Below are 72,089 nucleotides of genomic sequence, written 5' to 3'. Positions count from 1 at the left end.
TTTCTATAGATGCACTATAAACAGCATCTTAACTAACTGCATGATGGCCTGCAGGTACAACAGCTGCACCGAGAATGCTAGAGAAGCCCTGCAGCAGGTCATAAAAACAGCAGAGGCCATTATTGGGACTGAACTGCCATCACTCAAACTCTTGTATAAGACTTGCTGTGTGAGAAGGGCCAAAAACATTCTCGAGGACAAAAGTCATCCTGGAAATTCTTTGTTTCAACTCCTCCCGTCAGGCTGACACTTTGCGTCAACCCGTGGACGCACAAACAGACTAAAAAAGAGCTTTTTCCCATCTGCCATAAACTTTCTGAATTCTAAATCTCCTCAGTCTGAGATCATTTTTAATTGAATATGTGCAATAAGCCATATTGGTAATGTGCAATATACTAATGTAATACAATATAGAATATGGAATGTACTTTTCATTAACAGGTGCAATAACAATTTATGCTGTTGTACTTTGAGCAATAATAATTTGCTCTGGTTACTTGATCACTTAACACTGTATATAACATATTAGAAATATTTGACTTTTCTTTAAATGCACCTTGGGGTTGTCACAAAAAGTAATTTCGTTGTGTTACACAATGACAATAAAGTGCTTGAACTTGAACTTTAAGAAATGTAACCTGACAACACAGCATTAAACTGAATATCATAGACTGTTTTTCTTGTGTGCGAGTGTTTCCTTGTATTATTAATTTTCTTCCAAAGCTTACTGCATTGATTCCATCATTAAGGTTTTGTCTCATGTTTTACAGCCAGATGCCCTCCCTGACACTAACCATCTCTGTTAGGTGGTTTGTTAACAGAACAAGATGCAGAGGACAGAAAGATATGGAAGAAGATGATCCTCTGTGGCAACCCCTAACGGGAGCAGCTGAAAGAAGAAGAAGAAGAAGTTGGGTGGTTTGCCTCCCTGACTGATGTGTTTTGCTGATGACATTGTGTTGTTTAGCACCAGAAAAGAGGAAGTGGAAAGGAAGATGAAAGAAAAATAATAATAATTCTGCACATTTACATTCTCAACTACTCAAAGTGCTTTACACAGTGAGTGGGGAGCCACTTCAGCCACCACTAATGTGTAGCATCCGTCTTGATGATTCAATGGCAGCCATTTTTGTACCAGTATGCTCACCACACATTAGCTATAAGGTGATGAGGTGAGAGATAGTTAGCCAATGTCACAAACTCGAAAAAAAGCCACAGAAAGGTTTGGGGCAGCCACCCGTATACTATTTCCTGGCTGCAAAAGTGGATGAATTATCGTATTGATGTGTACAGATTGGAGTCCGGAACAGAACAGATTAGAGATGGTCATAATGGCGGCTTTAAAGGCAAACAGAGGAAATGACATCATCAATGGGGCCAGAACTGTAAGTGTTGTCGTTTTTTGGCTGCGGAAGTGACGTCATCAATGGGTCTGGAGCCGGATGTGACGTCGTTGGGCCTGAAACTAGAAGTGACGTCATCATGGCCGGGCAGAATTTCCCGTAACTGGTCTGCAGAGAAGTGAGATAAAGAGTCAGTGTACTCTGCCACCCCGTTATTTGGCGTGGAATTGCTCTCATTCAGGCTCATTAGCTGTTTCCCATGTGCACGTGTGTGACCACCAGTTAGAGACAGACCATGATGGGCAATTTAGTCTGGACATCAAGATACACCCTGCCCTTAACAAAGGATGTCCAGGGATCGTTAATGATCACAAAGTGTCAGGACCTCAGTTTTACATCACATGTGAAGAATGGTGCCATTTTTACAGCACAGTGTTCCCATCACTGCACTGAGGCATTGGGATACACATTCAGACCACAGACTAAGCGCCCCCTGCTGGCTTTACTAACCCCTCTTCCAGCAGCAATCCAAGCTTTTCCTAGATGGTCTCCCATCCAAGTACTGGCAGGGCCTGAACAGGCTTAGCTTCAGGTTGATGACCTGTTCTGAAGTGCAGGAGTTATAGCTGCTGGAATGCAAAATGGAGAATGGCTTTGGACAATAGATGTTTGAAGATAAATAGGAAGAAGAATGCAGAATATATGATCAGGATTCAAAAGTTAGCCTGCAGGGAGCACTACTGAAAAGAGTGGTGTCACACACATGCGATTAGGAGACAGCTAAAGAGCCTGAATGATAGTAATTCCACGCCAGACCAGGGGGTGGCAGGGTGCACTGACTGTCTCTCTCACTCCCTTGCAGACCATCCATGGGAAATCCTGCAGGGTTCCGATGTCACTGTTGACATCACTTCCTGGTTCAGCACCACTGATAACGACACTTCCGTGTCCGGTGTCACTGATGCTGTTACTTCCGGGTCCAGCACCACTGATGACCTCACTTCCTTTTCTCGACATATAAAGCTGTCATCTGAAATAGATAGCTCAGTTCTGTTTTGGACTCATATCTGTGAACACCTCTATTCAATTTAAATCAGCAAAAAACAATATACGGGTGGCTCCCTTAAACCTTTTTGAGGACTTTGTCTCCTTCTTTTGACAGTGGATACATTTAAATATCTAGGATCAGAGGTAGCCCACAGAGAAAAATGAGATACCAAGATAACCCACAGAGTGCAGTGTGGATGAAACAATTGGGTATATGTATCAAGAGTATTGTGTGATCAAACAATTAAGGTGAAGGGTAAAGGTAAGTTTTTGAAGACAGTGGTAAGACCAGCAATGGTGTAAATGAAGAAATGAAGAGTAAAGGGAGTGCAGGAGAAGACGCTGGATGTGGGAGAAATAAAAAATGTTGAGATGGATGTGTGGAATTACAAAAAAAGACAGAATAAGGTGTAAACGGCACTATATAGCGCCTGACCCAACACAGATTGGACACGGGAGGCACGTGTAAAATACAAGGTTTTTTATTCTTCTTCAGCTGGAGGGCACATCTTCCCCGTACTCCCCCCAGCCACAACACAGTCCCAAATACCAGTAAAGCACAAGCACAAACACAAACTCTCTTCTCTGGCACCACCACTCCTCCCTCGCAACCTTGTCTTCCTCCACCCGACTCTGGCCGATGAGTGGTGGTCACTGGCTCCTTTTATAGGTCACCTGGAAGTGCTCCAGGTGTTTGATCACCAAGATCCGGCGGCACTTCCAGGTGTGATGAAGCTGCTGCCCACACGGGCTCAGGAGTCCCAAACACAGCACCCCCTGGCGGTACGTGCAGGACCCAACAGGGCTGCCCCCAACTCCAATTCCCAGGGAGCCCTGTGGGAAACTGAGGCACTTCACCAGGCCAGGGGGGCGGCCATCTAGCATCCAGGGGGAGGTATTGCACTGTCCAGGGCTGCTCCCCCTGAATACAGTGTGCAGGGGCGTCCCGACTGGGCATGGACGCCAGGCACCTGTCACAAAGGAATGAGGCAATCAGAGGTACAACAAAAGTGGGAGAGAAATCTAAGAAAGTTCCAGAAAGTAGGTTGAAGTGGTACTGACATGTGATGAGGATCGACTATGAATTTATGGGAATGGAAGTACAGACGAAGAGAAAGTGAGGATTTGAAGGAAAAGGGTCTGACTAGGGAGGTGGTGCAGGATCGATCTGTATGGAGGAGGTTCATCAGTCACATCAACCCCACATAGAAGTCATAAAAGAAGAAGAAGAATTATTAACTTTCTTCCTATTATTTGTGAGAACTGTGTTAGACAAAGTGGACATTGCCCATTCTGCTTGGCTTTAATGGCACCCCAGTCCTGTTAAGGCAGTAAACTTAATAGACATCCAGCCTCTCCTTTCCCTACTTGAATTCCAAACTAAGTATCTGAACTCCAGCTTGTACCAGGACCCACCTGGATCTCTTCTGAAAACAAAAGATGTAAATTAACCTTGCAGCGACATCTCCCCAGAGCAACATCTGCAAACCTCTTGACCCAGAAGGCGCAAAATGAACTCAAGCAATTACAAAAAGCTATAATTCAAGGAATTTCCACTCTGATGAACAGAAGAACTTGCCTATGAGGACACACTAATTTTGTAACTGGGGGTGACTTTAATTCAGTCAGGAAAAGCTATACATTCCCATTAAACTAGTCGTACTCATCCTATTCGGATCTTTCTCTAACTCTCTAAGGTTGTAGCGGGGCTACATAGTATTGATATATTCAATGTGTGTGTTGAGTGCGTGTTGTTTCCATCTCCCCATTTACTGTCCGTTATGTGTACGTCAGTGAATGTTGTCCCCGTGAGTGCAGAGGGGATGGATGAGGGAGAGAGACCACAGCCCCAGGATGGAAATCACCTGTTTACATTCCAGTTACATCTGGCTCATCACTATTTAAACGATCAAGAGGGAAAGAGGGAAAAGGAGGAAGGAGAGAGATGGAGATCATCATTTCCTGCCATTTTTCACATCGCGCCTTGCACCCAGTTTGATTCTCATTCCACCAAATTCACGACAGCTCAATCATCGCTAGAAACCCCGGGGTTGGACATTAGTATCAACCATATGCTGAGGAAGCACGGTGAGACTATTCCATTTTAATTCAGGAGATTCAAACCCAACCATTTTTTTTTGATTAGTCATCCATATTCTGGACAGTAATTTACCCGAACTCAAGTTCACGTTCATTGACATTTCAGTATTCATCCATTGTTGTTATTGTGTTTTGTGTTTGTTATGCATTGCAGGGGCAAGGGAGGTTTTGTTATTGTGTATATGGTGTTTTCACTTTGCTGCTTTGGTGGAGGGATATATATATATATCTTCTTATATAATACGCTACCGTGGCTGTTCGCTTGTCTGTCCAGGATTTTAAATCACCTGTAGCTCACAAACCGTTTCACCTATTGACTTGAAATTTGGTACACATATACTACGTAATGTCTACTATCTGCTTTTGGGTAATGATTTTTATTACTCTTTTTATTTTTATTTTATTTTATTGTAGAATCAACCGTGCGCCGCATGCGTATGGGCGCCATTCTCATTCCCTACCACCTTCGCAAATCATTCTTGAGGCAGATTGAAGATTTAAGTGTCAGCTTAAGTGAAAAATTAAAGAAAACGTACTAAGTAATTGCAACGCAAAAACTAACTTAATCAGTTTTAACGCGAAAAGATGCTGACAAAAGAAGAGAGGGTGGAGAAAAGAAGAGCTGCTCAGGAAACAGCAAGCGCTTCAACCTCTGAGCACACGAATGATAAACAGAGACAGAGAAAGACGAGGTAAACTAGGAATGCTCAAGTTAAGTGGATTCACTGCACGTTATCGTGCAGTACACCGTTACTGGTAATAGATATATTCTCCGTTGGGGATTTGCATTATAGTTTTTGTCATTGTGTTTCATTTAATATATTTTTACACTTATTTTACATATCTGCTTTTGTTTGCTTATGTTTAACCGTCGATTGAGTGGAAAATATTATTTGTTAGAGGTATGGCTTGGTATAAGCAGGTTCATCTCAATAATTTATCCAGGCCACAGGTCTTGGCAGTGTGGCTGCCAGCTGGGTAAAGGGTCGGCCGTTACAAGATGCCTCTTTCAAGGGAACTCTGAGGAAAGTCCCACGGGAGCTCTACTCTCATTCCCCAAAATGGCTGTAAACTTCCAAAACCTGCTGTCTATACCTAACAAGCTATGAGCTGCTCTTCCTTGGAGACGTGAGTCCGACAAACCCTTCTCTTTGTAAACCTGAGAGCTGAGATCCGGTTTTGCCCAACTAAACAGTGAGCCAGTCTCAAGACTGAAGAGCAGCAATCACTTCAAGACAGGGCCTTTTTCACATATGGGCACAATGGGCACTGACTGGGAGACCCCGGAGGATCGGGGCGCACAATATTTTTGATGCCTATACATGTTTTTCTTTTTATATCAAAACAGGGGCCCCAGTGTACTACTTTGCCTGGCGGCTTATGATGCTGTTATGACAGCCTTGCTTTATAGAGGGGGTCACTTCAGCATCTTGTGCCAGAAAGAGCAATGATCTTAACTTGGAACTTGCAGATGATACAGCAAAGGGCAAAACTGAGGAAAGCACTGCACACCACAAGCAAAGGATCATGCAGCAAAGAGAAAGAGTGCACTCCACGGCAAGAAGAATCCTCCACCTGAACACAAAGCAACAACTGCATACAACATTTGACACCATCTTTAAAGATTTGGTATTGTAAAACTATTTATCTCTACCAGATAAATGAAAACTCTATATAGCCAGCCCCTCCGTATTGCACGTCTGTCTGTCTACTGTGTCTGTGTCCAGTCTTAGATGTCAACATGTATATTTGCAGTTATCATACTTATATAATACTGGTGTTTATCAATAAATTTTACTATTGATACAGCGTGTTGGCACACCCACCACATGACGTACCACCTCTGTTTCTTAAAATGTGTGTGCTTGTGACGATGTGGGTTCTGGCTCCACGCTCCCATGGCTGTTTGGGAACCCTTGAACCCAACACCGTCGATAATGAAACCGAGTGAGCCAGTCAATGGAGGCAAATTGAGCATCTGAGCAAGGGGATGGTTGAAAGTACAAAAGTGCTTTTATTGTTTTAGTGCAGTGTAGAGTGGCCGAGCTGTGGACCTGAGCTCCAGTTGCATTGGGTTGGCAGTGGAGTGGAGCCTTCCCATGCAACTGGAGTTTTATGGGGGGTGGAATGTGGTGTTATGGGTCCACAGCTCGTGGAGAAAAGGCCATTGATTTTAAATAAATAATCATCGCACCCGAGGCGGCTTCGTGAGGGGGGCGTTGTTGTAGCGAGCCGCGGGGCAGTCGTCGATGTGGGCGTTTCTCACCGTGTGCACAGGTGAGGAACTGCCCACATTCGTGATTGCTCCCGTGGCTAATGCTGCAGCTGTGATGGCCCCTCACGTTTTTAAAAGAAGCGCGAGTCGGTTTTAGGGAGAGAATCGATTGGAGAGAGAAAGAAACGATCGGGGAAAGGAAAGGAGAGGACGGAGGTTACCGGGAGCAGGAGAGGAAGCAGGTCGGTGAGAGGGAGAGAGCCGCGAAGAGCGAGCGAATGAGCGCTCGTGGACAGCTGCATGGAAGCTGGGTGTTAGGCCGACACCCGCGTGTTTGTGTTGATGTCGCTCCCGCTGAGCGAGCAGGTAGCGGGAGTGACCAAGGTGAAAGCGACGAGCCGCAGAAGGCCGCAGAAAGGCAGCGGAAGTCGGGAGGCTTGGAGTGGCAGTCCTTGGTGTGAGCGTCCTGGAGACCAAGGAGTCCAAGTCTCGAGGCTGGGATGAGAGCCAAACCGAAGCCAGGGATCGGGAGGTCTCCAGTCTTGCGTGTGTTTGAGGAGGGCAGCTGTAGAGAGCGTCTTGCCTGCTGCTTGGCCCATACGGGATAAGCAGGTGAGACGCATACAGAAAAGCACCAGATTTGTTTTTTGTTTTAAAGACTGCTTCCACAAGAAGATTTTAACCTTCGATTTTAAGGATTGTTTTTTCTATTTATTGGTTTTATTCCACGTTCTTTTTATGGATTATTTATTTAATGAATTTGAAGAACTGCACTATTTATGGAACACTGTTTTTGTTGACTGTTTTAAATAAAAGCACTTTTGCACTTTCTACCTTCCCCTTGCTCAGATGCTTAATTTGCCTCCATTGACTAGCTCATTCGGCAACATTATCGACGGTGTTGGGTTCAAGTGCTTCCAACATCAAAGGGAGTGTGGAGCCAGAACCCACATCGTCACAGTGCTACAGTTACTTTGATATACTGTAAGTCTAACAGCCCCCTACATTAGAGGAACGTAAGGTAAATAAAGAAGGAGCCTTGCCATGTTAAAATTCATCTTTCTGTTTCCAGTGTTTTTTGGTGTCCCTCTGGGTGGACACGAGAAATCTCACTCTTTCTTTCATTTATTGGCGTCTCCTTGGGTGGGTGTCTTATTAAATATTAATTATCACTTCCTACAATGGTTTGTGTTGAATCTCACTAAAGCTTTAAAAACAAAGACACATGGACTTATGAAGTTTTTGTTTTTTCTTAAAACATGAGTCATACTAACTGCTGGATGCCTTTCAAGCATCTGCATTTTCAACTATTTTGAAGAATTTAGAAACCCTCAACAAATGCATTTTTAAGAACTTTTTCAAAAAAATAAACAGAATGCAATGAAATAAAAATTCAAATTTTCATTTCTCATTAACCAGTGACACTTGCTTAGGCCAGCATTTCTCAACCCGAGTTTTCATAACAGTTTTAATCGTGCCCCCCTAACATTTTTTGAAAGGAGCCCACTAATACCAATTTTTTAATTAATGATATATCATAGATGCATATTTTATTATACCTACTTAACTTTTATCGACATTTATCTAACTCTATATTTATTGTTCTAGTATCAGAAGGTAGTTTAAGTTAATTTGTTTTGTTTTCAGTAGATGGATTTTTCATATTTTCGAGTCTTGTTTTCTTTTTTTCACACCCCCCCTTTTGTTACTTCACGCCCCCCTAGGGGCCCGTCCCACTAGCTTAGGCAAAGCACTCAGGACTGATGACTCATTCAAGATCTTAATTCCCATATTCTTCCAGTAGATGGCAGTAGGGTGCATTTTTGAATTTTGGTCTTCATACATTGGATGACAAATATTTTCTGTATTGGAATTATGAGAAACTCAAAAGTTAACTTTGGATTTAAATATTTAATTCAACTACGAGAGAGCGGAATACTCTTAAATCAAAATTACAAAGATTCTGCAAAATATTTTGGGATGTCTTATGCCCCCTGTATATTTTAATATAATGGCATCACATTTTATTTGCTGAGCAGTCATTACCCATTTCCCAATCTGCTATATTCTAACACAGGGTCACAGGGGTCTGTTGGAGCCAATCCCAGCCAACACAGGGCACAAGGCAGGAACAAATCCCGGGCAGGGTGCCAGCCCACAGCAGGGCACACATACACACCCACCCACCACACACTAGGGACAATTTAATATCGGCAATACACCTAACCTGCATGTCTTTGGACGGTGGGAGGAAACCCACGCTGACATGGGGAGAACATGCAAACTCCACGCAGGAAGGACCTGAGAAGTGAACCCTGATCTCCTTACTGCGTCTCTGGAAAAAAAAAATCTGTATGATTAACTGTCGTGTGGATTGTTTTAAAAATGAAAAAAATATGGAGGAATATTTTGGATGAAATGAAAAAAAATAAGGCAAATAAATAAATACATTTTTGTGAAATGTGACAATAAAAAATGAAAAAGAGCATGAGAGGTGGGAGTAAATAAATAAATGCGTCACAGAATGTGTTTCTTTGTTTATTTGAATATACAATGTGAAAATACGGCTTTTAATTTAAACCTGTCACTTTCAACGCTGAGAGGGCGGGCTCTGATGTTGTGCTGTGTTTCAATTGGTGAATCGTCGCTACATCGGACTTAAACCTTCATCTATCAAATGCCACATTTACACTTCAGAATGCAGACTCCTTATTATGAATTCAGAGATTGTAGAGTTAAAGTAGACACTTCGCACAGGAATTCTGCGCACTCGTAGTCTGTGTGCACAGTCACAAGTTTGCACATGTGCACGAGCCACAGGATTCCCGAGCCAAGCAAAGCTCATAGTTCACTCTGCGGATGATTCACCAATCAGAAAACAGCACTCGCCACAGCCAGCCCTCTCAATTTTGACGAGTGAAAGTGACAGTTTTATATTCAAATCAAATCAAATTTTATTTCTCGTGTAGAAATTAAACTTACAGTACGATATGAAGTGAAATGCTTAGTTGCTCAACCGAAGGAACATTATAAAGCAACAAAAACATGTTTTTGTGAGACAATTATTTAATTAAACTCACATTTCCTGGTCTTTTTTATTTATTGTCACATTTCACAGAATTTTTATTCATTTGTGTATTTATTTAATTTTGTCTAAAATATTCCTCCATAAAAACAACTGCCAGTTTTATTTCCAGAATGGTAACACTTTAGGAAGCATGGTGGTGCCGCAGATAGGGCCGCTACCTCAAGCACCCAATAGTGAAAACATTATAAGGAAGAGAATGCATATTCGAGATGCTTCGACAAGTTATGAATATAAATGTAACGACAAGCGGCGAGTTGACGTTCAAATGCTCATTCACATTTGAGCGCGGTCACACACGTGCGCATGGGAGGCAGCTAAAAGGCCCGATCGAGAGTAATTCCATGCCAAACCAGGGGGTGGCAGAGTGCACTGACTCTTCTTCTCACTTTTCTGCAGACCGTTCATGGAAAATTCCACTTGGCCCTGGTGACATCATTTCCGGTTCTGACCCCGGCGATGACGTCACTTCTGGTTCTGGTCCTTTTGATGATGTCACTTCCTGGTCCGACCCCATGAATGAGGACTCTTCCGGCTATGGCCCTTTTGGCGTCACTTCCTAAACTGGCCTTGACAGCTGCCATCTTTCCTCTATCCCCTCTGCTCTGTTTTGGACTCTGATCAGTACACTATGCAACATTTAATTCTGTTTTGAAACCAGCATATAATTTATGGGTGGCTGCCCCAAACCATTTTTTGGACTCTTTGTCAATTATTGTGACAGCGTGTTCAACCTTAATTCATGAGAACGTTTTCCAGGTTGGTTTGTTTAAGAATATTTTAGTAAAAATGCATGTGTTTGGGATGATGGAAACACAGAGGAAAAACGTTCACACGTGAACTGAAGACAGGACTCTTGATCAATGAATGATCGGAGAAGTGGGTCTTCAATTCAAAAACTCCTTCCCATGTAAATGCATTTCCTCTGCGTTACCTGCTCTGATTTTTCAGAAGTATTCATGTTACAATATTTTAGATGAAATATTCATGTGCTACGCCTGTTATGAGCATTCAGTTGGAAGACCTGACGTGTGGATTATGCAACACAAGTAAAGTGAGTTTTTTTAAAGGATGTTTTAAAATTGTTCACTGTGGTCCAGCATTTGGTCTCCTGTCACGCATGTGCGACCTGGAGATCATCTTCCTGGCTCGACTGAGGTAAGTGATACCACTCCGAGGCAAGAAGGGGGCGCTTTTATCAACAGTATGTCTTCTTTACTCCACAGCTCAGTGAAGGCGCCCAGTGATGACACCCAGCCCTGACTGTGACACCCAGAGCGGGCCCTGTCCCTTCTGGTTGAGACAGATCTGGAGACGATGTCAAACGAGCTCCCAGAACGACTCTGCTTTTGTGGTCAGCGTTTTTTTTGTTGTACCATTGTGCCCCGTTTTGCTTTTCATTTCAAAATATTTCAATGAGTATACAAGGTTGGTACCCCAACGATTCTTGGTGCTTCGCTCTAGTTACCGACGACCGGTCACACTCCATTGATACCCGTTCTATCAGATTGCTTGTTACATGAGATTAAATTTTATTCTTGACCATCATTACAAACCACATGGGGTAAGTGACAAATAAAAATAATTAAAAAAAAAAATCACTCCTTAGTGGGATATTCTTTGAAATGTTTCCAACACAAAGCTTGTCCAATACCAGTTTGCTCACAACAAAAGAAATTCAATTGTCTTGTTAATTCATGTGTGGCTACAGAAGTTCAGTTTCCTTCTTACAGATCCAGTGCTTTTCTTTGCTGCAGTCGTAACTACGTACAGAGGTGTTTTCTAGAAAGGCACAGTCACCATTCTTAGTCAAATCTCTTGAGTTCATCCTGTGAAATAACATGAAAATGTGATTAATGGCCTCATTCAACACATAAATCTAAGAGATTCAGACATGTGCTTTAATGGTGCACCGCTCGTCTTTCTAGTGTAGGTTTAAATAAAAATGGGCAACCATTTTAATACCTTTGTGTATAATCTTAGCACATTATCTCATTTCAGAATATCTTCAATGTGTACTGCCATCCCCCTTCAATATCACACAATCTTATACTTTAAGAAGATAAGACCTTGTGATTCGGCTCCAGTGTGTGCTAAGAAATGACCCTACGTGCAAGTAAGAATTTCACTGAACGCTGCCAGTGTGATAGAAATGATGCTACAGTTAGGTCCATAAATATTTGGACAGAGACAACTTTTTTCTCATTTTAGTTCTGTACATCACCACAATGACTTTTAAATGAAACAACTCCGATGCAGTTGAAGTGCAGACTTTCAGCTTTAATTCAGTGGGTTGAACAAAACGGTTGTATAAAAATGTGAGGCAACTAAAGCATTTTTTGAACACAATCCCTTCATTTCAGGGGCTCAAAAGTAATTGGACAAATTAAATAACTGGAAATAAAATGTTCATCTCTAATACTTGGTTGAAAACCCTTTGCTGGCAATGCCAGCCTGAAGTCGTGACCTCATGGACATCACCAGATGCTGGGTTTCCTCCTTTTTAATGCTCTGCCAGGTCTTTACTGCAGAGGCTTTCAGTTGCTGTTTGTTTGTGGGCCAGATATTTTTGGACCTAACTGTATAATTAGACTAGATAAACTTTATTAATCCCAAAGGGGAATTTAGAAACCTACAGTCTTAGACTTGAGTTCTTCTACAGCCAGCCATGACAACTGAAAGCAATAAATCGTGAATCATTGTGGGAAACAAATAAGAAATAAATGCTCATCAGTCAGATTCACTCTGGAGAAATGTATAAAGTAATACTTTATTTTAGAGTGATAGAGATGATAGGGGTATTGCTTCACATCTGCAGACACTTATATTAAAATTCTGGTTTATTCTCTGTCTTTATGCAGTTTTCTTACTTTTTGTGTAGTCAGGCACACTTTTTCCTATGACACGTTAGGTTCTTCTCACATTCTAAAGATTGTCACACACGTGTGCATGGGAGGCAGCTGAAGGGCTTAGAAAATACTGTTAATACATCTGCCTAGGGGGGAGCAGGGTACGCTGACGCTCTTTCTGAGTTCTCTGCAGGTCTTACCCGGGAAATCCCACCAGGAGCCGCCATTTCCAGGAAGGACACACCACTTCCGGTTCCGGCCCCAAGGATGATGTCACTTCCGCCCTCTGTGCTATAAAGCCCACTGCCTTTGCTCTGGCAGGCAGTTCTGTTTTGGACTCTGTTGTATAAACTGTTTACAATGCCTCAAAGACTTTTGCAGCCAGGAAACCGAATTAAACGGGTGGCTGCCCCAAACCTTTCCACGCCTCTGGTCTCCACTTATTACAAGATGTTACCTTAATTTTCAACTTTGAGTTGGCTGTCAATTGTGTGTGTGTGTGTGTGTGTGAAGGGTGTGTTGAGGAATACACAGGTGAATGGGCCAATGGTGGATGGGTTATGTTTCCCACGTGGGTCAAAAAAAGTTTGTCTTCACTCACTCAAAATATGGAACCGATGTAGAAGGCATTTTAAGATGGAGAATCTTTTATCAGTGGCACCTCTGCAAGAGAACCACCTCTTTCATCCCTCACAAATATATGCAGTTTTTAATATCTGGAAAAATTTGGGATTAAATTGCATAGAGATCTTTATATAGATTTCCAGCTACACATTTCTTTCACTATCTTCAAATTAGGAACTTTGTTAAACAGAACCTGCCCGATTTTCCTCATCTTGCACCCTCGTCCTTGCTGGAAACAATATTGCTCAATTTCAAGGACTCAGACACCATTTCTGCAATATATAAAATCATTTTACAGTCCCTTCCTTTCAAAGATCCAAGAGGACACTGGGATAAAGATCTCTTAATCAATATATCAGAAAAGGAGTGGAAGGTAGCAATGTACAGAATTCATTTGAGCTCCATATGCACAAAACATAAAATTATTCAACTCAAAATTTTATATCGAGCACATTTGTCTCGCCTAAAACTCTCCAAAATGTTTCCAGGGCAGGATCCATCCTTCGAACGTTGCAATCAAGCTCCAGCCTCACTGGGTCACATGTTTTGGGCCTGCACCAAATTAATAAGTTTCTGGACCAAAATTTTTAATTACCTGTCAGACAGCCTCGGTGTCACAATCCCTCCTAACCCATTAACAGCTGTGTTGTTTGTTCTTCCAGATGGGTTTAAAGTGCAGAAGGACAAACAAACTGTGATTGCATTCACTACACTTTTGACACGCAGACTTATTTTGCTAAACTGGAAGAACTCAAACTCTCCTCTTTTAAGTCAGTGGGAAACTGATGTTTTATACTATTTGAAATTGGAAAAAATCAAATACTCAGTTAGAGGATCTGTACTGATTTTTTTCAAAACATGGCAGGATCTAATCAATAATATTTTTGAATAAGCACTTAAAACACAGAGGAAGCAATCATCTCCACATTTCTTTTTCTTCTCCAGTCACCTCTATTGGCCTATCAAACTCATCAATTTAGGTATGTTTACAAGCCTTAAGTCCTACCCCGTTGGTCATGCTCTCTCTTTCAGGGGTGGGGTGGACTTGTTCTTAATCCTACTTTTTGTAAAAATTGATTGATTTGTATAGAATGATTACAATAAAATAAAAAAAAAATGTTAAAAAGTTTGTTCGTTCGTTCGTTTGTTTGTTTGTTCGTTCATTCTTTCTTTCTTGAAGACTGCAATTTGCTAGGCTCAAGGACTGTGTCTCTGATAATGATGTGAGCAACACTGGACCATGCTGTCTGCTGAAGGACACCAGTGAATGATTTAAATAACCTTTCTGCTCCCTCACCAAAACCATCGAGACTCTATGAGGAAAATCACTCACCTGGTAAGAGTGTAGGGCCGCTCATCAATCCACACCCAGTCCTGCAGTGGATTCCTCTTTAGTCCAAGCCAGAAAGACACAAATATTCTACACTGGAGATAAAGAAACCTCTAGAAAGAGATGGAGAGAGACAAAAGGAAGGTTACAGAAGGAAGACGCAGTTGATGGACACTTTGAAATGGGCTCACTTCACTCTCTGAAAAATAAGAAGGTTGGAACTTTCCAGGTGAAGATCGGAAAACTGAACCACCAAGAAAGGTCACTGGAACTCCACAGACAAAGATTTGCCTGGTAAGGTCCCTGAAAGTTAGCACCCAACCTGCCATTTCCAGTCACGTGACCTCTAAAAGTCAGCATAAAAGAAAAAAGCAAAAGAGGGCCAAACAGATCTGAGTTGACTGACACTTGACCAGGGACTACACCTGGCAGAAGCTTAAAAACTTCTCTCCTGTGGAACCAAACCCACAAGGATCCTGAACTACACAAGGCAGTTTTAAAAGAAGAACCATTTTATTGTCATTTCAAGCAAAGTCCACAGGAATGATGGTATTTAAAGGTGTACTGTAAGTTTTGCAGTACAATAAAGGCATTCCTATTACCTGTATTTATAAAATGCTAAGGTCTGTCAATCTGTTACATGATTATTCCTGATCTTGATCTTAAGGCTTATGACCTGATACTTTCTAGAAGTTCAAAACATTTCAGGTACAGGCAACCTCAGCAACATGACCTATGGTCATGGTTTATAGTAGAAAAGTGAATTCAAAACCAAGTGAGACAGCAGAAAGAAAAAAAAAAAAACAGCAGCAACATATGCTAAGCATCAAGCAAATTGTAGAATCTGATTCTGTGTTGAAGAACACAATATCAAGAAGAAGGAGAAGAAGAAAAGCAGAGGCATCTGCTGTGCATCAAGCAAGTGATACAGAATACCAGAACAACACAGACAGAGACATACATGTCAACACTCTCGCAGAGAGTTTACTGTTGTTTAATTTTAGCCTCTTATTGGGTCACACAATCCTGAATATGGAGCAACTGAACAGCAGACAAACACGATGGTTCATAGGCATGCACGGCAAAGTCCAGGATACTGAATGTAAGAATGCCCCAATAATAATAATAATAATAATAAAATTGTTTATATTTAAATAGCACATTCCTCTCTGCTCAAAGTACTTCACATAATTAGTAGGGAGACACTTCAACCACTGCTAATGTGCAGCATCCAAATGGATGATGTGATGGCAGCCATTTGTGTGCCTGTGACCCGACATTTGTGCGCCGTCAAAATCGTGCCACCAAAATCGTGCCGACAAAATCGCCCCGACAAAATCGCGAAAGTTTCATTAAATAAGAATTACTAGTTTAAAGCATATATAATATGTTTATTTTAGAAGTCAATATTATGAGACGCGGCATGCCATCAGCACGGCACGCAGATAGTCCTTAAGATCACGCCCTGCATATGTAGCAAGAATTGCAGCAAGGGCGTCCCACTCTCTATGCCTCTCTCGCGATTTTGTCGGTGCGCATTTGTCGAAAACCAGTTAGCGGGTTTGTCGGCGCTCATTTGTCTGTCGCGGTTTTGTCGGGGCGCATATGTCTATCGCTCTTTTGTCGGTGAACCTTGTGTGCCAGTACACCCACCATACATTAGCTTTTAGGTGGTGAAGGAGTGAGAGAGAAAGGCAATTTGGGGGGATGATTAGGGGGCCATGGGGTGCATCGGGCTAACCTGGACATTGGGGTACACCCTGCTCTTTTTAAAGGATGCCCAGAGATCTTTTATGACCACAGAGAGTCTGGGCCTCAGTGTTACATCTCTTCCAAAGTATGGTTCCAGTTTTTGCAGCACAGTGTCCCCATTACTACAACTGGGCCATTGAGGTCCACATTCACACCACAGGATAGGCGCCCTCTGCTGGCCTCACCAACACCTCTTCCAGCAGCAACCCAAGCTTTTCCTGTTTGGTCTCCCATCCAAGTACTGGTCAGGTTAGCTTCAGGTAGATGAAGTGCATGTGCTATGGCTACTAACTGAAATACACAGCAACTGAGAATATTGTCAAATAGTTGAAACGTTTGACTATATGAAAGCATTGCTTTTTCATCCTTACATTAGATCAATGTTACATCATCGATGTGCTCAATGTCAAGCTCAAATCAGAGATAGAAAAAGCAAAAGGAAAAGCGAGAACAGTGCCTGGAGCAACATGCCTAACAGTTCTGACTGGCTTTCAAACTGCCTGTGCAAATATTTTTTAGCCTTTACCTGCTTGTTAAAAATTATAATAATAAAAAAAAAAAAAGGTTCAGTCTTTGCGTAAGACTTTTAGTAAGACATTACCCTCTTACATCAACTCACCAGCTCTTCTTCATCCTTAACCACCACGAGGTGAGCCCCCTGAGAAATGCAGTCGACCTCACTTGCATTCCACGTTGTTTTATTCACTGAAAAGTAATAACAGCTCCCGCTGTACTGCACCCACGACTCGGGGCAACACTTGCTTGGATTTCCTGTAGATTAATTAAAAATACACTTTTGGAAGAAAATAATTTATTATTATACCAGAATAAATAGTAGTGACATATTTTTACATATGGTTCTCAATGACTGATGGTTTGTACATTTATACTGTTGATTAGTCAGAATTGATTGTCATGTCTGTTAAAAATAAAATATTAAGTTGTTTTTGAGGCCAGCGGGGGGCGCTCACCCTGTGGGTTGGATCCCAATGCCCCAGTGCAGTGACGGGTACACTATGCTGTAAAAATGGTGTCGTTTTTTTTTATTAGATGAAACATAAAATTGAGGCCCTGACTCTCTGTAGGCATCTTTCGACAAGATTTCGAGTGTATCCCAATGTCCTGGCTAAGTTGCCCACCTCGGCATGGTCACTCTGGCCCCCTAATCATTTCACCTGTGTCTCTCTTCACCACCTAACAGCTAATGTGTGGTTAGCATACAGGAGCAAAACTGGCTGCCATCGGATCATTCTGGTGGATGGCGCACATTGACGGTGGTTTAAGTGGCTTCCCACTCACTATGTAAAGTGTTCTCAGTAGTAAGAAAAGTGTTACATAAATGGAATTAATTTATTATTATTATTATTATTATTATTATTAACAATAATCTACTTGATTACTTACCCAGAAGCTTCACGGCTATAACAACAGTCACTGTAGCCACGCATAAGCACAAAGCAATTAAAACTGTAGTTTTCCACCATCTTTCTTTATTTTCTGTTGAAAAAAAAAACAAGATATGAAATATTAAAGTGTCCAGCACTTAACATTGTAATCACTGCATCATAATAATAATAATAATAATAATAATAAGTTCTTTTTATGCAGTACATTTATATAGTGCTTTTGTCACTTCTCAAAGTGCTTTACATAGTGAGAGGGGAGCCATCTCAACCACTGCAAGGAACTCCATGAAAACACAAGTCAGAGGATGGAGACAAGAAAATATCCAAGTCGTGGAATATTCAGTTAAGTCAATCATGAAGAAATGGAGGAAAAGGGGAAAGCCACTGTTAAAAAGAATACACACAAGAGATTGCTGGAAGGCACATGAGAATCTCTGAATCCATCTAAAGAAGACTTTATGGTCTGATGAGATCAGAATGGAGGTTTTTGGCCCTCAGACTAACGCCACGTTTGAACACTACACTTTACCAAAAGAACACCATCCTTGCCATGACACATGGTGGTGGCAGCAAGAGGCAGTGGAGATGCTTCTCTGCAGCAGGCCCTGGAAGTCCTGATTAGGGTCATATTAATGCAGGGAAATCCTGGAGGAAAACCTGAGGAAGTCCGCAAGAAACAAGGCCAAGCAAAAAGACAAAACTACACAGGAATGGCTTCTAAACAACAATAAGAATGTCCTGGGGTGGCCAAATCAGAGTCCAGATCTCGTAATCGGGAGTTTGTGGCTGAACCTGATAGAGGCTGTTCACTCACGATCACCATGACACCTGATGGGACTTGAGCAGTTTTGCAAAGAAGAATGAAGAGAAATGACAGAACTGATAGAGAAAGACGAGAGCACACAGACAGAAGTGTGTGACGGCCGCCATCTGCTAATTCCTGACTTGAAAAGAGTAAAAACTTTTGTGATCAAGTATTTAGTGTTTTAGTAATTCAGATTCATTTGCAGATATGCGTTCTGACTTTGACATTAAAGATTCTTTTTCTGTTGGTCGGTGTCTAAAAGCCAAAATAAATCCACTGTGATTCAATGATTTATAACAACAAAAGGTCAAAATGTCGAAGAGGGTGAATACTTTCTATAGTTGCTATATGCCAGGCTGGTACATTAATAATGCCTTCTGATATTTTATTTATTCTTTTATAAAATTACACAAATTTTAGACTTTGTATGACCCTAACAAGCTGTCTTGATGGTTGTTGCAGAAGATTGGCGCAGACACCCTCAGCCCCAAAGAAGGCACTCGGAGTCTCAGGACAGGCACCAGATCTGAGATTTACTGTACGGCGTACAAACAGACTCCGTTCCCAGAGGACTGAGCGCCCAACCAAAGGCAACTCTTACTGTATTTATTTATTACAGTTCTTATTACACAAGTCATTACTCATCCTCATCTGACTCCTCAACAATTCACTGCTCAAGTTCTGCTCTTAATGAATTTCACCATTATTTATCACCCGAGGGGACATCAAACCCCTCTCTGTCCATCATGTCTGCCTACCTGTACTCCCTACTAGTTCATTATTTACAGCCCAAGAGTCCACATTCCCTTTCTAAGCAAGGGGCTCACCTTTTTCCATCTCCCCTGCACGTCTAATCTTTATCTTTTGAAATAATGGTGGTTTCTAGCTTATACTGTACAGGGTAATAAAAAATAAATAGGCACGAGCCATTTAACTCCTAACTCTTACATCTTAATACTTAGTAAAATATAGCATCTACTTTTCTCATGTGCTTATAATATATTTTCTAATACGTGGAGATTCAATTCAATTTCGAGAATACATTTTTCTATACTTTCTGTAGCTCTCTTTGTTTGAAGCTCAAAACAAGAAGCGCTGAATGCCTAAAGTGTTATTTTTGGACTGCAGCGCGTACATCTTGACTTTTAATGGTGTCTTTTGGTTTTTATGGCTATTTGATTTCAATTCTGTGAAATTCTTGTTTGCAGCTTGTGTGAGAAGAAAAGGTTTGAGCCCAACCACACATGCAACCCTCGTCTCAGACACCAAAGGCACAAGTGGTGGGAAGCGTTTGAGAAAACAACAGAAGATGTGCAAGCAGAGCTGAGCTGAGAAGACGGGTGGGCTTGCATGGCTCAGGCCTGTAAACAACAGAAGTGGGCTCAGCTACCAGCTACAAAGGCCTCCAGGGGTAAAGGGTCACTTATAATGTATTTTCAAATGCAGTAACTTATTTCAGTTTGTGGGCGCTTAATGCCTTTGAGTGGATGCAATGAGGTTACCGTCATGGCAGCTGTTATCTTACTTAAATGGCGGACACCATCATTCAAGGTGTCATTACTTAGGGCAACCTTTGAAATACAAATGGTTACACTTCTTGTATTTTTCCAGTTGGAGCACAGGCAGGTGAAGTGATTTGCTCAGTAGCAAGATTTGAACCCACAACTGCAGGGTTTGTGGTCCAATGCCTTAACCATTACGCTACACTACCTTCTAAATTAAAACTCAGAAATCATCATATTGTTTTGTTCTAATATAAGAACTCATAATGAGGAAAGGCGTGCGTCTGTAAAACAACTTCAAAGAAAGTGTAAGTTTAATTGCTGAAAAAACAAAAACTAAAGAGACATAGCATTTTGGCTTCATGGTGAGTGTGGCTGATGAAAGATAGAAAGCCACAGCATTCTGTTGACAGTCTTCATTTGGTTTTTTCAGCATGGAATCGACATTTGCTGCCATTGTATAGTGGATTTGTCATGTTTGGATGTCAATGAGTAATATTTGAGTTTTATTAGAAGGTAAATGTGTCTTGTGTTGAGACATAGTGGGTCAGTACCTGTGCAGACTACCGTAATTTGTGGCATGTGGGCAGCAGAGATCGAGAAAATGAAAATCAAACCAGTAAAATTAACCTTCTCAATGTAAAATTAAAAAAAAAAACAAAAGCATCAAAATCAAACCTCACATCACATTTAATTTGATTATTCACATACAATTTCACAAACAGTGCCTTATGCAATGAAATGTTTAGATGCTAAACTCCCAGACGGTGCATTAGAAGAAGAATATAAAAGGGCAATAATACAAGAATGAACAACTTTATAAATATCAATAAAAATCGTTATGCTAAACAAGTGCAATAGCATGTATTATAATCATATACAGTAATCCAGTAATACAGTAATACTTCGCGGTTCACTTTTCGCGGATTCATGACTTCGCGGGTTTTTAAATATACAGTAGTAGTAGTATTTCCTAGTCTAAGAACAAGAAAACAAGTTCGGTGACTAAGTGCGTTATAACACGAGCTGTGATTGGTACATGGGAGGGAGACGACAAATCACAGCTTCCCGCTTTCTAATCGGGCCCGTGATTGGTGCTTTGACTGATGCCCAGATCCCACAGCATCTCCCCTTGTCTCTCTGTCGCGACCATTTCGCTTCAAGCTTTCTCGCCGAGCGGTTTACTTTACACTGTACTGTGTGTGATTTTTGTGGTTTCTTTGTGTTGAACTTCGCTTCAATTTTCACCCCTTGCAATGGCTCCCAAACGTGCTCCTTCTTCCAAGGCTGGTGCTGAGCCTAAACGCCAACGAAGAATGATGATGATCGCTGAGAAGGTGAAACTTCTGGATATTCATCACCATCATCACATCATATATAGCTACGTGTACTTCGCTATACAGTAACTGTAAACTTATCTACCGATTTCATATTGCTTAACAGTTGTCCCTGTTATTAATAGAGTAAAGGGTGGGTTGTAAACAGTACAGGGAGGGTTTAAAAACGTCCAAATACATGTTACATAATTAAATAAATATGGTGTCCCTACTTCGCGGAAATTCATTTATTGCGGCTGGCCTTGGAAACTATCTCTTGCGATAAATGAGGGATTACTGTATATATAAACATCTACTTGTGAAAGTGTGCTTGTCTGTCTGGCCCGGAAGTACAAGGCTGCAGTGTGAAGGTCAAAGAAAGTGACTAATACACAAAACAAGACTTCTGAGGAGAGAGAAACTCACTTGGCTGCCGATAAACAACGGAGGTGAACACGTTAGCAAAACGAACCTCACTTAGCCGCTAATACACAACCAAGGCAAGCACATCGGCAAAACAAGACTTCTGAGGAGAGAGAAACTCGCTTTGCCGCCGATAAACAACGGAGGTGAACACGTTAGCAAAACGAACCTCACTTAGCCGCTAATGCACGAAAGATGCGATTGATTGATTGAAGTGCCAGAATCCATGGTTTCTATGAGCCTGGGATTTTTACAGAACAGGCTTACACATCTAGTAGAATTATAAAATACTAGCTGTCCTCCACTGTTCCACCCATATAGTAGTGAAACAGGACAAACTTTAAAAATCAATAAAAAAGAAATTAAAAAAACGCAATTCTGGCCAAGCAGAAGGTAGGTACGCTCCAACATCGTCATACATCGGCACTGTATCTGATTGTGTTCATCTCTGATGAAAAGCATGTGGCCGTGATATCTGTGGCAATCAGCAGCTACCCCCTAAAACACATGTAGCTCTGATTTCTCTTTCAAAAATGTCAAATGTTACTACTTAACAATCTGTAGATGATAATGTCTATTGAACAAACAGGTATCGCTCAGGGCCGACTTAACGCAAGGGTGCAGTGGGCAATTGTCCATGGGCCCCATGCTAATCTATGTATGCTGTGACTTGCTGTCAATAAATAAGTACTATACTGTACTAAACTATAAATATTTGTTATTTGGCATTCACCTCTGATTTAGTATCACGGTCACCTCTGCAACGTCACATGCCTGTCTGTGTACGCATCTCATGCACTACGTAAAATAAAAGCGTATATGTTAACGTCACTTCAACTCAATTCTCTGCAAAGAAATTTTGCAAATGTTTGTGTTGAACACTTGATTAATAATAAATACTTCATAGTAATTTCATACTGTGCCATCTCCGTCTGTATGGTTTACCAATAGAGTATCATTTATATATTAATTTGTATGTTATTTTGGCTCATGTTATATTGTTCAAATGTTTGTGCTAATTAATCTTTGCTGAGCAGCATGCTTTTTTAATGTTTGAACATTTTGTTGGAAGTACCAATGCAATAAATATATGTTTAATTTTATCGACCATTTACATTTTTAGTCTTGTGAGTAATTGTATAGGTAGGAGCCCCAGTGCACTGCTTTGCCCGGGGGTCTATAATGCTGTTAAGATGGCCCTGGTTTTGCTAGCTAAGCGGATGCAAGGTACGATTGAACACGTGGTGAGAGGTAGATCGATTCAAATGGAGGCTGGCGTGTGAGTAAGGAAGGCCCCACCTGCTTCCCCCTCTCCTCGGCCCCCAGCCTCTGCCTCAGATTCGCACAAATAAATCGGTACTGCAAGTGAACCATGATACTTAGCGCAATGAGAGAAGTTGCAAAATCAACTGGAATGTTCAAGCAAATTATAGAAAAAACCCGATCTAAACCCGTTGAGTAGTTCTCTTTTGAAAGCGGACAGACATACAGACAGACAGACGTTGGGTTTTATATATAGAGAGATATATAGATATAGATGTGATAAATATTAACCACATAAATAATTTAATGTTAAGAGAGTTTACAAGAGGGCACCTTGTAGTTTCAGGTACTTTCCTCATTCCAGATACAGATTGGACTGTGGACAGGAGGTCCTCCTCAGTGGACTTTAGATGGTGGTGGGTTTACCTGACTGCAGCACAGAGAAGAGGCCACTGTTGGGATGGATGGTATCACTGATAATTTTCTTTGCCCTGGTCTGACATTACTTAGTGTAGATGTTCCTGAAGCTGGTAGAGTGCAGACACCCAGTAATGCATTAGGCTGACCACACCACTCTCTGTAGAGCCTTGCAGTCCGGTTGTCACTGTTTCCAAACCAGACAGTAATAGTTACTGTTAGGATACCATCGGTGGTGGACGTTTAGAAGTTCTCTAGTAGCTGGGAGGGCAACCTAAAAACATCTGAAGTGACAAAGAAATTGTTGGGCCTTCTTCACCAAGGTGTCGATGTGCTTGGACGAGGTTATATCCACTGTGATGTGGACTCTGAGGTATCTGAAACTGCCCACCCTTCCACCTGAGTGCTGTTAATACTGCAGAGGTCGTGGTGGTGCCTCTGATGTTTTCCTTTGTCTTGCTGGCATTCTGGACTAGACTGCTGTCCTGCTCTGGCACGACAGACTCTGCACATCATTCAGATAAGCATCAGTAAAGCAAAATATTTTATTACCCAAAGCTTCCATTTATAACAAGAGGTAATTGATTTATACATACATTTTCTGGTTCAATTCAATTCAGGAGTATTAGAAAACGTCACAAGAACAAACCAATCAGCCCAACAAGCTCGTCCATGCTATTCACCTAAATGCTTTGTGATGGCGATCTTTGGAATTGATATTTATTAGCATATACGGACATGTGTGCCCCGTAGCTCTAAAGGTGTGCACTGCAAATGCTTCCCTGTCATTTTCATAACTTTTGAGTTTTTAATAGCACAGAGACCTGGATTGCATTTAAAAGCTTGCGCAATTAAAAGTATTACATATGGCCTTAAAAAGAGAAACTAAAATAATTTAATGGAAAACATATGTGGTTTTACTGTATATTAGCACATAACGTTTACAGCGAGCTGCTAAATTATTAGGAGCCAGATGTGGTTACCATGTGAAAAGCCTTAAAGGGATGGCGTGCCCTTGTAATTCACGCTCTCACTGACTTACAAATATCAAGCGCTCCCCACGTTAAAGTGAGATCCGTGCCACCAGAAGAAGGTCTGCTGTTTTATGCCCTGACATGCGTATGGCAAGACTGGTCCGAGATACTTTAACAAAAGATAACTGTGGCCAGGCAATTGAATGTAAATTGTTAAACTGAGGCAATGTCCGACAAACAGAATGTTCATATTTCAATTATATCCAGCTCCTTATAGTGTGTGACCTGTAGGGGGCATAATGGAGCCCCAAACTCCAGGCATTGCTGCACAGTTACAAGTCCTTTGCTTCAAATTAAAGTCTTATTTTAAAGAAATACCTTTACAAAAGCTTCATAAGAGTTTCACAAAACCAAGCAATTCAGTTGTTTTTCTTTTCTGTTTATATATATATATATATATATATATATATATATATATATATATATATATATATATATATATATATATATATATATATTTTAAGCTGTACTCTCTCCATGTATTTATGAATTAATTGGCATCTGTCAATGTGCTTAATTCAGCGTTTCTCAACCTTTAAGTATTTGTGACCCGAGTTTTCATAACAGTTTTAATCGCGCCCCCCAAATGTTTTTTTTGAAACGTAGATGCATATTTTATTATACCTACTTAACTTTTATCGACATTTATCTAATTCTATATTTATTTTTCTAGTATCAGACTGTAGTTTAAGTTAATTTGTTTTGGTTTCAACAGATTTTTTTTCATATTTTTGATTCTTGTTTTCTTTTTTTCATATCTTCGCACCCCCCTAGGGAGGCCCGCCCCACAGGTTGAGGACCACTGGCTTAATTGATTAACTGTGGATGATGACGTGTTTTAACACTGAATGCTGAAAATGGGCCGGGAATACTTCTCAATGAACAGAAAATAATTAGCCATTCATGTGAAGTGAGTAACAGCCATCCCCAACTGATGCCCCTAAAGGTTCAAAGTATGAACACTGGCTTCTGTGCCTCACTCTGTTTCAAAACATCTATAGCAAATTACTGATTCACACCAAAAGACTTTACCTATAGGTTACAGTCACTGGATTGCACACAGCGCATCCATTTCTCATTGACTGCACAATTGTGTCCTGCAAAGTACTGGTGTACCATCCACCATGTCTGCTTCTCGCCTTACCCTTGAGACCTAAACTGGTGTTTGGATTTGGGCCTGGAGGGACACCAAGGTTAGCCATCTCTCTGTCTGCCAGCCTAAAGGGTGAGAGAAGTGGAGGCAATGAGGACATTAGAGTCTTAAGGTTCACCCTGCAGTTCCAGACCCTGTTGAGACTTTAACAAGTTTGGTGACCTGATGCAGGCCATTGTCTCACAGACCTGTAGTTAACATCCCTAACCCTGCTTAACTCTTCAACGAAACCCCTAAGTTACCTGAACCAAAGAGACCAGAAAAAGATAAGAATGTACACCAAATTAATATTAAAGTGGATGAGCTTATTTTTTACCACCTTGTACTGCTGGACCATTTATTAACAGGACTCTGCAGTATTGGTCTATAATTTTATGATAAATAATGAACTCTATCAAAATTTGTGACAAATGTAAAGAAATGTTTTAGAAAGAAACTGTTTTGTTATCAGCATGTAAAGAAACCTTTACTGCTTTATTTTGACCAGCTGCATGACTATTGAGTGAGAGTCCTTGAAGGGTGGCACCACCAGATAGCACTATAGGAGATATAGTATAGTCAGCAGGATCATAAAATTACATAGATAGATAGATAGATAGATAGATAGATAGATAGATAGATAGATAGATAGATAGATAGATAGATAGATAGATAGATAGATAGATATTTTAGTATAGTCGGTAGGATCATAAAATGACATAGATAGATAGATAGATAGATAGATAGATAGATAGATAGATAGATAGATAGATAGATAGATAGATAGATAGATAGATAGATAGATATTAATTTTAGTATAGTCGGTAGGATCATAAAATTACATAGATAGATCTTTATTTGTGCCCTGGTGAAATTTGTCTTTTTACAGAAGTTCTTTAATAAATAAATGCGTAAATAGGTAGTTAGATAAATGAGCAAACAAATAAATACATAAATAAACATACACACACTATGGCCTGTTCGGGGACGTGCTCAAAGTGTTTCTGTCTAATACAGTTGGTTTGAAATAAATTTTTGAAATCTCCTCTTTCATTTTGAATAGCCCTGTATAAACAAGTAAGTTATCTGCATATATTAAAAGAATATTACTTTACAAATATAAAATCATAATGCTTGTAATACACTACTTTTCTAAATACAAATCTTCTGTGTACATTTAAATGTAATTATTTTTGCATATGTGAAGTGTATCATACATGGTGTCTTTTAAAAAGACCTAAGGAGTAATCCAATAAAAGGTTTTTATTTACCCTTAAATATTTAAGTGACAGTAACTGACAAACATGTAGTGCACACCATAATCTTAGGCAGGTTGTCCAGTGCCCTTTCCACCAAACAGCCTTTAGCTTGATTTTAAAAGTCTACATCAGCTCTCTCATTCACATCACAAGTGTCCATATATTTGAAGATAACTGACTTTGTTTTATTACATAATTGAAAAACTTCTCCTTACACCATCATTCACAGTCATTCCCATGTCATCGGCACTTACTTTTCTTCAAATTTTTTAAATTCTCCCACTCTTTTTGCCATGCTGAAAAGCTTTTTTTTTTCAAAATAAATAAAAAGATGTCACAGTACCTGACCCAGAACTTCCAGCTGGCGGCCTCCTCCTCCTCTTGCTGTCTTTTATAAAATTGATTTCTGCATATGTAACAGCGTCAGCCATTTGCAGTTCGTAGCACTGCAGCGTAGATGATGTCTTCTAAGTGGAAGCTCTTCTGTCACACTTGCCTTCAATACAGAATTCAGGAAATGTGTGTATGTAAGTAGGGGAAGGTGACACGGAGCCCAAATGACAGACGAGCAGGTCCTGCAACTTGCAGTTTAGAGCTCAGAAGGGCGGCTGGTTTGTTGAGGGTGGGAACCAGCATATAGCACAGGTGTCTGGAATAATTGTGTTTTAATGGGGTACTCTGACATTCACAGGAATGAATAAAAAATGAATGAGCAAAATTCATATTAGGATGGCCTGAGTTAAGGGCTGGCTGCCCACCTGCCGTGGACCACCTTGAGCACTGGCCTGGCCTTACATCTTCTTACATCATTGTTTAAAGTTCTCTTAACAGACAGTTAGAAGCTGTTAACCCCTTTTAACATGGATTAGGGAAAACTGCAAAGCCCAGGACAACTGACTCCAACAGTACCTGAAAAGGGAGTGTTAAGAACAAACAACTGGAGACAAATATCCAATCAATCCAATTGATTCATGGCAGGATGTTTTAAATGAGTGTTTTATTTTCATTACAGATTTTTGATTTAAGGGTACACCTTTAACATGCCATCCTAAAGCCCAGAAGTGCCAGAGCAACACGTTTTGCAGGCCCTAACCAGTAGGCAAGCCGCCCACTCAGTGCATAACCTACTTACTGTACCGAGTAGGGGGGATTTATGTAGAGCTGCAAAAAGGCAACACTCTGTGAAAGGCGATGTCTGGAAGATGTGGGCGCTTGCTTTTCACAAAGTCTTCACGGCTGGCTTTGAGATAACGCTAGTAAAAATGGTACATCGGCTAGAAAACTGAATCTGTAATCATCTTGGAAGTCACCTGCATTTTAATAGCATTTGGAAGACGAAACTATACAGTACTTTTGAATGCCGCACATTAGTGGGCACCAGATGCTCTGATATGGAAGTTTCTTGAACAGGAGCCCCCTTTGTATTTGAAATATGAGAGATTAGGATCAAATAAAATCAAATGAGGAAAACCGCCATTACAGATTAACACGACCTGCAAACACCCTGAGTAAAGCTCTCTCGGTCCTGTGTGCAAAGTCAAATTGACTCTTTCAAATCTACGTCAAATCTACATTTTAGTATAGATAGATAGATAGATAGATAGATAGATAGATAGATAGATAGATAGATAGGAATGGCACTATATAATAGATAGATAGATAGATAGGAATGGCACTATATAATAGATAGATAGATAGATAGGAATGGCACTATATAATAGATAGATAGATAGATAGATAGATAGATAGATAGATAGATAGATAGATAGATAGATAGATAGATAGATAGATAGATAGATAGATAGATGAGACTTGATTTTCTATTGCCTTGATTACAGTCGGATCTTTTGTGCTTTACGTTAATCTGTGCTCTGCCAATGAGCGACTTTTTTTTCTTTGATTGTGTTTGCTGGCTAGATATCTATGACATAAAGGGGGTAGTCTGGCTGGTGCCCCAACTATTTCTCTAGGCTCCATTGCAATCTGTCCACTAGGCTCAACAGTCATTTGGGTGTCACCGCCTCGCTTATGGCATCACCCAATGTGGTCCCTAGTGACACCAAGGTTAAAGTGTCTTTCGTGATCACTTTTCAAAATGAAACATCCTTAGCACTGGATAGGTTGTTGCAGAAGTGTGAAGGTCTTGATGATGCAAACCTCATCTAATGAAACCTCTGAGGGATTTTCATCACCTTTCTAAGAGCCATTACATTTTAATATAAAATAAATTATTCTTATATATTTGTGATCCTGTGCTGTAACCATAGAGGGTACCATGATGAGAACAATCTCCTCTTCTCATCACAAAGGCCACATGATGGTAGTAGGTGCTGATGGCAGCCTTTGTCGGGGCCAATGCATGTAGGGCAGAGGTGTGAAGTCTGAACTCTGAGTGAAGTGCGTGATTGCAGAACAAAGAGACGCTAACACCTGCGTGTGGTTCTAACAAATACGTGATGATGCTGTGAAACTTCTGACAGGTAAACAAGCACATTCTGCAAGTGGTGGTCGAGTTTTACACATTTTGAGTAAGAAGCAAAGCGGAAATGCCAGTGTTGCAGTGGAGATAGATGGTGAATGAAGTTGAGTGTGCAGATAAATGGCACAAACTAATTACAATAACACTTGCAATTAAACAATCAATTAACTAAGGCTAGTGGGGCATGCGCTGATATAGCGCATTGTCGCACCCACCACATTACAAGCCACCTCAAGATCCCAGATTAAGACACAAGTGCAGCCATGCGACAGGTGACACCTCAGCACCACAACAGTTCAGATGGAATGGAAGAGGTCCAGGTGTTTTATGGTGGCTGGAGTGCCAGTTTTTCTGCCAACCCCCAGGTTTTTCCCTGTAAATTGGAGGGCCTACTTGCAGGGCTGGATGCAGGTTAACAACATTACCAGAACAGAACAACTGCATGTTAAGTGCCTTGCTCAAGGGCCCAATGGAGTACTGCTGTTTACGGGATTTGAATCGGTAACCTTACAATTGCCAGTGCAGATCTCTAGCCTCAGAGTCACCATTCTGTAATTAACTACCCTCTATACTCACATATAAGTCAGGTCTTGAAATCCAAAAAATTGATCATAAAATCAGCCCACGACTTATACACCCGTTCAAAAATACAAAACTTTTACATCTTCTTGCTTCCTCCAATCTCCCATCAGTTTCTCAGACACATCGAATTTCGTTGCAGTAGCACAATTACCAATTTCTTTCGCCACTTGAACAACTTTTAATTTCAAACCAGCTTCATATTTTCTTATGATCGAATGCTCTATCGTACGATAAAGGTGTATGAGGGTGTGAGACACAAAAAACACGAAAAAGTGCAAACGTCGCTTTGGAATAATTCGGGTATTACCATGTTGTCATGGGGTTACTCTCTTAGGTGTGTGTTAGCATATCACAATCTCTTGGACCAATAGCATGAGTTTTTTGCATTCAATTTATATGACCAACATAATAAAATACTGGAAATAATACGGTAAAATCAAGTCCTGACTTATCGGCGGGAGAGCTTAAACGCGAGTATATATGGTAAGTGGTCAAAAAAAAAAAGAAACATCAAAACATAAGGAAATTGTAAATTTGAACAATTCATCTCAACAAGCACACATAACAATGACACAACCAATACAAGACTAAATTAACAATGTGATTTCCACATGCTAAAACATACTTGTGCAAATTAACAATATTTATTGTACATTTTATCATGGCTGTTTAAACCAACTGTCACTCCTACTTGGTTTTATGCTGCCTGCCATATTTTATTGGATTGCTCCTGTCAATCGGCACAGGCCTTTCTGTGGAGAAACCAATTCCAAGGATCTGTTCGATACATGCTAACGCTTCTCTGAGCATGGAGAGGCAAAATGTGCCTCACAGAAACAATGAACGATGACCAAGTGAATTCTGAACTCATTTTAAGAGTATAAATGTGATGATATTTTAAGATTTTCCCCAACAGCAGACAGAATGATGATGAAAGAAAAAGAAATGCTCTTAAGTACAAGATGCCAGTGGACCTTCCGGACACAATTAGGCTGCAGTGTCAAAGTGTTATTGAAAATGGGCATGCGTTTTTTAGGAAATGTTTGGAGTTGTAGTAGTGACTGACGATTCACCAATGATTTGTTCTTTTTAAACGACTCTTGTCAATGAACTGATTCTTGAGCACAGGAGTGCTTAAGTGCATGCGTGTCCTGTGTGATGTCGTCATCGGTTCACTGGTAGATTTTTAAAGCGTATGGACAAGAACCGTCTGAATCAAGAGTCTCAACTCCTTTGCTTTCAAGAATGAGTCACTACAAGAGAATCAGTCTAACAATTCTCATTCTTTTGATTTTCAAACAACTCCCTGTCCGAGAATCAGTCTACTGGTTCTTGGACATGTGATTCGTAACCGAGTCGCTATCCACGAATCACTCAAGCAATTCTCAATCATTTGATTCACAAAAGCACCCCTACCCAAGACTAACCCAAGTCTAACAATTCTCGTTTATTTGATTCTTGAATGAGTCTCTACCCAAGAAACTATCTAATGATTCTTACTCATTTGATTTGCGAACAAATCCTTGACCAAGAATCAGTCTAATGATTCTTGTACGTGTGATTTGTAAATGAGTCACTACCCAAGAATCAGTCAAACAATTCTCGTTCATTTCATTCACAAATCCATCCCGACCAAAGACTCAGTCTAACAATTCTTGTTCATCTGATTCGGGAATGAGTCTTTATCCGAGAGTTAGTTTAACGATTCTCAAACATGTTATTCACAAATGAGTCACTACTCAAGAATAAGTCTAACGATTCTTGTTCATTTGATTCACAGATGAATCACACCCTGAGAATCAGTCAAACAATTCTCCTTCATTTGATTCGCAAATGCATCCCTACCTAAGAATCAATTTAACGATTCTCGTTCATTTGATTCATGAATGAGTCCCTACTCAGGAATCAGCCTAACGATTCTAGTGCATTTGATTCATGAACAAGTTGCACAATTCCCATTGATTTGTGAGTCTATAATGAAACATCTTAGTATAACTATGCATTTTATGTGTGTGAAAGAGAACATCAGCATATGAATTATCATGTCAAATATATACTGAATTGTATGTTTGTATAAATCAAATTACATATAAACCAGTAATGGCACAATGCATGATAATGTGCAGTGAATACACTTAACTTGAGCATTCCTAGTTTTCATTCTCTTTCTCCGTACATTTATCATTTGTTTGCTCAGAGGTTGATGCGCTTGCTGCTTCCTGAGCAGCTCTTCTTTAATCCACCCTAGCGGACTGCTTCTTCTCTTCTTTCGTCGGCATCTTTTCGCATTAAAACTGATTAAGTCAGTGTTTGTGTCCTTAATTTTTTACTTAAGCTGGCACTTAATTCTTCAATCTGCCTCAAGAATGATTTAAGATATGAAGAGGTAGGGGAAGTGACGGCGATGGTATAGGGAATGAGAATGGCGCCTGTACGCACGTGCTGCACGGCCTCTGCCGAGAGTTGATTCTACAATAAAATAAAATAAAAATATAAAGAGGAATAACCTTAGTAGTCAAAAACCACCCCAAAAGCATATAGTAGATATCACGTAGTGTATGTGTACCAAATTTCAGCGGTTTGCAAGCTACAGGTGAATCCTGGACAGAAAAATGGACAGCCACGGTAGCATATTATATAAAAAGATTAACAACTGTATTATTTATACATACTGTGGACCACCAGGGGGTGCACCGCTGCCCAAACCTGACACAGACAGACATGGGATACAAGTTCAAGGCACAGTTTTAATTTTTCTTTCTTTTTCCATTGGGGGAAACGCCTTCTCCTGTTTCCCACCAGTACAGCACAGTCCACAGCACAATACAAATCTCTTCTTTCTCTCTTTCTCATTTCTCCACTCCTCTGGGCAAGCTTCATCTACCTCCTCCCAACTATGGCTTCTAGAGTAGTGGCTACTATCTCCTTATATAGGGCACCTCCAGCAGCACCTCCGGGTGTGGCAGAAGAGCTGCCCATAAGGGCTCAGCAGTACCTGTAGCACCCCCTGGCAGAGCCCACAGATCCCAACAGGGCTGTATCAAACTCCAGCTCCCATGGAGCCCTGCGGGAGTCTGAGGCACCGCTGCAACCCGGGGTGGGGGGGGGGCTGCCAGCTAGCGTTTCAGGAGGAGGTAATGCTCTCATACGTTCCCTATCCTGGTCCTTCCAGCATGGAGGGTCCTGGCTGTACACCATAATACATATACATATATAACATAATGTGCAAATTATTCAATTAAATATTTGTGATGCGATCAGAGGGAAAGCCCCCTACCCATCTCTGAACATACACCAGACTGAGTGAAACAAATCAATTAAAAGAAGAATGGAAAGAAGAAGAATCACTTTAACGTGTAGTGCGAAAGAACTAAATCAGTAAAGTGAATCAAAATCATCATCACCAAGTTGTAGAGCATCAGAATGACCTGTAGCTTCAATATCAACTTACTGTAACTCACAGTCAATGATTCTCTTATTTGTTTTTAAGTGGGAACCGTCGTACCCCAACCCAAATTACTTTACATTGTTTTTCCTTTAAGAAAACCTTTTCCTCATGAGCAGGTGAGGCCCACTTGTCTCAGACATACAAATACTTTATGGAGCTCCTCATCCAATACAGACACGGGCAAAACGTATTCAAATAAAGCACCATTCTTCTAGAAAGGTATTAACATTAAAAGATCTTTGGTCATCCATACATGAAACTCTTTGCTTTGCAGTGGAATAAAACAAAAAACCCAAGAAAGGAACTCAATTCTTGCTTATTGCACAAAGACATTGCAAATCAGCTTGGAAAAAATTGTCAGAACCCGTTAAAGGTTATAAGTCGAAATCATCTTGTAGTGATCTTTCAAGCCGACTTGTGTCATTTAATGATCCTCACAGGTGTCTTCAATTTTGTCATCACTCATTCAGCAGGTTTAAATGGAGTGAAGAGCTCACCCAACTGGTTTGTATTACACTAAACATGGAGAAGGAAGAAACAAGAGAAGGAAAAGCGGAGAGTTGTCTGAGGAGGCAAGACAGACGATACCAGTCAAGCAAGGTCAACCTAAAGACGACAGGACCACCTCTAAACAGCTTGATGTTCCTGTGACCACCGTTGCCAAGGTTGTCAAGAAGTTTAAGGCCCATGTGATTGTAGCTGATCATCTCTGGACATGGCTGAATGAGGACAACTAGCCCAAGATGGAAGAGCCAAACTGTTTGAGTGGCAGAGAAAGAAAACAGGCCCATACATAGGCTCCTGTAGCCCCAAATGTATTGTCCCATTTAGATAAAATTCAGCACTGGCAATTTAGAATATTTTTGGGTGCATTTCCATCAGCTTCAACAAATGTATCATTTATTAGAAGTAGGAGAAAGACGACTGAGGTTTAGAAATACTATAGCCATGTGAAAAAAAAAACATATTTGAACAGGCAAACTTACTTTTTCACATGACAGCATATTAGTTCTAAACGTCAAGGCTTATTTAACATGACTGGCACATCTAACTGTTGTAAAAGATATTTGTGAATATCAGAAGGGGAAGATGAAATATAACTGTTAGGAAAAAAGGCGTAATACAAGGGCATTAGATCTGAGATTGATAGAATATTCAAAAGTGCCGAACTGGATTGCAGCATGGCCACCTAGGTGTCTAATGATCTGCATATACTGTAACTCATGAAGTTAAAAGATAAGTACATATTGAGATATCAGAAATATTTCATACTTGATTATTCACAAAGGCAGTCTGAAGGATTTTATATAAACACACACAGAAGAATCAGAAGCCCCAAAACATAAAAGTGGCATCAGTGTTTTGCATTAAGAATAGAGATGGGGCCTTGCATTTCGGGATGCTTTAGCAGGATTCTTGGCTGAAACTCTGGCAGTTTCTTTAGCTCTTGAGTGGGTAATGGAGAAAAAGTTTGAAAAGGTTGGCCATTTTGAGCTGATCCTGTACCGTCATTGTTGGCATTCATGTCTGGGACATCAGGTAATGGAGAGAATCTGAGCTAAGAAATGCAACATCAGTTTGCTGGATTATATTAGAATGAAAGCATTAGTGGAGCTGAAATGGAGCCAGGGGCATAAAGAGTTACAAGGCAGAAGTGACATGAAAGGCGCTGTATAAAGAGCAAGTACTGTAGAGTAGACTTAGAACTGAAACCAAAGGGTATGTTATGGATGAGTGGCAAAAGAGCGAGGCATCACAGAAATAAGGGAAGAAGACTCTTGTATCAAATTGATAGAGAGACATGAAAGGCACTATATAATAGATAGATATGAAAGGCACTATATAACACAGATAGATATGAAAGGCACTATATAACATAGATATATGATAGCTAGACATGAAAGACACTATTTAACACGGGGTGTCGAATTCCAGTCCTGGAGGGCTGCAGTGGCTGCAGGTTTTCATTCTAACCATCTTCTTAATTAGTGACCAGTTTTTGATGTTAATTAACTTCTTTAGCCTTAGTTTTAATTAGCTTGACTCATGCCCCCCCCCTCCTTGAACTGTCACCTTATCGTGGTGGAGGGGTTTGTGTGTCCAAATGATCCTAAGAGCTATGTTGTCCAGGGCTTTATGCCCCTGGTAGGGCCACCAAGGCAAACTGGTCCTAGGTGAGGGATGAGACAAAGAGCGGTTCCACAAACCTCCAATGATGAGTGAAAACTTTGGACCTTGCCCGGACGCGGGTCACCAGGGCCCCCCTCTGGAGCCAGGCCTGGAGGTGGGGCTCGATGGCGAGCGCCTGGTGGCCGGGCCTGCACCCATGGGGCTTGGCCGGGCACAGCCCGAAGAGGTAACGTGGGTCCTCCTTTCCATGGGCTCACCACCTATGGGAGGGGCCAAGGAGGTTGGGTGCAGTGTGAGTTGGGCGGTGGCCGAAGTCGGGGATCTGCTCAAGCTGCTGCCCCCGCGACCCGACCCCGGATAAGTGGAAGTGGATGGATGGATGGATGGATGGATGGATGGACTCAGGCCCCTTAGTTGTTTTTTCCTTAATTAGCAGCCGGACAGTAATGAGACATAAAACAAGCAGGACACGACCAGCTCACCTGTACCCATCAAACAAAATCTGAAAATAAAGATGAAGGTCTCAGTAAGGTTGATCCCTCAGGTTACCAAAACATTTTAGGAGTTCTTAGAAAAAAACAGAATATCAACAGTTTTGGAAATGTCTGTTGTGGCAAAAAGAGAGCAGCAACAAGCCATGGAATTGAATAACGGGTTTAATTAACAGCAAGAATCAGCTTCTCATCAAAAAAACTGGTTGGAGTTTGAAGCCCCAATTTAGCTGGTTATCTGTTGGCTCGTTTCATGTCTCATTTCTGTTTGGCTGTCATTTAATGAAGAAAAGAATCAATTCAGAAGACTTAATCCTTAAAAACAGGGCTATGAAAATAGAGGGAAAAGAAGTTAATTAGCAGTGAAAACTGGACACTGATTAGGAAAAGGGTTATAAAGAAAACCTGAAGCAACTGCGGCTCTCCAGGGCTGGAGTTTGACACCTGTGATTTAACACGTAAAAAGATAGCTATAGGCACTATATAACAGAGAGACTGACATGAATGGCACTATATACTGGATAGATAGATATGAAAGGCACTGTATATAACAGACAACTAATAGACATGAAAGGCGCTATATAACATAGCCAGATAATAGATAAACATGAAAGACACTGCATAACAGATAGATAGAAAGAGAGATATGGAAGACAATGTATATAACAGATAGAGATGAAAGTCACTATAGAAACAAAAAGATACAATAATACAGGCATATAGGCATGAAAGGTGCTATATAACATATAGACAGATATGCAGTGCATTTAATGTCTGTCTTTCTGTATATCTATGTTATGTAGTGCATTGTGTTTTTAGGCCTATCTATGTTATATAGAGTCTTTTCTATCTATCTATATGTTCTCTATTGCCTGTCATGTCTATCTATCTATCTGTCTGCTTAAAAGTGTTTTTCAAATCTATCGATCTATGTATTATATAGTGTTTTTCATGACTATCTGTATGCTCACTGTGGTTATTGTTAGATAGGCATTATAATGCCTTTCATACCCATCTATCTTTCTATCAAGACAGATAGAAAAGGTGCTTTATATCTATCTATATATTTTACAATGCCTGTCATGTCTATCTGTCTTTTTAAATGCTTTAAGATCTATCTGTCTATATAACTATTATACAGGACATTTCATGCATATAATTCTGTTTATCTGTTAGATAGAAAGACAGATAGGCCTGAAAGGCACTATATAACCAACAGATAACAGATATGACAGGCACTTTATAAGAGACAATATGATAGACATGAAAGTCAATATGTAACATACAGATAGATATGAAAGACATTATATAATAGATAAATAGATGTAAAAGACACCATATGATAGATAGATAGTGTGGACGAAATCTCAGACCCGACAGCAGGTGTGGTTATAAAGCAGCTTTATTTTCAGAGTCACGGTGAGAAGAGTTTCAGAAAAGCAGACAATCAAATATACATGACAGCGTCAGGGCTCTTCTGAACCCCATCTGTTGGGTGGGGTCCAGCTTTATACCCCTAGAATGCGTAATTTAATATCATTATAAAATGTAACAGTCAACACATTTATTATACACAAACCTTTAGCCCCTTCAACGCCCCTTGTGCAACTTGATTTCTTGGCTCCTTTTGTTATGGCGTTCAGATGTAAGCTAAGGGAAAACGTGATAAGGCAGACTGAATGCTCAGACCTTGAGTCCTTTGCACAAACATTTTTCTGTTTGCTAAAACAAAGCATGATGTTACATGGTTTTGTAAAGCTTACTTCTCAGACATGAATTAGTACAAGTGAACGAAGAGAACATTCGTCTTCCACAATAGATAGATAGATAGATAGATAGATAGATAGATAGATAGATAGATAGATAGATAGATAGATAGATAGATAGATAGATAGGGTTTGGTGGCAACTGGTCGACTGACAACTTGGCGACATCCTTTACCAGTTAGGTAATAGTTAGGTTCAAAGAGATTTTTAATGATATTTAAATGACAACGTGATTTAAAATGTTGAAAATAAATTTATATAATTGACGAACGAACTTTATTCTGCAGATGGAACAAACTCTAACTTACATTATCTTCTGCAACCAAAATTGCTAATTCTTTATATAAATTGTATTGATTGTAATTGTACGATAACGATAGTTAGAGCACAAAAAGTGTTAAAACAAAATTCTCATAGATAATAGTTAGGTCCAAAGAAATGTAATTACAGTATTTCAATGACAATATAGGCTAATTTTACAATTCGGTCGAATTCCTTTGCAAGCACCTTCTCTTAGTATATAATATGTTTATTTCCTGAATTCAATTTTGCCGAGTTGTCTTTCGCCCAGTTGCCCCTGAATAGATAGATAGATAGATAGATAGATAGATAGATAGATAGATAGATAGATAGATAGATAGATAGATAGATAGATAGATAGATGTGGAGTGGTGGCTCTGAGGCTTGGGATCTGCACTGACAACCGAAAGGTTGCCGGTTTGAATCCCATTAATCTCAAAAGAGACTCTGCTCTGTTGGTCCCTTGAGCAAGGCACTTAACCTGCTGAGCGCTTTGAGTAGTGAGAAAAGCGCTATATAGATGAAAGAATTATTATTAGATAGATAGTACTTTATTTGTACCAAGGGAAGGTTTTATAGATGCTCAGAAACAAGAATGGGGTTTGCCTGAACTGAACGAAAAAAAACATACTGGAGCGCATCATCATGCACGGAGAAATTACACAAAAGGTAATCGGAGAGAACGGAAGGCGCTGTTTGCTCAGCAGATGGCAGCAACGCGCTGCAGTTGGTGGCTCCGGCGGTAATCGTTCGTTTTTCAAACTTTCGTTTTCATTGGAAACTCTGCGGCCGGTCTTCTGACGCTGCGTTTTGCTCATTCCCTCCAGTATTATCTGGGACATTGTGAGCCACTGCCTGCATGAAGAGGATTTTACTGACCTTCCTTGGTGAGCGTTTTATTACCGTCGGAGTGATGGTTTGGGTGAGGCTGGGAAAAGGACATCTAGACCAGTGTTTCCCAAACTCGGTCCAGGGGATCCACTGCAACCAGATTCCTAATCCGTGACAACGCCTGATAGCACTGATCTCATTTAATTAACTGGTATTTTTTTTATCTTATTCTACATTCAGAAAAGCACAGCGGCGTGATTGTTACATTTATAAGACATTTAGAAATATTTCTGCTTTTCCTATAGATGTAAATGCTTAACTCTCTTTTGTGGAGGCTGCCACCTAACGCTCCGGAGGAGATAATGCTCTGGAAACGCGTTGTATAAAGAGCAAGTACTGTAGGGTAGACTTAGAACTGAAACCAAAGAGTGAGGTGTCACAGCAATAAGGGAAGAAGACTCTTGTATCAAATTGATAGAGAGACATGAAAGGCACTATATAATAGATAGATATGAAAGGCACTATATCACATAGATATATGGTAGCTAGACATGAAAGACACTATTTAACACATAAAAAGATAGCTATGAAAGGCACTATATAACAGAGAGACAGACATGAATGGCACTATATGCCGGATAGATAGATATGAAAGGCACTGTATATAACCGACAGCTAATAGACATGAAAGGCACTATATAACATAGCCAGATAACAGATAAACATGAAAGACACTGTATAACAGATAGAAAGAGAGATATGAAGACAATATATATAACAGATAGAGATGAAAGTCACTATAGAAACAAAAAGGTACAATAATACAGGCATGAAAGGTGCTATATAACATATAGACAGATATGCAGTGCATTTAATGTCTGTCTTCCTGTATATCTATGTTATGTAGTGCATTGTGTTTTTAGGCCTATTTATGTTATATAGAGTCTTTTCTATCGATCTATATGTTCTATAGTGTCTGTCATGTCTATCTATCTGTCTGCTTAAAAGTGTTTTTCAAATCTATCGATCTATGTATTATATAGTGTTTTACATGACTATCTGTATACTTACTGTGGTTATTGTTAGATAGGTATTATAATGCCTTTCTATCAAGACAGATAGAAAAGGTGCTTTATATCTATCTATATATTTTACAGTGCCTGTCATGTCTATCTGTCTTTTTAAATGGTTTAAGATCTATCTGTCTATATAACTATTATACAGGACATTTCATGCATATAAATCTGTTTATCTGTTAGATAGAAAGACAGATAGGCCTGAAAGGCACTATATAACCAACAGATAACAGATATGAAAGGCAGTTTATAAGAGACAATATGATAGACATGAAAGTCAATATGTAACATACAGATAGATATGAAAGACATTATATAATAGATAAATAGATGTAAAAGACACCATATGATAGATAGATAGATAGGTAGATGGGCGACTGACAACTTGGCGACATCCTTTACCAGTTAGGTAATAATTAGGTTCAAAGAGATTTTTTAATGATATTTAAATGACAACGTGATTTAAATGTTGAAAATAAATTTATATAATTGATGAACAAACTTTATTCTGCATATGGAACAAACTCTATCTTGCATTATCTTCTGCAACCAAAATTGTTTATCCTTTATATAAATTGTATTGATTGTAATCGTATGATAACAATAGTTAGAATACAAAATTCTCATAGATAATAGTTAGGTCTAAAGAAATCTAATTACAATATTTCAATGACAATATGGACTAATTCGGTCAAATTCTTTTGCAAGCATCTTCTCTTAGTAAATAATATGTTTGCTTCCTGAATTTCACTTCACCGAGTTGTCTTTCGCCCAGTTGCTCCTGAATGGATGGATGGATAGATAGATAGATAGATACAGTGCATCCAGAAAGTATTCACAGCGCATCACTTTTTCCACATTTTGTTATGTTACAGCCTTATTCCAAAATGGATTAAATTCATTTTTTTCCTCAGAATTTACATATAAACATCCCATAATGACAACGTGAAAAAAGCTTACTTGAGATTTTGGCAAATTTATTAAAAATAAAAAAACTGAGAAAGCACATGTACATAAGTATTCACAGCCTTTGCCATGAAGCTCCAAATTGAGCTCAGGTGCATCCTGTTTCCCCTGATCATCCTTGAGATTTTTCTGCAGCTTCATTGGAGTCCACCTGTGGTAAATTCAGTTGACTGGACATGATTTGGAAAGGCACACACCTGTCTATAGAAGGTCCCACAGTTGACAGTTCATGTCAGAGCACAAACCAAGCATGAAGTCAAAGGAATTGTCTGTAGACCTCCGAGACAGGATTGTCTCGAGGCACAAATCTGGGAAAGGTTACAGAAAAATTTCTGCTGCTTTGAAGGTCCCAATGAGCACAGTGGCCTCCATCATCCATAAGTGGAAGAAGTTCAAAACCACCAGGACTCTTCCTAGAGCTGGCCGGCCAACTAAACTGAGCGATCGGGGAGAAGGGCCTTAGTCAGGGAGGTGACCAAGAACCCGATGGTCACCCTGTCAGAGCTTCAGAGGTCCTCTGTGGAGAGAGGAGAACCTTCCAGAAGGACAACCATCTCTGCAGCAATCCACCAATCAGGCCTGTATGGTTGAGTGGCCAGACAGAAGCCACTCCTTAGTAAAAGGCACATGGCAGCCCGCCTGGAGATTCCAAAAGGCACCTGAAGGACTCTCAGACCATGATAAACAAAATTCTCTGGTCTGATGAGACAATGATTGAATTCTTTGGTGTGAATGCCAGGCGTCAAGTTTGGAGGAAACCAGGCACTGCTCATCACCAGGCCAATACCATCCCTACAGTGAAGCATGGTGGTGGCAGCATCATGCTGTGGGGATGTTTTTCAGTGGCAGGAACTGGGAGACTAGTCAGGATAAAGGGAAAGATGACTGCAGCAATGTACAGAAACATGCTGGATGAAAACCTGCTCCAGAGCGCTCTTGACCTCAGACTGGGGCGACGGTTCATCTTTCAGCAGGACAACAACCCTAAGCACACAGCCAAGATATCAAAGGAGTGGCTTCAGGACAACTCTGTGAATGTCCTTGAGTGGCCCAGCCAGAGCCCAGACTTGAATCTGATTGAACATCTCTGGAGAGATCTTAAAATGGCTGTGCACCAACGCTTCCCATCCAACCTGATGGAGCTCGAGAGGTGCTGCAAAGAGGAATGGGCAAAACTGGCCAAGGATAGGTGTGCCAAGCTTGTGGCATCATATTCAAAAAGACTTGAGGCTGTAATTGCTGCCAAAGGTGCATCGACAAAGTAATGAGCAAAGGCTGTGAATACTTATGTACATGTGATTTCTCAGTTTGTTTATTTTTAATAAATTTGCAAAAACCTCAAGTAAACTTTTTTCACGTTGTCATTATGGGGTGTTGTGTGTAGAATTCTGAGCTAAAAAATGAATTTAATCCATTATGGAATAAGGCTGTAACATAAGAAAAATGTGGAAAAAGTGTTGCGCTGTGAATACTTTCTGGATGCACTGTAGATAGTACTTTATTTGTCCCAAGGGAAGGTTTTACAGATACTCAGAAACATGAATGGGGTTTGCCTGAACTGAACGAAAAAAAAAAAACACATTGGAGCAAATCATCATGCACAGAGAAATTACACAAAAGGTAATTGGAGAGAACGGAAGGCGCTGTTTGCTCAGCAGATGGCAGCAACGCGTTGCAGTTGGTGGCCCTGGCGGTAATCGTTCAAGTTCCTCAAACTTAGTTTTCTTTGGAGTCTCTGAGGCTGGTCTGCTGTAGCTGCGTTTTGCTCTTTCCCTTCAGTATTATCTTGGACGTTGTGTGCCACGGTCTGCATGAAGAGGACTTCACTGACCTTCCTTGGTGAGCGTTTTATTACTGTCAGAGTGATGGTTTAGGTGAGGCTGGGAAGAGGACATCTAGACCAGTGTTTCCCAAACTCGGTCCTGGGGACCCACTGCAACCAGATTCCTAATCCGTGACAACACCCGATAGCACTGAGCTCATTTAATTAGCTGGGATTATTTTTCTTTTATTCTACTTTCAGAAAAGCACAGCAGCATGATTTTTACATTTGTAAGACATTTAGAAATATTTCTGCTTTTGCTATACATTTAAATGCTTAACTGTCTTTTGTTGATTTCATTATATTTTGCCTTTTCTCTATGCAGTTTTCCCTCTTTGTTGTATCTTAATAATGACAAATTAAAACGAGTAGATCAGATACCCAGGCAAACAATACTGAATAATTAAAGGTTGCAACTACTTTAGCCTCAGACCCACTAATTAGTAAATAATGGATTCATTAAACAATTAGAACACCTTGAAAAGTAGAATGAATATCAAGATGAAAATATTGTTAGAACAAAAAATGCATTATTCCCATATAACTGCTTGGTACATTTTAATATACACTCACCTAAAGGATTATTAGGAACACCAGACTAATACGGTGTTTGACCCCGTTTCGCCTTCAGAACTGCCTTAATTCTACGTGGCATTGATTCAACAAGGTGCTGAAAGCATTCTTTAGAAATGTTGGCCCATATTGATAGGATAGCATCTTGCAGTTGATGGAGATTTGTGGGATGCACATCCAGGGCACAAAGTTCCCGTTCCACCACATCCCAAAGATGCTCTATTGGGTTGAGATCTGGTGACTGTGGGGGCCATTTTAGTACAGTGAACTCATTGTCATGTTCAAGAAACCAATTTGAAATGATTCAAGCTTTGTGACATGGTGCATTATCCTGCTGGAAGTAGCCATCAGAAGATGGGTACATGGTGGTCATGAAGGGATGGACATGGTCAGAAACAATGCTCAGGTAGCCCGTGGCATTTAAACGATGCCCAATTGGCATTAAGGGGCCTAAAGTGTGCCAAGAAAACATCCCCCACACCATTACACCACCACCACCAGCCTGCACAGTGGTAACAAGGCATGATGGATCCATGTTCTCATTCTGTTTACGCCAAATTCTGACTCTACCATTTGAATGGCTCAACAGAAATCAAGACTCATCAGACCAGGCAACATTTTTCCAGTCCTCAACTGTCCAATTTTGGTGAGCTCGTGCAAATTGTAGCCTCTTTTTCCTATTTGTAGTGGAGATGAGTGGTACCCGGTGGGGTCTTCTGCTGTTGTAGCCCATCCGCCTCAAGGTTGTGCGTGTTGTGGCTTCACAAATGCTTTGCTGCATACCTCGGTTGTAACGAGTGGTAATTTCAGTCAAAGTTGCTCTTCTATCAGCTTGAATCAGTCGGCCCATTCTCCTCTGACCTCTAGCATCAACAAGGCATTTTCCACAGGACTGCCGCATACTGGATGTTTTTCCCTTTTCACACCATTCTTTGTAAACCCTAGAAATGGTTGTGCGTGAAAATCCCAGTGACTGAGCAGATTGTGAAATACTCAGACCGGCCCGTCTGGCACCAACAACCATGCCACGCTCACCTTTCTTTCCCATTCTGACATTCAGTTTGGAGTTCAGGAGATTGTCTTGACCAGGACCACACCCCTAAATGCATTGAAGCAACTGCCATGTGATTGGTTGATTAGATAATTGCATTAATGAGAAATTGAACAGGTGTTCCTAATAATCCTTTAGGTGAGTGTATATATATATATATATATATATATATATATATATATATATATATATTTTTTTACCAAACTTAGTTTTCTAATTTCTATATTGTTCCCAAAACACAGAACTTGGGAAATAACAGTTCACTTAATTAGCCCACGAGTTCAATTAAAAACAAAAGCTGGTTGGAATAAAAACCTGCAGCCACATTGGGTCCCCAGGACTGAGTTTGGAAAACGCTGATCTAGACAGATTAGGGCCGACCCTGGAAGTCTCGTGTTGCTTTTTTTTAGTCATGTTCGATGCCCGATGTTAATCTTATGTACGCCCAGTTACGTCAATTCAGAATAGTTGTTGCAAACGTGATGTTGATTTCCCCCCAAAGTCAAATTTTTCAGTTTCGACCCAGATGTGAGATGAGTGCATATCCGGTGAAGGACGCGGATGTGAACAGCAGCAGAGCAAGGGGGTCCGGGCAGATGACTTACATGTGACAGGGCAAGGGAATAAATCGGTTGAATGGGATAAACCAGGGGTGGACAAAGTCAGTCCTGGAGGGCCGCAGTGGCTGCAGGTTTTTGTTCCAACCCAATTGCTTAATTAAGAAGCAATGCTTGCCAATAATTAAATTTCATGGCTTGTTAGTGCTTTAACTCTGCTATGTCAGGTAATTCTCATATCCTAGATTTTTTTTCCCTTTCTAAGGATATCATCCAAATGATTTGAAGGCTAAAATGGATATAGTAATTTGCATTCCTTCACTTTTTTCACTTCACTTTCCTTCCAAGCATTTAATTAAACCCAATAGCGCACGATAAATACACACAGGTGTAAATGGTAACAAGCTAAACGGAGGAAAGCCGGTTTCTTTTGCCACTTGCATGTTATTGCTAATAAGGAGCAATTAAAAATCGAGACTACAGCTATTTAAACTGTATAGCGAGTGAGACAACTAAAGTGAAGCAGAAGTGTTACTTGAGCAATAAGTGCTTCTTATTAAGCAATTGGGTTGGAACAAAAACCTGCAGCCACTGCGGCCCAGCAGGAATGACTTTGCCCACCCCTGGGATAAACCATAAAACAAGGGCATGCATGCACAGGTTCTTTCTTTGACCCCTGTCTTGTACAAACGCTTTTGTCTGAATACATAAAGTCTTAGCGGATAGCAAAAAACTCTTAATATTGTAACAAAACAAACAAAAAAAGCAATCCAGTTCCTGGCATCGTGGTTGGAGCAAAGGCAGAAACCGGCAGACCTTATTGGCACAATAAACATTTTATTAGGAATAAATCCATCCATCCATCCATTTTCCAAACTCGTGTATCCGTCGCAGGGAAGCAGGAGCCAACTCCAGTAAGCATCACAAGAGACAATCTCTGGACAGGGCACCAGTCCATTGTACAGGAATATAATGTTTTATTCAGAAATAAATCTTCATTTAATGAACATTGGTTCAAGATGGGCATACTGCTTGGTGGGTTCAGTTTTTCAATAAAAAAGGTCCCCTGTACAGTTACATAGAATTCTTACAAAGATACACCATACCTGTATCTGCAGCTGGGTTATTTGTACAGGCCATCAAGACAGCTTGTTTAGGTCATTGATTTAAAACACACAGTGTAATATATGTGAGGCTAAATTTTAATGTACTTTTTTGTAGAAAGAATAATTAAAATATCAGAAGGCATTATTAAGAAAGCAGCCTGACATGGTATACCATGACTATACAAAGTACTGTATTCACCCTCTTTAATGTCCTTCCATTTTATTAATAAACAACATTGAGTTACAGTGGATTTAACTAGATTTTTTTTTGACACTTATCACCAGAAAAAGCCTCCTTAAGGTGAGAGTCAAAACAGATCTTTACTCTCATTTTTTGAGACTATCAAATTTTCCTACTTCCATTATCTCTAACCTGCTCTTCATGTGTATCGCGCCAACGTTTTTGAATTCTTTAAATCTCTTGGCACAAACTCTAGTCTCGCTTAAGAGCTGAGAGCACAGGAAGTGTGTCTGACAAAAGCATTCCAACAACTGAGAGGTTAGATGACCGTAGTCTTGTTTGAAAATGGTTGTAAGTAGGGCGTGACTTGTAAAAGTCACCGTCTCACAGGACTTGCTTCCAAAGGGTATGACGTGACTTGACCGTTTCACGGGATGTGAAAGTGTCTCTCTTCAAAAGATCATGTCTGTGTCTCATTGCAGGAAAAAAAGTCTCGTCTCGTCCCAAGATTTTTTTTTAATAGAGAGAAGTGCGTAACACTGGCCTCAAGTAATTCAGACTGCTTAATAATAATAATAATAATAATAATAATAATAATAATAATGTCTTTTATTCATATAATGCCTTTCCCATGCTTAAAGAATCCTTAGAAACTGAAACCGTAAAGATGGACTGTTTCCACAGCTCAGGTACAGTACCACAGGTCAAGGACCACTTGAAAAGCAAATGGAAACTTGTGGACTTCAGGAGCCAACCTGATAGGCCATCTAGCACCTCTGCCCTGTTGCCTTTTACCTTCTGGAATGATTTCTCCACTTCAGTTACAGTATACTGGTCTCCAGCTCAGCAGTATTTCTGTTAATTTTACAAAGCATCTGCCTTCCTTGTGCATTTTGGGAACTGAAATCACTGGTTTCAAATTGTGTAAAAAGTCATTAAGTGCATCCACCAAAAGCTTGTGATCTTTGTCTATTGCATAGGTCACTCTTTTGTGATGTTTTTCAGACATTTCCCACCTTGATTTGGATTGTTATAATCTTTTTATTTTGTTTAATTAGCCTGTTAAGCCAATGCTATAAATGTCGCTTTTCTTCTGCCTTATTTTCCCAACGAGCATCGCGCCTTATTTAGATGCAGAGTCTCCAATTCACCCGAACTGCATGTGTCTTTGGGATGTTGGTATAAAAATGTGCATAGGGAAAAAATGTACAAACTGTACTTTGACGTACATTCATTTTGAAAAATTTAAAGCCTGGAGGTAGAACCATCCAGGTACTTTTCATCAATTTTTTTCTTTATTTTTGTGTGAACAAATTTATAAAAACGAAGATATTTGGATTGTGGAACAGGTATTTGAACAGGTCGCACTATTGCCTTAATTGTTCTATTAAGTAAGTTAAAGCTTACTTCATAATAATAATAATAATAATAATAATACATTTTATATAGCTCCATTCCCTTCACAATATTCGAATATTAAAGGAACACTCCACCCAAAAATGATATTTTTTGTTTATGTTAGTTTGTACCAATGACAGCTAGCAAAGAAAACGAGGAACAATTGTGAAGTCCTCATATACCAGAATTGCGCGTTCTGATTGGTCTTTTTTTACGTCCCAATATTCATCCACCTTTGTATCCTTGAGACAAGAAGAAAATATAAAAACACCATTTCTTTTTCCCTGTCTGTCATGTCGAGTGTTTTTTGGATGCTTTGTTTGACACTTCTAACTTTTTGGCACGTTACTAAAATTTGACTGTCTTTCTTAATGTTACTTGATTGCTCTTTATGTCTGATTTTTTGATTTAACACAATGATTTACTTGAACACATTGCATGTTCTTTTCATTTTGTAGGCCTATATTTTATATGTTAGTGGTAAACCTTCTTCTTTTTTACCTTTCAGCCCTTTTCTCAGAAGCAGATGGCAGTGCTGTTCCAAGTGCATAGGATTCTCTATCCTTTGACATCATTTTTCAATGCTGGTAGGTCAATAGTCAGTTTTTATAAGGTGAATTTTGTTAGATTTCAGCAATGAATATGAGTTGTATTAAAAAATCATTCATTTTGCATCTTTTTTCCCCCACAGGAATTTGTGTGCCTGCTTTTGGCAGTCTTGAGTCTTTCCTGCCCTGCCATTTCACAAACTGTGATCAATGGAGTCCTCCATTCTGATGTACTGCTGCCTTTTGTTTTTACTAAAAATGGGAAGTCGATAGACCTAAAGTTCACCAGTGTAATCTGGAAAAAAAATAATAAGGAGCTGGTGAGGTATGAATCGGAGAAAATAAAAGTGGCCACAAGGGGGGAGCTGTCTGAAGCGGCGCTACGGCACGGTAACGCCTCCCTCGTCCTTTTGCAAGTCCTTATTGAAGATGAAGGGGACTATGAAAGTGAGGCGAACTATGCTTCAGAGCACTAGAAGAAAAGCCTCAGGCTCAATGTTATAGGTAACGAACCACTTTCTACTTTGTCACATAAATACAAGCTCACTCAAGAAAACTATCACCATTGTCAATATCTAGGAGGCTAATCCAGCTGCAAACATCCAAAACACATCTTGTTTCTCCAAGGTTCTTGCTATGAATTATCTGAAAACTCAATATGCCTTGTGTGACGTCAGTGACAACAGACATAGCAATTGTAAGGAAGAAGATTGTAGCCATACAAAGATTACACAAATAATCACTGCCTAGGACATCATGCTGCATTACGAGGGGCTGAGGCCTTCACTAAACCGTATTTCACACCATGTCTCTGATACAAGGAAGTGTTTGGGGGTAACCAGCAAATAAGAGGAGCTTTAAAAAAATAAACAGAAGAATTAGCCAAAAAAGCTGCAACTTCTGGTATAGAGCTTAGCTTGAAACTGCTGCAATCACATGCAAATAACCAAAACCAAGATTACCAAAACCACAAAGAAATTCGAGTGGGAAACCAGCATGGGCTGGGACACTTTCCCAAAGCCCCTACTTCACCTTTATTATCTCATCCTAGCCACTATGTGATTGCACAATACATCATGGGATGGAGATTCACTTTAAGTGTGTCACACCAGACACCATTTCTGATCCATTCTTCAAATAGGCTTTAACCTAAATGGCTTAATAAACTAAAACAAGGTCATCTTTATCAGAGACAGTAGTATTGCACATTTTAAAATACAAAGCATGACCAGGACAGATTATATCAGACCTCAAAGGTAGTTGTGTTCTACAGTATTTTTTCCATGCTGCAAATTGTAGAAAAAACTGAACCTCCTTTCCATGATAACGGGATGCTGCAAAAGATTAATTAGCAGGAGGGAGTGGAGTGGGATTCAGTGTCAAATTTAGGTCAGGATGTACAGGTATGTGAAGTTATCTAAACAACCTGGACCTTTTTCTGGGTACGGAAGGTTCAATTTATTTTAGTTTCTTTTACCTGAGAATCCTTCAGATGTGTGTTGGCATATTCATTATTTGTGCAGAAAAAATCAAGAGAGTGCAGCAATGTGAAAATAATAATAGAAGGGGAAAAAATCTCTCCAGGGAAAAGTGTGGATATCCATATGTGCATATCACATGGTTAATTAACTGGCTATAAAGCTCTGGGTTTTAGGCTTCAGCTCAATTAACTACTCTCCAATGGCTCTGGAGAACAAGATGATTTTTGAAGGCCTAGTCTCGAAGACTTTGCCTTTTTATGACCTTATTGTGTTCCAGTATTGTGTCCATTGCCAGAGCCAACATCTTAGCATTAGGCCACAGCTAAAATCTAATTTCTGTAAAATGTTGGAGCTTTTTATATTCTCCACTTGCTCCAAGTTAGTTAATGTCCTTTTGAAATTGATTTGATACTAAGCTCCTTACTTACTCATTTATTTTGACATCCAGCAGACCCCCGTAACCCTGTAGTTAGGATATAGTGGGTTGGACAATGGATGGATATTCATATTTGTAGAGCGATGTTGATTTGCTCTTTTCCTTTTGTTATATTTTGACCCACAACCCCTTTTTAACTTTCTTTCCCCGTATCATTATACATGCCCACTTTATTGTTCTTGTTCCAAACGTTGTAGTGTGTTGCCACCTGTTATGATGTCTCCATGACAATGTCAAGAATGCATCACATGACAACAACAACAACAATATGGCCACACCCATGAACAAAAATAAACAAAGTGATTACCAATGGAATGTTAAGTCACAAAATGGAAATGAAAAAACATCATCATTAGAACATTTTGATGAGAACAGGCCGTTCATCCCAAAAAGTTTCCTAATCCTCTCCACTTTATTTCTCCAAAATAACCTCAAGTTGAGTTCGGAAGATCATTAAACTCCTACTATCCACCAAATTACGTGATCATGTGTTGCTTGTAACTGTGGTTCTCTAGGTGATGAAAAACTATTCCAATGTAAAAAAAAAAAAAAACCAAGCAAATCAAAACAAGACTTTCGTCAACATAAAAGTAAAGGTTGTATAAAGGAGTCTACATGAGGATATTGACATAATACGTAAAACGTGACTAATTGCAGAATTGCCCTGATTACAGTACCCAATTATCTTAATCAGAGTAGAATGGCATTCAGGGCTGACCTTCTGAGTGCCTTGGGCACGAAAGGCAGAGGGTACTCAGGTTGCCATCTCAAGACAGACACTTTATAGATAAAATAATTGTTTTGTCTTTCAGCTTCTCCAAAAGTCTCTGTAAAGTCTCTGGTGGTGATGAATGTGGTGAGCATACTGGAGTGTCATGTGGACAACTTCTATCCAAAAGAGATTTCCATAGAGTGGCTTAGAGCTTCCCAGCCTCTTCCTTCTCAAGATAACCCACAGCTGGAGCGCAATCCTGATGGCACCTTCAGCGCAGTAAGCAGTTATCACTACACCCCGACTCCCGAAGATAGTGGTGTGGCCTTCAGCTGCAGAGTGAGGCAGGAATATCAGGAGAGGCCACTGGAGGAGACCTTTCATCTGCAATTCCGCAGTAAGTCCAAGACATAAAGCCAGCTTCACTGCTTGGCCTCTTCTCCTTGCTGGTTACTGAGTTTTCACATCTGCAGGATGCTGAGGACCAAGATGATATCTCTTGGATTTTACATTTTTTAAAATGGTTCAGGCAAATATTGATGTTGTGTATGTTAATACTGGAAATGTCAAAATTTGGGCCGGCTCTGCCATTTACGCAAACTAGGCTGTTGTCAAAGGAGGCAAACCCAGGTGTTTTCTTAAACAATACAAATTCTGACTTAGATACGCTCAGACTCAATATGTTATGTGATTTTGTATTATTTTTGTGTACTAGTAATGCTTCTCGTCAATGTCTGACGAGCTATACATGGTCCTTGCAATCCCAGGAAGCACCATACTCAGCTTCTGTGTATTTCTTTATTTTCTTCAGGTGTTGGTTTTTAGTTTGAGTTTTGTTTTCATGGATGCTGGTTTGTCATAAATGGGGAAAAGGAGGGTGGGTTATAAACATAAATAATAATTCAATAATAACACCAATAATAATAATCAGATCAGGGAACATACACATTGGTACAGCATATTGCTGCACCAACCACACAATGAAACAGCTCAGGACCGGGGTTGGCAACCCCCCAGGTAGACACATGGTCCTGTGCCACCCTCCAGAAATTACCATCTATCTGCCACAGCCAGGTATTATGTGGGTATACCCTTAACCTGATCCAGCTGCTCGGCCCCTCAGGGAATAATAATAATAATCGTCAAACTGGCTTAGCATAGGAGACACAGATGCACCAAAATAAAATTAAATGATCAAAACAACATCAGCACTGCTCCTCTTGAGTTTATTGCTAAAGGCTAATTTCGTTAGAAGTATAAGCATCTCTCAAATGGGCTTACAGTAAATCTTGCATTAAAACTCGACAAATGTTGTTCTTCACCATCTATGACATTCACTCTTGGCAAGGTAAAAAGTTCATTGTTGCCCGTCTTCACTGGAAAAACTCTCTGAAGTTGTGTACTGATTTGATATTTAAATGACACTTTTTTGCATACATGAGAATATACTAAATTGGAATTATGGGTAAATATTTAAAGATAATCATGCTATTTTTTTATTTTCATAGATTTATGCGATTATATTAAGTTTCTCAATTGAAATTAAATTAATGGTTATGTTATGGGACTGCCTTGGTAAGATTAGAACTAAACTATCACCATCTTTGTAAGCTCCCTATTTTGGCTGGTGGTTTAAATAGAGACCTACAAGATTCATTTATGAAGTAAGCATTACATTTTTATATGTAAGACAGGCACCCTAATTTTTACAAAGAAAATCGCGAAAACCGTTTTGCCCTGTGTTCGACACACGTTGTGATTGTATAGGAAGCGTTTAGAGAGAGTGTGAGCGAGAGAGAGAGCGCAAGCAAGCAAGCGAGCGAGCGACAGAGCAAGAGAGCGAGCCCAAGCAGAAGAAATAAACATTACAGAATTACATTTCCTCGTGTATAACGCGCACCTGATTTTCTAATGCAAATTTTTGGGAAAAAATATGCGTGTGGTACACACATAAATACGGTACACATACAGTATATGTGTATATATATATATATATATATATATATTATATATATATATACACAGTGATCCCCCGCTGTATTATGGTTCAGCTATCGCGCCCCCACTATATTGCTGAAAAATTCAATAAGTACATCCTACCTGTAGTTTTCTTTGCAGCCAATTCATAACAAAGCATGCGGTTTTCAGCAGTCACTACGGTAGACAAAGAGTTTCGCGTTACAGTACCCAGATGATTTCTTAGAAGACCCGTTATTGGCTGAAAGAGGAGACTCAACCAATCAAAGCGGGATTTTCATTCTCTTGGGCTCTGATTGGCTGCTGCTAATGTGGTGTAATCTTACAATAACAGCGAGCATGGGTCCCCGACGCATCTCAGTTCTCTGCGTATTGCGTATCTTGCTTGTGGTCCGATTGTTGTGAGCAAACTTTTTGTGAATTTTTCATTTTATTTTAAGCCCTACAACAACAACAACATTTATTTATATAGCACATTTTCATACAAACAGTAGCTCAAAGTGCTTTACATATTAAAGAATGGAAAAATGAAAGACACAATTATAAAACAAAATAAATCAACATTAATTAACATCGAAATGTTGAGCCCTACGATGGCTCCCAAGCATCCTGCATCTTTTAAGATGGGAAGGAAAGCGTTACGTGGATGTCACTCGCCATTATGGCTTGAATGAATCAACGGTACGCTTTATTATTATTATTGTTATTATGTTACTCATATCTTTAGCCCAACATCCACATATCATATGTGTTTACAAAGTGTGTTTTAATAAGTTTACATGTGTTTAAAGCGTGTGAGAGGGGTATTTTAAGGCTTAAACTATAAAAAAATGTTTATATGGTCTTTCTATATCAGGGATTTTCACCTATCGCTGATGAGTCTGCAACGTAACTTCCATGATAGGCGGGAGATCACTGTATATATATATATATATATATATATATATATATATATATATATATATATGAATAGTACTGCATGTTGTAAAGAATAATGCATTAAGAAAACACTTTGTGCTTATACAGTTTATGCAGTTTTAAGATTAATGCTATCAGAAATTGATTAATTTCTTTCAGATTTGATTTGCATAAAAATTGATCCTTGCAAATTACTAATTGCCATCTTTACAAGGCATTTTGAATGGAGGATATAATGGAAAGGCAAAAAATGTACAACGGACATTTAGCTATTGCTTCCTTTAAAATCACTATATAAAATATTGATGCCTTGACACTGATTTTATTTTTTGACAGAGCGAGCTTCTGTGAAGTTGACTTCCATCAATTTGCCACAGAGTCAGAAGCTGATCTCTTGTGATGTTGAAGACTTCTATTCAGCAGATGCTGAAGTGATCTGGAAGAAAAATGGACATCCCGTTGACAGTACAGAGCAAAGGAAGGATGGCAACTTCGAAAAAAGAATATACCATAAGCTAGACGCTACTGAGATGAAAAATGAGTACATGTGTGAAGTGAGTCAGGAAGGATTCAATGACGTGCTGACAGAGAACAGATTCACACAGAAAGGTAAAGGAACCACACTATGGGCTGAGCCATAAAGATGGTGGGAAAAATTATCAGCAGCACAGTGAGTTCTCTGGGTGCCATTTGAGATGAGATCTTTTAATAAGATAAAACTTATTAGATTGATGTTGATACAATTTTTTTTAATATTGTACCCAGACAATTTATTGTGTATTTAGTAGAACAAATGAAACAAATTAAATATCCCGTGGGACAAATATTCTAGCAGGCAGCATGTGGCCCTAGCAGGTGGATAGTTTTTCCTTTCTAATCCCCATAAGAAAAAGGAGGATGCTTAATTTAAAAATGTCTGATGTTCATTGATTTTACATAATTTCTCCTTGTTAACAGACGAGTGTGAATGTACAACGCAGACAATTGTCCTGACAGTAATTGGGGTCCTGTTTGCTGAAGTTGTCCTGGGGCTGTTGTGCTACTTTATTTATTTAATGAAGAGTAAGTATTTTATTATTGTCGAATCATCTTTTCATTGAGATAGAGCTGCAGCAATGATATTATTTAATTTGTCAATCTTCACATGGACAGTACTCTTGCTATTAGCCATCCTCACTGAGCTTGCAGAACACAAACTCGGGTCTTTCCTCTGTGTGAAATGCAGAAATCTGCTAGCCAGTCGACCAAAGAAGATCTCCTTTGGTTCAAGTGTCTAATTGGTCTTCTGACTGTGAGGCTGTCTCTTTCTCTTCAGAACACTAATTACTTACACTTAAGGTTTGTTACAACCATATTAAATGTATTTGTAATTGACTTATTTTGTTGTCTTGTATTAAAACCAAATAAATTACACTGCCTTTTTATTTTATACTACATTGTCCAGCAGAGTTTCACATTTTTAAAGTACAGTAATCCCTCCTCGATCGCGGGGGTTGCGTTCCAGACCCCCCCGCGATAGGTGAAAATCCGTGAAGTAGAAACCATATGTTTGTGTGGTTATTTTTATATATTTTAAGCCCTTATAAACTCTCCCACACTGTTTATAAATATTCCCCGCAGAGTTATAAAGCATAATCCCTTTGTATTCTCTTAGATATTATGTAAGATTCATTGAAATTATGTATATAAACACACTGTTTATATACAGTAAAACCTAAATATTATTTTAAAGATATTGAGTGTCTCCGATATCACATATGTTACAGCCATTATGATAGACAGGCCACCAGCAATAAATACGTACAATGCAAGAAAAATTGTATACAGTAAATGTGTGTACAGTGACACTAAACGTACGTACATGTACTAAGTACTGTAAGTAGAAAATTAATTATGGTTACTCACCAACAATGACACGATGACTTGTCCGATAACAATGAGTTTAATTTTACTGCACAACAAAGGAGAGTGTTACAGCCCTTAAAGGAGCCACTTCAGGCGATTGTGTAGCACCGCCGTTGTTCTTCTCCTGGCAGTCTTCAATCCAAATCCCTAAAGCAGATTCCATCCAGACTACTGCCTTATTACATCCACTTACAACTCGTTTTGCACCCTGGTTAAGAGGACACTGCGGCCGTAGATCTTATATTCCTTTCCTACATTTTAAATAAAAAGAATCATAGCCTTCTACAAATCCAAAACGTTTACCTTTTCGGCAATCATTAACATTTTCCGTTTGCGCTTGGGCACGGCCCCTGAAGCAGTAGCAGATTGTTTTGGAGCCATAATGAAGGGCTTGACTATGCACAAAGATACACACGAAAGAGCACAACTCTTTACACAGCGAAACACGTTGATGCTGAATGAGCGAGATGAGACTTCCTGGTTAACACTGCATTCAGCACGCAGGAACTTAACTGCGTGCTCTGATTGGTTAGCTTCTCAGTCAGGAGAACTTAACTGCGTGCTCTGATTGGTTAGCTTCTCAGTCATCCGCCAATAGCGTCCCTTGTATGAAATCAACTGGGCAAACCAACTGAGGAAGCATGTACAGGAAGTAAAAGACACATTGTCCGCAGAACCCTGCAGCGAAAAATCTGCGTTATATATTTAGTTATGCTTTCATATAAAATCCGCGATAGAGTGAAGCCGCGAAAGTTGAAGCGCGATATAGCGAGGGATTACTGTATCGCAAATTCTTCCCTTTTTCTGACAGCCAATAATGTGTGCCTAGTGCTGTATGACTGCTTTCCAGGTATGACGAGTTTAGCTACAATCTATGCCTTGTCTTTCTTTTTCCATTCTGTCTTGGCACATAAAACACAAGACGTCAGACATTTGACACTCTTTTCTTTTTGTGAGGTCCAAAGCCCCCGTGTCTCTTAGTCCTTGTTGCTGACATGCTTTGTAATTCTGGGTGAACACTCATTAGCTGTCAGCTCTCGTGCACACAGAGACCGCCCCTTGAGACAAAAGCAAAACTCTCAAAAGAGTCGTGAACTAGTTGGGCTGTCACTAAGTATGTCAGACTACACAACTGCCCCCTGAATAAGACTAATACGTAAAAGAAGTCTATGACTGAAAATCACTGGAAAATTTGTTTAATGTGACAGGTTTTTTAGGTTGGTTCCCAAGCTTTAGCACATGGCGTTAGTATAAAGATAATCATGGGAAAGAGAGGTCCCTTCATCGGCTTGGCTGGCCCAGGACTGTTTCAGCTGTGGAATGGCCAAATGGGGGAGGCAGCTTGATGGATGAGATCTCCAGGACTATAAACAAATCCAAATCATATTATGTGATGTCATCCATTGTTAAATTCTGCTACGTATTTCTAAAAGTTTTATTTTTATACTGTATTGAGGATTTGTTCTGTTCTGTGTATTGTATTGTCTTTTTGACACCCACTGCACACCCAACCTACCTGTACAGGGGTCTCTCTTTGAACTGCCTTTCCCAAGGTTTCTTCCATTTTTTCCCTACTGGGTTTTTTTTGAGAGTTGTTCCTTGTCTTCTTAGAGAGTCAAGGCTGGGGGGCTGTCAAGAGGCAGGGCCTGTTAAAGCCCATTGCGTTACTCCTCGTGTGATTTTGGGCTATACAAAAATAAATTGTATTGTATAAAAAATACTATGAAAAAGATACCCTAATGTACATATAAGATAATCATAGATAGTCAGATGAATGAGCCTCATAGTTAGAGTGAGAAATAGCTTTAAGAATGGTGCCTTGATGAATTTATTATCACAGAATTCTTTGTGAAAGGATGAGTCCTGCAAAGTGGACTGATCAGAAATTGTCTCATCACTGATTCCATCATATGGTATGTAAAGAGTTGGTATTCTCTCAGTCTTCATGAGGATTTGGTGGCTCAATGAAGCAGTAGCTCTAATCACTACACTTAAAGAAAATTAAGACTGATTAAATACTCAAAGTAAAATTGACTCTGCTTTTCCTATATATCACTTAATATATTTTTATATGTATATAAATATATAATAGTTAACAGGCATACCATGTGCACTTCAGAACAGGTCATCCATGTGCAGCTAAGCGTGTTCGGGTCTGGCTAGTACTTGGACAGGAGACCATCTAGGAAAAGCTTGGGCTGCTGCTGGAACAGGTGTTGGTGAGACCACCAGGAGGTGCTTGCCTCAGTGCAGTGATGGGGACACTGTGCTGTTAAAATTGTGGTGTCCTTTGGGTTAGGCATAAAACTGAGGTCCTGACTCTCTGTGGTCATAAAAGATCCCTGGGCATTTTTCGTAAAGAGCAGGGTCTATCTGTATATCCTGCATAAATTGCACTCCATTGCTTGGTCATTCTGGGACCCCTAATAATCCCCTGCGTCTGATTGGCTGTGTCACCACCTAAAACCTAATGTGTGGTGAGCAGACTAGTGCAAAAATGGCAGCCGTCGCATCATCCAGTTGGGTGCTACACCTTAGTGGTCGCTGAAGTGGCTCCCCATTCACTATGATAAACGCTGTGAGTAGTGACATATAAATGTAAAGAGTTATTATTATTATTATTATTATTATTACTATTATTATGAACAAGAATCTTCATTTTTTTTATATTTATCTTATTTTCCAAAAAAATGTGAAAGGAGTGCTTCATTATTTAGCCTGGATGTTTGTAAATAATCTCTTTTCATGTGAAATTTTCCTCAGCCCATTTCAGCAAGGTTTAATCAATGATTTTGTAACTCTATATTCAATTAAGCAGGTTTAAGAATGACATGCCTTTTTCATTATTTTTGATAGAAATGGAGTCTATTGAAAGCAACATTGGACAATAGCATGCTACTGTATATCAATAATGTCCATGAAAAAAAATCACGTTACATTTGACACATAATCCACATGTCAAGTCACCCAGTCATATGCTCACAAAATGTAAAACACATGCATTTTTTTCATAAATATTAAATTCTTCCATAAAAATCACAGCAGTGCATGCAAAGGTGGCATGTTCAGATGGGATCGAACCTTTGAACTGAAGACTAATGAATGAGGGGATGAGGCAAATTCAAAAGCTCAATCCTGTGTGAACAACACTTCCTGTTCATGCACATTATCTATTATATTAAAAATGATTTCCGTCGTGTCCACGTTATTCAGCCTTGACCACTCCACAGAACAGGCACAATGTTTTCCACCCGAGGTAAGTAACATATCATTCTGCTAAAATCCAAGTTGACCACTTTTGCTTTAAAAGGTGAGGTGAGGTATAAAGCAGGCAGAATGTGGCCATACCAACACAGCGGGACCATTAGGAGGGGGATTCTAAAACATCTTGAAGAGACCACAAACAAAAGTAACCATCAAAATGTATGTGCTTCATCATATTCAACTGAAGTAACTGAGTTTTGGAATGTCTTGTAAATGAAAGCATAATTTTTGTTCATTAACTATTTAGACTTTTGATATTGTTTTATGTATATTACAAACATATTCTAAGAACAGATATCCGATAAACTGATCAAATATAGACTGACTACCCAGCTAGTAATTATCAGATCAGCTGTCCTTGTGGATCCACGCTCCTTGTTCTGTTAGGGAGCCTCTTGAACTCACAACCGTCGATAGTCATAACTGAAATGAGCTGGGCAAATGAGGACACACACATACAGCAAAGGGGTAGGTGCAAAAAGTGTTAAGTGCTTTTATTAAAAGCAATCCAAAACAAAGTGTTCAATAGTGCAGAGTAAAATCTCCATTAAATAAATAATCCAATATAATAATCCATAAAATTGGAGCAAATCCCTAGAGGTTAAAAAATCTGTAATAAACTGTTAAGACAAAGTTAAAATCAAATAACAGGTTAAACATTTTAAAAATGTGGAAGCCCTGATGGCTCCTCCTTAAACAGACATTTTTCAGCGAATCAATTAGTATGGGGAGATGTCCCGCCGACAGACACGGCTACCTCTCAATCCAGACTCGGGTCCCTGCTGGTTTTAGTTACTCAGCAGGGCTCCCAATCCGAGCCTCGCTCCCTTTGTTTTCTGCTGCCTGTCCCAGGACTTACACTGGGGCCTGCTGTGAGTAACCGGGTTACACCAGCTGCCCATAATGTTCAGCCGAGTCGACCCTTTTTAGCTCCTCTTGAGCGCACATCCTATGCTTCCCTTGGGGCTCTTCCTCTCAGCTGCCTGCAACCAACCTCTTGCTCTGGCTTACACACCTCCTGCTGCCTCTGTCATTCCTCCATTCATTTCCGCCTCCCTCTTTTTATTGCTCCCTCTCTCATTTTCTTTCCAGACTCGTGTCTCTCTTTTTTCTTTCTCTTCATTTTTTCTTTTATCTTTCCTCCCCCTCTCCACTGTGCAGGCTTGTCTTATACCATCCTAATTGGGTTCAGGTGCAAAGCTTCGCTCACTCCAAGTCATGAATGAGGCACCTGACCAATCCGCTTGCTTTTGCATGTGTGTTCATGTTCGGCCAAGCTACTGCAATCAACCCTGGACATCTGTGCCCAATTCCAAGCCTGCATGTTCTCAAATGTGATTATTTATTTAAAATCTGCCCAACACCACAGACCACTTATCACATTCCTGCCTTATAGAGGCTTCTGTCTCATTTTTCTTCTCACTAATTAATTCACAGTATCATGGAAGTTGGTCACTAGTCAGTTCACTACCATAGCCATTACAGAGAGACTTCAAACCATCTAGTTGGTTTAATTTTCATGAGAGCACACCCCTGACCTTAGAAGTTCTGGTCCTATCCATGTGGATAGTATATAGAGGACTGCTGTGAACCCAGCCAGCAAGCCTGAGTCAGGAAGAGGTGGACAACGCTTGGTGGGAGGTATGGAGGAGAGAAGAAAAGGAAAGAATAAAGAAAGAATAATTTTGGTTGATTGTCTGTTTACTTGTGGCTGTGGTGCTAGAAAGCACTGCAAAGAGTTGGAAAGAAATAAATATGCTCTAGGCTGCAGGGAAGACCGTCCATCACAGGAGCAATAGTGCCCGCTAGCGTCTAGAACAGATAGGCAATATACCTTTATAACATTAAGAATAATGAATCTACTCATTCTGACTTTAAATTATGTAATGAAATTGTCTTTGACTGGTTTTTGATTGATATGTGTGGGTTCATTTTCAACATGTTTTGTATTTCACAGGTACAATAGATGCTGTTGCCCTTAAAGTACAGGAGCTGGAGCAAACTGGAAACTGAACTGGCAAAACTCAGAGTGTCACCATCGCAGATCAACAGATTTACTGCCTCTGAGAGGGTCTTTAGAACCATTTGGCCTGCAATTGATCCATCTGCTGCCAATATAAAGTAGTATATTGGTCAGAATGAACTGAACGGCAAACAACTCCAAGCCCAAACCGCAAGCTGCAGCTCACTGATGAGTTTTTTCATATTGTTGTCAGGTTGCATCAGGATTGAAAGAGAAGCTGCTGGCAAACATTTTTCAAATAAGTACATCTACTGTTAGCCACATTATAATCACATGGGCCAATTCCCTTTACCTTATCCTGAGATCAGTGCCAATTTGGAAGACTAGACAGTAGGTGCAAGCTGCAATGCCCACCACATCTCTACAATTTGAACAGAGTGAGGGTGCTAGATAGAGTGTACAGAGCTAAGATGTCAGAGTCCAACAGCACTCTTGCTACAGTCTGAGGTGTTCTCTTCGTACAAGAACGCCATCACCTTCAAAGAACAGATTGGAGTTTCATCATGTGGGGCTACAGTGTCACCTTAGTTTCTAAGCACTACAGAGAATCACTTTCTGACAAAGAGATACAGGTAAAATTCCATTACAAAGGCCTTCCAGGTACCTGATAAATATTTCATTATAATGAAAATCTCGTAGTAATGAGATTCTGTATTTGTCACTATAGTGCTATCTTTAACTTGTGTCCAGGCGTCACCAATCATTTCAGTAGCTTCTTTCATGTTTATTTTAATCTTCTCCTGTTTACAAGTTATGCTGACAAGAATTTTTCTCAGCGTTTGCTTGAGATAATACACTTTCAGGTTGCGATTGATGCCCAAATCCAATGACTGATGCACTGCTGTGCAATTGGGTGGGAGGAATTCAACGCAAACATTATCTAAATGTGGAAACATGTTGTGGGCAGCACAGTTATCAATCAGAAGCCAAATCATCCTTTTCTTCTTCTTCATATTATGAGGTTTATGAACTCTTTTGGGATCCCCCACACCCAATGGGAATGTCCCGCTGAAGTGCGTCCCAAAGTGCAATTTCCACGTCTGTGTAAGATTGTTTGTCTGTTGCCAGGGCAGGGTGACAGCAGGCTCACAGCGGTGCAGTGAGGTGCCACAGAAGCGAATCCTAAAAGTCCCTGTCTTACACCCCAAAACATGAGGCTGAGTCTCAGTACTTTAGTGACACCATCTTTATTCAGCTTGAAACAGCATGGTTGTTTATTGTAGCGGGATCTGCCACTCTCCAATACACAGACACAGCAGTCAGGGAGGGTCATGACCAGGTTAGTGGCCAAGTAATCCTGTTCCCTGCATTTACAATGTTCCTTGGATCACCCATCGAGATCTTTTCTGTTTGCTTCGGTGAAGAGCCGCCCTAGAGCTGTGAGCCTGCTGTTGCCCCGGCAACATATAAACAGTCTTCCACAGAAGCGGTGATCGCAGTTCAGGACGCTCTTTGGCATGTTGTCCCATTGACGGAGGTCCCAAGAGAGTTTAGAAACCTCACATTTTCTTGAATGAGTGCCGCATTAACAGGAATGTTTCCAGAATGAGTATCACTGAACCACATAAAAACGCCTTTTTAAATGTCTTCAAATGCAGCTGTTGACATACGTTTGCAACCCGAGATTTTTCTTCTTTTTTTGCTCGTCCTTCAAGAAAGATGACATTGTCGATGGCGAAATCCTGAATTCACTGGCAGCATCTTTTTTGTTTTTGCCACAAACCGAGAGCTGCAAAAATGTAGTTTTTTTTTTTTCCCTAATATGAACTGTTATCGTTTTTTTGTGTCTGCCATTTCTGTAGGAGGGTGACAATGAGTTAAATTCCAGTGGATGTTTTTCGAATGTTGAGAAGCGAAAGGTATTGCTGAAAATCACTGAAAACGAAAACAGCAAAAAAAAATAAAACAACAAAACAAAACAGTACAAGGAAAGTTCAAAGAAAAAAAAATTATATTATTTCTGTTTGGGGATCGTTGTGCACAACTGAGCTGTGACCACAGAACTAACTGCTCTGTGGATGATTCATTCAGGCATTTCAAGGTCATTTCATTGTAATGAAAGTATCTGCTGAATGTACTTCGTAGTAACAAGATTTCTATAGACTTGTGTCATATGGGGAAACTGTCAGGACCATAAAAATACTTCATTGTAATGAAAATTTTATTGTAAAGATATTCATTGTAACAGAATTTTACCTTTATTAAAATAATCAGGAATGCTGGACCTTGCAGACACAATGGAGGGGGAGCCAGCTGAATGTGAGGCAAAACTAATCGCCCCCCACCCCATTCAAAAAATCACCTCAGTTCAGCAAAGAAGAGGCAGAGAGCACACACACCATAGCTCGCTTTCGAGTGCAGGTAGAACAGGGCAATCGGGAGAGTGAAGGAAAACCATATCTGGGACACAAAAGTTCTTCTTACTCTAACGCTTCTTACTCTTACAGTGAACCAAATATGGCACAAGTGCTGTTTGCCAACTGACTTTCAAGGGTCCCTTAATGTGAAAGGACACAAAGCTGTACAAGGACACTCTTAAAGCTCCCAGGAGCCTCACACACCCAGACTTTGAAATCCTTCATTCTACAAATGTTTCTAGAGGGACATTTTTGCTTCGGGACGCTTCAGGAACTAGCCATGTGTTTAGTAAGAAAGCAAATGTTTAGTGTGCGTTTGCAGAGTGTTGCAGAGTACTGCCAACAGTATCTCAAGAGAGTTGTAGAGATTGCTAATTAGATAAAGAATTGAGTATATTTTTGTGCAATAAGCAACCAATTAGGTATGTTTTGAAAGTTACATTATGCTTAACTTTTAGTTTAACAAATTGATACAAGTCCTGTAAGACACTAGTCTTTATTAAGGAATAGAAATGTATTTCCAAGACTTAAAGTAAGATGTTCTTCATGGAATACTGCATATTTTATTATTTATGTGTGAGAGATTTACTTGGATTTATTTTAGAATTAATTTAAACTTAAATTAAATTAAGTCAGTGGAAAATATAACTAATATAGTTCTGAACAAAGTTATGTTTCTATTAATTTCTAGAGCTTGTGAATCTCCATAATTTATAATGAGAAGGAAGACAGAGTTCAGCAGTGTGTAGTATATTTATTTCTTTTAGTTCTCATGATGGTGATAAGTTGGATAATGATCCTCTTTTGGTTAACATCTGAATAAACCATCACGAATCAAAAAGCTGTTGTTGCTTGTGATTACTGGAGGGAGCGACACACAATAGAGCACAACCCTTTTTCACAGTCGAGCAATCCACTGCCAACACGTTCTTAAAGCAGCCATGATTACAAATTTGAAAAATGCTAAATCACAATAATCAGTAGGTTATTTTAAGGCCCGGGATGAAATCTTTCTGAGGTCATTATATTGATATGGTTTATACAGGTCAATGTATCCATTAGGGTGGGCATACCTAAGCTCTTTGATTTTAGCTTGAAGAAAACTCCATGGGGTTCGCTCATCACGACTGTCAACCCTTGGTAAAGTGTCTATGTCATATGGTGCTTTTTCTACCTACCTACCTACATGATATATAGTGCCTGTTATGTCTACCTGTCTGTATAGTATATTATATAGTGTCTTTCATGCCTATCAATATACTTAGCTATTGTTAGATAAGTATATAATACCATTCATTTTTCTATCTAGATACTGTATATAGAAAAGGCACTTTATCTTTCTGTCTATCTGTTTTATAATGCCTGTCATGTCTGTCTTTTTAAATGTTACCTTTCATTTATATCAATCTATCGATCTGCATAACTATTTAACAGTGCCTTTCATGCCCATCGTTCTATTTATCTATTAGATAGAAAGACAGATAGACCTGAAAGGCACTATATAACCAATAGATACTGTAAATAGATAGAAATGAAAGGCACTTTATAACCGATAGAAATGAAAGTCAATATGTAACATACAGAAGATATGAAAGGGAATATATAATATGTAGACTGCGGTGGACTGGCGCCCTGCCCGGGGTTTGTTTCCTGCCTTGCGCCCTATGTTGGCTGGGATTGGCTCCAGCAGACCCCCGTGACCCTGTAGTTAGGATATAGCGGTTTGGATAATGAATGAATGGATGGATATCTTCTTATATAATACACTACTGTGGCTGTTCGTTTGTCTGTCCAGGATTTTAAATCACCTGTAGCTCGCAAACCGTTTCATCTATTGACTTGAAATTTGGTACACATATACTACGTGACGTCTACTATCCGCTTTCGGGGCGATGATTTGTATTACTCTTTTGTTATTTTAGTTTATTGTAGAATCAACTTTCGGCAGCGCGCAGCAGGGCGGCCGTGTGGCGCATGCGTATGGGCGCCGTTCTCATTCCCTACCGCCTTTGCTAATCATTCTTGAGGCAGATTGGAGACTTTATTGCCAGCTTAAGTGAAAAATTAAAGAAAATGTACTAAGCAATTGCAATACAAAAACTAACTTAATCAGTTTTAACGCGAAAAGATGCCGACGAAAGAAGAGAAGCTGCGGGCCGCTAGGGTGGAGAAAAGAAGAGCTGCTCAGGAAGCAGCAAGCGCATCAACCTCTGAACAAACGAATGATAAACAGAGACAGAGAAAGAGAAAGACGAGGTAAACTATGAATGCTCAAGTTAAGTGGATTCACTGCACGTTATCGTGCTGCACGCCGTTTAATTAATACATGTAAAAGGTACCATATAAGAGAGGAAGAGAGAAATAGTGAAAGACACCCTACAACAGACAGACATGAAAGTGAATATGTAACATACAGATAGACATGAAAAGCACTATATAATAGATGGATAGACCTGAACAAAAAAACCCACATTGGAGCGCATCATCATGCACGGAGGATTAAACAAAAGGTAATGGCGGTGTTTGCTCAGCAGATGCAGCACCGCGCTGCAGTTGGTGGCCCGGCGGTAATCGTGCAAGTTCTTCAAACTTTCGTTTTTGTGGGAGTCTCTGTTGCGTTTTACTCTTTCCCTTCAGTATTACCTGGGACGTTGTGAGCCACGGGCTGCATGAAGAAGACTTCACTGACCTTCCTTGGTGAGCGTTTTATTACCGTCAGAGTGATGAGTTTGGTTGCGGGTGTGGCTGTCGCTGTAAACACGAGGAGCGGACCGATTAGTGATGGGAAGTTCGGATCATTTTACCGACTCGGACCTTTGAGTCTCGTTCAGCAAAATGAACGAATCATTTTTCGAGTCATTTCGTTCAATTCTCTTTCCGAATCAGACTGCATAGGTTAAGCTTATGGGGCTGTCACGTGATGAACGAACGACTCGAACCCGAAGACTGAGAGATGAACTAAGCAATTCTGTTTCCGGCTCAGACTGAGTTGGTTAAGCTTATGGGGCTGTCACGTGATGAACGAACGACTCGAAAAACCCGAAAACTCGAAACAGGTGAATCAATTCCAATACAGAAACTATAGGAAGTTGCGCAAATGCGCAGGCGCGACTGAACGAATCACTCCCACGAGACGACTCGTTCTTCCCGAGTCACATTGAAGATTCGTTCAAAATCGACACATCACTAGGACCGATCCCGGAAGTCTTGTGTTGCTTTTTTGCGGGGCCACGTTCGATGCCAGATGTTAAGTCTTATTTACGCGCAGTTACGGCAATTCAGAGTTGATCCCAAAGTTTAATTTTTCAGAAACCTTACACTTCACTTTCGACCCAAATGTGAGACGAGTGCGTGTCCGGTGAAGGACGCGGATGCGATGTGCAATAGTGCATGGGGGTCCGGGCAGACGACTTACAGGTGATCCAGGACGAGGGAATAAATCGGTGGATCGGGATAAGCCATGAAACAAGAGCATGCATGCACAGGTTGTTTCTTTGTCCCCTGTCTACTGTAAACGTTTTCTTCTGAGTACATAATCTCTTACCCAATAGCAATAAACTGTTAATATTATAACAAAGAAATGAAAAGCAGGCCAGTTCCTGGCGTTGTGGCTTGGAGCCAACCCAAGGACACCGGGCAAAGGCAGAAACCAACAGACCTTACTCTTCTGTATAAACGTTGCTTTTGTCCATAAACAATTTCCAGACTCACAGCAGGGTCACAAGGATGTAGGAGCCAATAACCAGCAGGCATCACTGGGAAACCCAGTAAGCCTTTATTTAATGATTTGGTCCAAGAAGGGCACACTGCTTGGTGGGTTCAGTTTTTCAATCAAGAAGGTCCCCTGTACAGTTGCATGAAATTCATATGAAGAGGCACCTGGCCTGTAACTGCAGCTTAATTTTTTTTGTACGGCCATCAAGACACCTTGTTTGGGTCATCGATTTAAAACACACAGTCTAATATATGAGAAGCAAAATAGTATTTTTTAAATCTAATTTTCATAAAAAGAATAGTTAAAATATCAGAAGGCATTATGAAGAAAGCAGCCGGACATACCGTGAATATAAACAGTATTCACCCCTTTAAAATCCTCCACAGCTCAGGTACAAAACCACACGTCAGGGATCAGCTGGAGAGCAAATGAAAAACTGCAAAGAGCCACTTGAGGCACAGGAGCCGACCTGATAGGCCATCTGGCACCTCCGCTCCATTGGTTTTAACCTGCCAGAAAAGATTCCTCCACTTCAGTCATACTGGCCACCATAATAGGAGTATTTCTGGTATTTTTACACAGCATCTCCCTTACTTGTGCATTTTGTGAACTGAAATCATTGGTTTCAAGTTGTGTAAAAAAATAATCAAATTTATCTGCTAAAAGCTGCGGTCTTTGTCTTTTAGAAAGATCACATTGTTTTTAGAATCCAGTCCTGTGATGTTTTCAGAACTTTCCAGCCTTGATTTGGGTTGCTATCATTAAACTACCTCCTGATTTTTTTTTTTATTATATCTTTTTATTTTGTCTAATTAACCTGCTAATTCTTTACAATAAATCTCACTTTTCTTTTACCCTATTATCATGATAAGCATTACAGTGTATTTAGATGTAGAGTCACCAAATTACCTGAACTGCAAGGGTTTTTGTTGTAGAGAAATGTCAACAAGAAAAAATTAAAATATATAAAAGTACTAGTTGTCCTCCGTGGCTCTGCCCGTGTATTAATGAAACAGTACAGTGAGGAGAGCCCTGACCAGCTCCCTAATCCTGACGTCACACATCCCCCTCTCCTCGGCCCACAGCCTGTCTTGGATTAGCGCGAATATATCGCTTCTGCAAGCAAACTATGATTTTTAGCGTGATGAGAGAAGTCACAAAATCAGCCAGAATGTTCAAGCAAATTCTAGATCTAAATCCGTTAAGTAGTTCTATCGTTCGCTAGCTAAGCAGAGGTAAGGTACGCCCGAGGTTGGTGCGTGAGTGAGGAGGGCCCGCTCCCCTCCTTTCAATCCACTGTGTGTCTCTCAGATTCGCACAATTAAATCAGTACTGCAAGCGAACTATGATTCTTAGCGCAATGAGAGAAGTCACATAATCATCAGCCAGAATGTTCAAGCAAATTCTATAAAAAAACCCGATCTAAATCCGTTAAGTGGTTCTCTCGTTTGCTAGCTAAGCGGATGTAAGATACACCCTGAGGCTGGTGCATGACTGAGGAGGTCCCTGTCCCCCTTCCCTCGGCCCGCAGCCTCTGTCTCGGATTTAAGCAAATAAATCGGTACCGCAAGCGAACTATGATACTTCACGTGATGCGAGGTGTTACAAAATCAACGTAATGTTCAAGCAAATTATATAAAAAAAAACCAGATCTAAATCTATTAAGTACTTCTCTCGTGAAAAGTTGACAGACGTTGAATTTTACATATATACAGTACTGTGCAAAAGTTTTAGACAGGTGTGAAAAAGTGCTGTTTCATGAAGACAGTTTCATGTCATGGCAAGATCGAGCACAGCAACAAGACACAAGGAAGTTATACTGCATCATCAAGGTCTCTCCCAGACAAAGATTTCAAAACAGACTGGGGTTTCAAGATGTGCTGTTCAAGCTCTTTTGAAGAAGCACAAAGAAACGGGCAACGTTGAGGATCGTAGATGCAGTGGTCGGCCAAGGAAACTTAGTGCAGCAGATGAAAGACGTATCAAACTTATTACCCTTCGAAATCGGGAGATCTCCAGCAGTGCTATCAGCTCAGAACTGGCAGAAACCAGTCGGACCCAGGTACACCCATCTACTGTCTGGAGAAGTTTGGCCAGAAGTGGTCTTCATGGAAGAGTTGCAGCCAAAAAGCCATACCTCCGACGTGGAAACAAGGCCAAGCGACTCAAGTATGCATGAAAACATAGGAACTGGGGTGCAGAAAAATGGCAGCAGGTGCTCTGGACTGATGAGTCAAAATTTGAAATCTGTAGCAGAAGGCAGTTTGTGAGTCAAAGGGCTGGAGAGCGGTACAATAATGAGTGTCTGCAGGCAACAGTGAAGCATGATGGAGGTTCCATGAACATTTGGGGCTGCATTTCTGCAAATGGAGTTGGAGATTTGGTCAGGATTAATGGTGTTCTCAATGCTGAGAAATACAGGCAGATACTTATCCATCATGCAATACCATCAGGGAGGCATATGATTGGCCCCAAATTTATTCTGCAGCAGGACAACAACCCCAAACATACAGCCAAAGTCATTAAGAACTATCTTCAGCGTAAAGAAGAACAAGAAGTCCTGAAAGTGATGGTATGGCCCCCACAGAGCCCTGATCTCAACATCATCAAGTGTGTCTGGGATTACATGAAGAGACAGAAGGATGTGAGGAAGCCTACATCAACAGAAGATCTGTGGTTAGTTCTCCAAGATGTTTGGAACAACCTACCAGCCGAGTTCCTTCAAAAACTGAGTGCAAGTGTACCTAGAAGAATTGATGTTGTTTTGAAGGCAAAGGGTGGTCACACCAAATATTATTTTGATTTAGATTTCTCTTTTGTTCATTCACTGCATTTTGTTGATTGATGAAAATAAATGATTAACACTTCCATTTTTGATAGCATTCTTTGTTTACAGCATTTTTTCACACCTGCCTAAAACTTTTGCACAGTACTGTATATATATATATATATATATATATATATATATATATATATATATATATATATATATATATGTCACACACGTGCGCATGGGAGGCAGCTAAAGGGTTTGAGTGAAGGCAGTTCTGAGGCATGCCAGGATGTGGCAGAGTGCACTGACTCTTTTTCTCCCTTTCCTGTAGACCATTCCCGGGAGATTTCACCTGGCTCTCTTGACATCACTTCCGGGACCGAGCCAATGGAAGTAGACCTTACCAGCTCCGGCCCCTGTGATGTCACATCCGGGCTCGATCCAATGACTGAAGAACATGTGCCCGATCCTTATGACCTCACTTCCTGTCTTCCCCTTTAAAAGCCTGCCCTTTTTCCCTTTTCCCTCAGTCTTGTTTTGGACTCGTTTGAATGCACTTCAGTTCTGTGTATTTCCATAAAAGAACGAGTTTGCAGCCAGGATACCAGATTATACGGGTGGCTGCCCCAAATCTTTATCTGAGTATGTCTCATTATTGTGACAATATATAAATAGAGAGAGAAGATAAATATAAGCATACTAGCTGTGTAAGCCCGAGCTGTAAAAAGCCTGGGCTCCTAGAAACTATCGAAATTGTCAGAAAGAAAATTGAAATGCAGAGTCGGCGGTTTTGTTTTGCGGCCGTACTCGCCCCCCTTGTCTCTGTGGCTAAGCGAGTTTCTCTCTTGTTTGTCTTTCCTCGGTGGTGTCACTTTGATGATGGAGTCGCTTTCTTTCAGCTTCATGCTGTAGCCTACTTCTTTGTTCTTGTGACTCGTTAACTTTGGGCCGCCTTGCCAGCTCTTTGAGCTTCATGCTGTAGCCTCACACTTCCGGGCCAGACAAACAAACACATACACTTCCACGCGTAGACATTTATATATAAGATAAACTCTATTGACCTGCAACCGGGCACAGGACATCGGATCCAGGAGACAGCTGTGCTAACCACTATGCTACCGTACAACTGTTCTAACATGAATTTGGAAAAATTTAAAGCCTGAAGGTAGAAGCATCCAGGTACTTCTCATGATTTTGTAATAATATTAAGAATGCATTTTATATAGCATCATTCCCTTTACAAAATTCTAATATTAAAGGAATACTCTACCCAGAAATGTTTTTTTTTTTGTATATCTTACTTCATGTTGTTTGTACCAATGCCAGCTTACAAAGGAATCGAGGAACAATTGTGAAGACCTCATATACAAGAATAGCACGTTCTGATTGGTCTTTTTTATGTCCCAATGTTCATCCACCTTTGTTTCCTTGAGACAAGAAGAAAATATGAAAAGGCCATTGCTTATTCCCCATCTGTTATGTTGAGTGTTTTTGGATGCCACGTTTGACTCTTTTCTTCTCCCTTTATGATACTATACTAAAATTTGACTACCTTTCTTAATGTTACTTCATTGCTCTTTATGTCTGTTTTTTGATTTAACACAATGATTTACTTGAACACATTGCATGTTCTTTTCATTTTGTAGGTCTATATTTTATATCTTAGTGGTAAACCTTCTTCTTTTTTATCTTTCAGCCCTTTTATCAGAAGCAGATGGCAGAGCTGTTCCAAGTGCATAGGATTCTCTATCCTTTGATGTCATTTTCAATGCTGGTAGGTCAATAGTCAGTTTTTAATAAGGTGAATTTTGTTAGATTTCAGCAATGAATATGAGTTGTATTAAAATATCATCCATTTGCATCTTTTTCTTTTCCCCACAGGAATTAGTGTGCCTGTTTTTGGCAGTCTTGAGTCTTTCCTGCTCTGCCATTTCACAAACTGTGATTAATGGAGTCCTCTATTCTGATGTACAGCTGCCTTTTGTTTTTACTAAAAATGGTAAGTCGATAGACCTAAAGTTCACCAGTGTAATCTGGAAAAAAAATAATAAGGAGCTGGTGAGATATGAATCGGAGAAAATGGAAGTGGCCACAAGGGGGGAGCTGTATGAAGCGGCGTTGCTGCATGGTAACGCTTCCCTTGTCCTTCTGAGAGTCATTATTGAAGACAAAGGGGACTACGAAAGTGAAGTGAACTATGCTTCGGAGCACTACAAGAAAAACCTCAGGCTCAATGTTATAGGTAATGAACCACTTTCAACTTTGTCACAGAGGTAGCTTAAATACATGCTTACAATTAAATAAATAAGAAAACTATCACA

General features: G+C 40.0%; 1 protein-coding gene and 1 gene segment (V, D, J or C); one reads left to right on the top strand and one right to left on the bottom strand.

Moving 5' to 3' along the window:
* Nucleotides 1–11,395: 11,395 nt before the first annotated feature.
* LOC120536691 (C-type lectin domain family 2 member B-like) lies at nucleotides 11,396–27,386 on the bottom strand. The gene is made up of 5 exons (XM_039765133.1): nucleotides 27,246–27,386; nucleotides 17,750–17,842; nucleotides 16,965–17,116; nucleotides 14,597–14,706; nucleotides 11,396–11,619 (listed from the first exon to the last, which is right to left on the bottom strand). Exons 1-5 carry the CDS (start codon nucleotides 27,331–27,333, stop codon nucleotides 11,496–11,498), a joined length of 567 nt encoding a protein of 188 aa, XP_039621067.1. The 5' UTR covers nucleotides 27,334–27,386; the 3' UTR covers nucleotides 11,396–11,495.
* Nucleotides 27,387–38,838: 11,452 nt separating this feature from the next.
* LOC120536690 lies at nucleotides 38,839–61,559 on the top strand. The segment is given in 7 exon segments: nucleotides 38,839–38,985; nucleotides 48,168–48,246; nucleotides 48,351–48,711; nucleotides 50,937–51,233; nucleotides 54,068–54,340; nucleotides 54,689–54,793; nucleotides 60,858–61,559. Coding segments are annotated over 4 exon segments (696 nt in total).
* Nucleotides 61,560–72,089: the final 10,530 nt, after the last annotated feature.

This window comes from Polypterus senegalus, chromosome 10 (genome assembly GCF_016835505.1).
Source record: "Polypterus senegalus isolate Bchr_013 chromosome 10, ASM1683550v1, whole genome shotgun sequence".
Taxonomy (NCBI): Eukaryota; Metazoa; Chordata; class Cladistia; order Polypteriformes; family Polypteridae; genus Polypterus; species Polypterus senegalus.
The sequence above is the reverse complement of the archived record's forward strand: the minus strand, read 5'-3'. Positions and strand labels throughout refer to the sequence as shown.

Excerpts from the sequence above, each read along its gene's own strand:
- LOC120536691 (XM_039765133.1), bottom strand. The coding sequence starts at position 27,333 with ATGGCTGACGCTGTTACATATGCAGAAATCAATTTTATAAAAGACAGC. Across the intron at positions 17,117-17,749 it reads TATAGCCGTGAAGCTTCTGG|GAAATCCAAGCAAGTGTTGC; the intron begins GTAAGTAATCAA and ends ATTAATCTACAG. Across the intron at positions 14,707-16,964 it reads TTAAGGATGAAGAAGAGCTG|AGGTTTCTTTATCTCCAGTG; the intron begins GTGAGTTGATGT and ends ATCTCTTTCTAG.